Below are 60,948 nucleotides of genomic sequence, written 5' to 3'. Positions count from 1 at the left end.
TCTTGCTGCATTCAAAATCACACAGAAGTTGATTACTAGAACAGCAGTAATTCTAACAGCGGTGCTGAATATCATGATTTACAGTTTCACATTTACTCAGACTGAGGAGGGAAATGGAGTTACATCTGCAGAACCAAATCATCCACAGCTTGGGAGGGGAGGATGAAACATAGGAAAAAACTGGTGGAAGATGTGGGGGGGGGGGGGGGAAAAACCCCCCCCCCCCCCCCCCAGCTACACACAATTCCATTGGAGGCAACAGGATGGCAATTACCTATTCCAGTTCCTGACTTGGCAGATTTCTGCTGTGGGAGAGCAGAATGAAGAGTTGGGGATATTCAGCAGAGACATATTCATAAGAACGTAAGAAAAGTCATACTGGATCAAACCCAAGGTCTGTCTAGTCAAGCATTCTAAACACATGGTAACGACCGAGCTGCACACAGGATCACTCAAGCAGGGTGGGTGCAAGACCTCTCCCCATTCCCAGCCTCCTCTGCCACTGCTGCATGCAAACATGGCATCTCCAAAAAAGAGGTAGCACATAGCCAGTAGCTAGTAGCCACTGATAGCCTCCTTCTCCATGAAGCTGTCCAATCCCCCTTTAAAAACCATCCAAATGGGTGCCATCATGATTTCTCGTAGCAGTAAAGTCCATAGTTTAACTTTACACTGTAGTACTTCCTTTCATCTATCCTAAACCTTCCACCAGCCAACTTTATGGGATGACCCCAGGTTCTAGTGTTATGGGAGAGGGAGAAAATATTCCTGCTCCATAAGGCTCATGTCCCACGCAGACTCTGCCTCATCATTAGGACTACGATGGAGTCCTTCTGCAGCAGGCAGAAGCCTTTCCACAGGTGTGTTCTGACAGCAGAGTTAAGCTTCTCCTGGCAAGAGGAATCTGTCTCATTCTAACCCCCTTCAGTTGATAAACCAGTGAGCTTAGAATTGTGCCTATAGACTACATTCTGGTAGAAACCTTGCTGAACTCACTAGGACTGTCTTCTGAGTAGACATGCCTAGGATTGTGCTGTTCAGTTGCCTTGGCTTTTGAAGAGCTGATACATAAATTGTAATAAAAACAAATCAACAAGAACATTAGACAAATGTTTGTCGCATCAGGTGCTATTGATTGTACAGGGGACTTGGGATAATTTATATGCCTCAAGTTTATACATTCACACTAGAAAGCAGCAATACTAAGTTTTTTTAATTTTGTAATCTAAATTTGTATTATTCAGATTTCATTTTCTTCCTGTAATTTCTGGTGAACATTACTCTGGAGATGGCCTTTGATTAAAACAATAAATATGAATCTATTAGATGTCATCAGGCTCCGGTGATGAACAAGAAATCTATGTATAAACACAGCTGCCCCTAACGGAAGAGGTAGCTCCATCTCTTGATATGCACAGGCAATCTCTTTATAAACATCATTTTCCCACTTCCACTGGACACATCAGACAGAGCAGATCAGCCTCACCCATCGCCTCCTTTAATGGACGGGGAGTAGTTACAGATGCTCTACGCCCCTTTAACAGCAGTCCAGAGGGATCGTTCCCAGTAAGCCCCAAACTGGTCCCCGCCCGGGGGCTCTCTGTCCAAAGGGGCAGACAGGGCTCAGTTCCCAAGTTCGACAGCTAATCCAGGAAGCCCATTTCTACAGCCTCAGCCACCTCAGGGTGCAGCAAGCGGGCAGCCATGCGCTCAATGTCATCCAAGCTCAGCAATCGAAGGCTCCGCTCATAATCCTAAAGAAAAGGAGCAGGGGAGGGAGGGAGAGGGCAGAGAAAGAATTTAATAGCTGCCTGATTAACTGGTACAAAAATTCTAGCGGAAGGGGCAAAAGGATCTTGGGGGGGGGGTGATTTTATATATAGTATATGATAATGGAAACATCTAGAATCTAAACACAGCTAGCTTACTATCTTTAAGGATGGATACAATTTAATCATTTTAACCAAATATGAATTAATTTAGTGAATGTCAAAACTGGAGCGGCCCAGCAGTTATCCCACTACCTTTGTGCTCATTGGACGGAAAGTGGAAGTTACTTATCGCTTGGGTGAAAATACTGCCTCCGCACTTTTCTTGATATCTTTGTAAGTAAAGGGGAATAGAAACTTCAATGGTTAATTATAACGAAAGCTGAAAATGCAGGGCCATAGGCCAAAATATGTCAGAGCAGGCAACACCCACCCTGTGGTGACAGTCCTCATACTCCTCACTATGACTCCTCATGCAAAACTGGCTGCCCAGTATGCTGATTTCAAGATTAGGGAAGCTGGAGAGGGCAAGTTAATACAATCATTTAAATGTAGCAACAGATTTTAATCTGGTTAAACTGCCCAGAGAACTGTTTTGGGCTTATGGGCAGCATAAAAAAAAAATCTAAATTAAATAAAATCCTTATCCTTCTAACGCAACCACTTTGTGGATACAGTCTTGACAATAGCAACATGAAGTGATGCCCTGCATGTGTGAAAGGACCACTGTGTTTAAGCACTGGCTGGGTCAGTAAAGCCAGTGCTGAGGGGCTCCTGCCCTCCCCCGACACTTGCGCTACTGCAAGGGAAGCTACCTTCTGCAGTTGCTCCAGTACTTTCTCAGTATCAGCCACACTGAAATGCCTGCCCAGGACCTGGGCCAAAGTGTGCCAGATGGCAGGACTCTGCGGGGGACCAGCTCTGCGGCCAGGTTCTTCAGGAGATGCCTTCTCCAACGGTTTGATCACAAGGTTGAGCTTTGACTCAGGCCCAATGGAGTAATCAGACAGTCGGTGTTCATCTGGGAAGGACACGCATAGATGCTGACAGACAACTTGCCGCCCAGGAGGAAGCTGAGCAATTGCAACACCATCTTTCACAGGGCCCCAAAGCATTGCCGCATCCCAGCCAAGGTTTCATATGTATTTGAAGGCTGCCATTTACAATGGAATAAACTGAAGGCCTATTTCCAGGTGGGTAGACAAGTTAGTCTGTTGTAGCAAAACAACAAAGAGATTTGTGGCATCTAAAATAATCACACTGATTAGGGCAGAAGCTTTCTTGGACCAGAATCCACTCGATGCAGGAAATCATAATCCAAGATTGTCAGAAGTATCTATTCTGATGAAGCAGACTCTGGTCCAGAAAAGATTCAGCCATAAGATATTCTTTACCTGTTAAGGTGCCGCAAGGCTCTTTGTGCTGAGCTAAGCATTCGCCCCGCGGGCCAATTGCTGGGACGGGTGGGGCACGGGGGAGGGGCCCTGCGGCCTTCAAAGCACCGGTGGTGCCCGGGCCGGACGCGGGATGAGCGGCCCACCACCACCGCAGTGGTGGAATACTTGATGCAGCCCAGCCTCACCCAGACTCTACTTTCGGCGGCCCCCAGGTAAGTTGAGTTTGAGACCCCTGGCTTAGAGGGAGAGTCACACACCTTCAGCAGAATGCAACTGTTGGATTTAACTTAAAATTTGCTGGGCTGAAAATACATATACCCCCAGTGAAAAAGCATCTACATTCTTTATTTCATACATAATGAAATAAATGGATCAGTAAATCCAGGGAGGTTTGGCAACCCATGAAACTCACTCCTGTGAGGCTCAAAGCTAATAAGGACAAATTATTTTTTAAAAGGTTGGACAAAAATCTGCACAATCTGAACAACTGTCATGAGAATTCAGATAGTGAAAGAGTATTTTCAAACTCCATTTATATGTTACTAATATTTAGTAGAGATGCAGGCACAATAAAATAGACTCCACACAATTTTAATGATTCTTAAAATATTATTTCCTATATAAATTTCAGCCTTTTTATATATATATACACCAATAATTACAGCTGTTGACATAAGCAAGCCCCCACCTATGTGAATGCTTCCATCAATTGTTGCCCCCCACACAAGCATAGCTCCAAACTAATCCCACTGGCCCCTGTCCTCAGATGCCCCCTCACATACAGATGAGGACTGGCCCAAAAAACTGAGCTGCCTGAGGGAGAACAGCAAATGATACCCCTTCAAGCCAAGTTGCACAGTACAAGGCTGGCCATGTTCTCTTAGCATTTGAGACAAAAAGCCCATAAAAACACAAGGTTATTGAAACATGATGATAATAAATGAAGAGTGCAGAACAAATGGCCTTCCAGTCCAGTCTTGCAGTTGGCATGGAAAGACGTGTGCTGATTCCTAACAATACCCCAGCCTCCATCCCACCCAGGGCTTTATCTAAACAGGCAAAACAGCCATCTAAATAAAATACCCAGTGTGAGACACAGCAGCAGTGCAGATTGTTGCCATTGTACCTTCTTTCAGGGGTAGGATGCAGTCAACACTCTGAGTTTAAGGGCTTACCAGCATCAAGGCTGTGGTGCTTAGGACTATACCCTTACTAACAACTAGCTTGTTACCTTTCCTTGACTCCCAAGCTCAGCTGCTCACTTTACCTAATGGTGCAGTCAGTCTTACAACAGGCTACAATAGGGCCAGTTCAGTGGAAGAAGGCCACAATCACAGCCAGGAAAAGCCATATGCATTATCTATGTGCATTGCTAATTTCCTGAAACTGGGGAAAGCAGGAGAAACTTCTCCCAGAGAAGACTTATGGCTTCTTAAGCAGTTTCTCTGGGACTGGCTGTATCAAACATGGTTAAAAGAAATCATCAGTCCAACTACTTTTATGCACAATAACTAAAATGCTCAAAGTGTTTCTTGAAAGAAGTTATCTATGGGCTTCAGAACAAATGCAATCCTACCTCCTAACTGAAATGAACTGGTTGTTTGTTTATCCCTCTCCAAGTGCCTACTATCAACACTCACCTGCCAGAGCTTTGCCTTTGAAAAGCAAGCGCTGCTGTGACACTGGGACATTCAGCTTCTCTGATACCAGGCGTTTGAGAGAGGAGATGCGCTCATCAGGGGAAACCTGAGAAAGAAAAATGCGGTGAGAAAGAAAAATGGGGATAATAGATCCCACAATTGACAGTCTCAGGAGGAAATGTTATACCCCAGAGAATCATAATCAAGCACAGAACTGGAATAGGGAAAGCAGATCCAATGCATCTTTGGAGCCTCTACACATGTAAAGAAGTCTGTCCAGTCCACCTAACCTTTAGTAGGCCCTTTTAAGAAAGGCTTCCCATCCAGCTGCAATTGCTTTCAGATGCTTGCCTCATGGACAAATTATTCTCACGGAAGAAATGTTGTTCTGCATTTAATTTATGGCTACTTCCACCACTTCCCTCTCCTCCTCCTTACTAGAATTTCTGTGTCTAACAATTAGATGAAAAACAGAAAGCCAGCAAGTGCTTTTCTCATTGTGGAGATTTCTGCCTCTCAGGCAGCTCTGATATAAGGTTACTATTGATATGGCATTTTATCTTAATCTAGAGTTGACTGCTCTTCCTTCTTCCCCAACCAATAAAGCCTTATGAGAAAACAGACATTATTTAGCAATAGAAACTATGAACTAGAAATGCACAGTTCAAGTCCCTAATTGCTCATTAAATCTTTGAGATTCTTAGGCAAGCCACTGTCTAATTTTAGTCTGTGTTGGCCCCTCACATTTGTAATGTGGAATGATCATAATAATACAGCTCTGTCTTACACAGCTCTTGCAAAGCCTACTAAAATTATTGTTATTCATTTAAGGTGCAATTGTGTGCATGTTTAAACTGAAAAAAAGTCCTACATTTCCCAGCATTCCTCAGCTAGCATGGCTGGGAGGAGTGAAACTGGGAGGTGGAAGACTTCTGTCTAAACATCCATAGGATTGTGTCCTTAAACTATTAATATACTGCTTTATACCATAAAAACTTCAAGTAACTTACATATATATCCAATTCTTAGAAATATAAACATTTGATATTTAAAAAAATGTTTTTCCTAACATGAGAGGTATTTTGTGCTCAAGCCCATTGGGAAGATACTCAAATCCCACAAAGGTATGGTTTGAAGCACAGGAACCCACTTTCTGAAACTAATCCAGTTGGGTTTGGTCACTACCAGGAAGGGAGCCTAACTTACACTGCGTTGGGCTCCAGGACAGAAGAAAGACTGATATAAAGGTATGAAATAACATTTATGCTGTACACTCTCAACGCTACATCTAAAGTGCTGCAAGGGGCTGCTCGTGGCTGCTTTCCTAGGAAGCGGAAGCACACTACACATGGTCAGAGATGCTCTCTTCCCTACCCTCACCCCAGGCCTCAGCCCTAGCACTAAAGACGCATTTCAGCAAGGCTTAACTCAGGGTCTATCAAAGGGCGGCAGAAAGAAGGGAGTGAGAGCCAGAGACGGCAGTTCTGACGACTTTGGCGGACGGGGACCCTTCACAATCACTTCTGTCCGCCCGCCTTGGTAGATGGACTCTCCTCCCTTGGCCTTCTACTTTCAATCAGGTCCTCCGGGTGACTCCCCTCACCCTGTCCTCTGGGTTGCCCCTCTCCGCAGAACAGCTCCGCCTCCGACCCTGGCCCCTGACTATGCCCCGGTCGCCTGGAAGAACGAAAGGCTACCTGGAGGCAGCATTCCCGGCCCTGCAGCGCCTTCACCGTAAGCAGCATCTCGGGTGTCCTCAGCTCTGAAAGCCAAGCGGCCCCTTTAACGGAAACATAGACACTAGAGGAACAGTCAGAGATAGAGCGGCTCAGCACGTAATAAAAAAAAATTATATTCGCGAGGAAAAGCCCCAGTCGGCTTCCATCTCTAAAAGAGCCGTTCGTGCCTCTACCATAGAGAGAAGAGACAGAGGCGGAGCTGGTCTCTATGGGCGGAACGAAAAATTCCCATATAGCTAAGGGGACCGGAAAGCGGAAAGCGACCCTCTTGCGTCATGTGTAACTCTATTGCATAGATTGTGGTCCTATGACAGCAAGTTTCTTAACACAAAGTGGGGAGGAGGGCGGGAGCTGGAGAGCGTGTGTGCGTCACGAAAGGTAGAGAAAGGCTAATTTCGGTTTGTGAAGTAAGAAGGAGGCAACGCCTGGAGGGTGGAGCATAAAAAAGCTTTTTTTTTTTTTTTGCCAAGGACTTAGAAAGGGCTTCTGTCCTAGTGATGGTCTGGAAAGAGTTCTGGTTGTTGTTTATAGAGTTTAAAAGTCCGCCATTTGCAGATGCGAAATGAATGGAAATCAATAGGGAGGGGTCAATGTAAAAAAAAAAACCCCAGATAAAATTGACAGAAAAAAGCTTCCTTTCAAAGAGCTTTGAAATAAATAACCATGACCTCTGTCCAAGGATGTACAACACCAAGTGGACAAAGATTGCACTTTCTGGAAGATGCATCTTCCTTTCCATCACCCTCCCAACAGGACTACTATACTTGAATGATAGGCTGAACTTCAGTAGATCCATCCTTTCCTTTGCTCCATTGTAGAAATGAAGTACAGTGGTACCTTGGCTCATGAACTTAATCCGTTCCAGGACTCTGGTTGTGACCCAAATTGGACATGAGCCAAGTTAAATTTCCTCATAAGTTTCAATGTAAATAAGGTTAATCTGTTCTGTAACTTTTTTAAATCAGAAAAATGTGAAGCAAAGTGACAAAGCCTAACAAAGATCACAGCCATCTCCCCCACCACCCCAAGTGCAGCCGTCTCCCCCCGCCCCAGCACAACCACGATCATGCCTGTCATCCCTGTACGTGCCTGTCATCCTGGCACACTGGCACACACATCCTAGGAGAGACAGGCGCAAACACAGGCGCACTGGGGCAGGGAGACAGGTGCGATCGTGCTGCAGAGGGAGATGGCCGAGATCACAGTTGTGCTCCTGCAGGAAAGACAGGCACGATCTTGGCCATCTCCCCCGCCAGGGCTTTTTTTTGTCATGGAACACACCTTTTTTTCCAATGGATTTTACAAAGTGATTTTGCGTAGCAGATCAGCAACAAACATCATTAACATAGTGCCTGCAGGCTGCTATTGTGTCTGCTATCTGCTATCTGATAGTGAGGGATAGCTTCTCAGGAAGCTGCTTGGCTTGGGATTGGTGTGTGTGCTTACTATGTGAGTTCCAGCACCTTTTTTTTTTTTTACAAAAACACTGATCGCGGCCATCTCCAAACTCGGGGGGGGGGGGGGGGGGAGATGGCCGTGATCATGGTTGCTACCCAATGCAACGTTTGCAACCTGAGCTAAATTTTTTATGAAATTTTTGTACGCGACCCGATTCGGTCATGAACTGAGGCGTTCATAAGTCAAGGTACCACTGTACAGATCGTTAACTTAATCCTGTATGCTTGTTAACTTAATCCATTCCAGGATTTGGTCGTAACCCAAATTGGTTGTGAGCCAAGTCAAATTTCCCCATAAGGGTCAATGTAAATAAGGTTAATCCGTTCTGCAACTATTTTTTTTACTCACAAAAATTTGAAGCAAAGTGACAAAGAACAAAAAAGATCACGGCCATCTCCCCCCACCAGCACGACCGTGATCATGCCCATGCAGGGAAGGCAGGCGGGCTCACGATTGTCACCCGGTGCAGAGTTCACAACCTGCGACAAAATTTTAATGAAATTTCTGTTTGCAACCCAATTTGGTCGTGAACTGAGGCATTTGTGAGCCGATGTACCACTGTAAAACGGACAGATGCAACTGTTCACTTTCTGCTTGCCTGAATGTATAAACAATTTCCCCATCAAAGCTCATGAAAAAACCCTTGCCCCCTCCTATAAAATCCCAAATTCTATTTTTGGGAGGTTATCAAATGCATGCCACCTATTTAGTTCTAATCAGGTAGGCATCTATTTTTTATTTTTGCTCTTTTTTATGTTTTTAGTACAGCTTTTTTTAGACATCCTTCCCTGTCAGATCCCAGTCTCTGACTCTGTCAAATTATGTAATTGAATGAAACGTTACTTTAAATTCTGCTGTTGCCTAGCATTAGAAAAAAGCAGAAGTTGCTTTATCCTAAGTCAGACTAATGAGCTATCTTTTTCAACATTGATTAACTAATCAGACAGGGTTTTCCCCACACCTCAGAATACTACTTGGAGAGTCCAGGGATGCAAATCATGCAAAGCATAAACCCTGACCTTGAGCTATAGGCTTTTCTATTGTATTATTTCCAGTGCTTCCATGATAGAAGGTAAGGTAGTATTGTGTGCAAACCTTCCTCACTCCAGTAGCAACCTAAAAACAGTTGTTGAAAGGTAAAGGGGCCAAAAGTGCTCTGGTCCCAAAACATGTTTTCATGATAACTCATGCAAAATAGATTGCTCTGCTAAATTAAGGCTTCTAATTTATTTGTCCTTTTGTCTTCCGAACTATCCTTGTCACACCCAGCTTCTTAAGCACTTAAGGGCCCTGCTGGATTAGAGCAAGGGTGAATGTAGTATAGGTTCTGTCCCCACAGTTGCAAAGCAGGTCCTTCAAGGAAGCTCATGAACTACAGGCCCCATTGTTCAGCAGGGATTGGTTTCCTAGAGGTAATTTAAAACTATAATGACTAGTAACCATTGATAGCCTTATCATTCATTAATTCATCTAATCCCATTTTGAAGCCCTCCAAATTAATAGCCATTACCACATGGTAAAGAAGTGAATTCCATAGCTTAACTCTTTAGAGGGAGTCTGCTCCTCCAGAGGGGAAACTTTGAAATAGTGGGCATGTGTTTTTTTTTCTTTTGTTCTTTTTCAGAACACTGGAAATTTTATTTCAACATTTGTATTGCTTCCTACTCACTTCCTGCACTCATATGCCCTCATATTGAGGATTCTGGTTGCAACTGCAAATGAGGGCTGGATGGAGATCATGTGCATCAGTGTCACTTTGGTTAGCAGAAAAACTGAGTCACAGAGATCCAGAACTGGAAACAAGCTATCAGAATAGCAGGTTCTATGAAGACTGAAGCCTTAGATAGACATAGAAACAAAGCAAGCCAGAAGGGACCTCCCAGGCCATCTAGTCTGACTCCCTGCTCCAGCCTGCTCCACTCATATAATCCCCAACATGTGGTTGTCCATGCACTGTCCAAGCTTATGGTTTGGTTTGCTGGGCCTGTTTCTTGGTAATCATTTTCTCTTGGGCACCATTACATAAAATTTCACTTTTCATTACAGTCATATTCATACATGGGCTTTAATTGTGAGAGGCGTACTTAGTTTTGTATAGTAAATACTTGGGGAATAACTTGTATGTGAGAATTTGTAACATTCCTGAGTTTTCATACATACTTGGAGGCATACCTCCTCCCTCACAGCCATGTTTCTGCCCAATTGCTTAATTCATTTTTGGTGGTTTTTCCCTGGGAGTGCTGTTGCCACCTGCAACTGTGTAATAGGTGGTTACCACTTGACATTTCCCTGGCCAGTAGAGTTAATGGGAGGGAGATTCTTCATATCAGATCCAGGACTGGCATCAAGCTGAGCCAGAGGAGTCACCTGGAGGATGATAAGATATGGCGTTAGGATACTCCTCTCTGTGCCACCCTCATCCTGCCCACAGCCCTAATTTGCTTTAACCATTCTGCCGTATATCTTTAGCAGCTGAGCAGATATGCTAGTCACGTGCATATCTTTGATGATGGCAGTTTCTGCAAGTGCAATGGAGTTTCACCAAATTCTGAGGCCCCTTACTCAGTATAACTTGACTATAAGATTACTGTACAATCTTACTAAAACTTTAATAATTGCAAATATGGTGAAAATATTGACATTTGAAAGCATTCTATATCCAAGCTGAAAAACTGATCTATTTCTTAAGCCATTGATCTTGAATTCTGGCATTAATACCCATTGTTCCTAACTGGATTTTTCTTTCCTTTTTAAAGAATGGGTTCTATTTTTCTCATATGAGATTTTTCAATCATTTTTGCTAGTATCACCACGTTATTCTAGGAAACACTTGGTTGGCAGCACGTCTTCACCCTTTTTGAGATGTTTACAGTAATGTATGAAGAAGGGCCTAAGTAAACAATGATATATTGGGATAAATCCTCTCTCTCTCTCAGTTCATGCTGTGATTGTTCCAGAGACAGAGAAACTAGCATGGTTCTTAACATCTGTTTTTCCAGTTGGTTGGGTTCTTAGGGACCACCCAAGTGAGCTTCACAGCTGAATGAGTATTTGAACCTACACCTTGCAACCTATGCCAAACGAATTAGCACATTGTGACCTGATCAGCTCAGTCTTATTAGCAGGATAAGACATTGCCCTGAGCAGATTGTTACAGATGTCTGACCAGGAAGGAAGACAGTCCTTCAGAAAGAACTCTGCAGAGGTGGGGGTGAAGTATGGCAGAATGCACAACTTTTTTCAAATCAATGTTAGTGTAATATGCCAAGATGATATTTTTAGCAATCAATACGGCTTCCATAGCAATACATGGTATATGCCTAGTAATATCAATGCACAGGGAGATGATTCCAAACTACAAAATTATATTTGATCAAATTTTCATATTTCAGTTAAAGTATTTCACATATCATATTTCAATAGATAATAATGACTAGCCTTTACGCTAAATTTTCCAAGTCTTAGGGATGACATAAGCCAGAAATCTGAAAGTATATTTTATTATACTGCTTTTTAAGAGCCAGTAGACATGTATGTAGTGTTTAGATGTGGGCAGGGGTTTTTAGAACTGCAAAAAGAAAACCATTTTGTTGGCCCCATCATTTCAGTTGATTTTAATGTTGTTGATATTGTAGAATCATCTTTCCAGTGTTCTGGTCAAAACATATACCTCTCCAGTTACATAGTCAGAGTGTATCTTTACCTTTGTAAACTGGAGGTAATTACCTAGCTGATCTTATCTCACAGAAATTTTCCAATCTACCAGGCTGCTATGAAGGTGTACAAACATATACAGGTGTGTTGGGAGGATTACATTCCACCTGCCTTGTCAAGTTAGATTAACCTTGCCCTCATATTAGTTCACTTTGCCCTCCACACTTTTTGGAGCCTTTTTGCCTTTCCACCAGAAGTGGGAGGGCTAGGGATGATAATATAATGGTATTTGTGGACAATTTGTTTGCTGGTGTATGCATAATGTTGCATAGTATCTTTTTTAAATTCAATATATTGGATAAATAGTTTGGAGGAAAAAGAAATACCATATCTAGAGATGTTATGGTTGCCTTTCTTAGTTTTAGCACTATAAATGCTGCCATATCATGTCCAACTCACCAGTCTTCTGGCCTCTCTCTTTAATGGTCACCTTTTAATCCCACAGCCTTCTGTGCTCCCTTGTGTTGCCAAGTTTATTCTGCTTAAGGCAGTCTTATAGATTTGAGATTTTTGTGCCGGAAGAACATGGAGTATGACAGCTAGTTGCCTGAGGAGTCCATTGTGCTAGGCAGTGAAGAGGACAAGTTGAGCCTACTTGCTAAATGGGGCGCAGTTCAGCTCATCCAAGTGTGGGAGGAAAAAGGGAAGACTGCAGGGTGAAAGGTCTCTGCTGCAGAGAGAAGTAGCAGAAGTGGGCCTAGATTGAACCTTGCTTGCTCATCAGTCTCTCCAACCTATTTCCTCTAATCTCTGCTCAGTGGCATCCTAGCCTTTCCAACATATGGTAGGCATAGAAAACTCTGCTTTACATCAAGTTAGGCCATTGGATCATTTAGTTCACTATTGCGCACACTGGCCTTCCCTAACCAGCTGTCCATCAGAAATTTTGGACTTTGGCTCCCATCACCCCCAGCCAAGGCCATCATCAAGGGTAGGTATGGTTGGGCACATGCTGAGGGCCCACCACCTAAGAGGGTTCCACTGGCAAAAACCTCATGCTTCTACATTTCTCCATTCAACCTACTTGTTCACCTCCCTCACTGTCTGGTCTTGAAAGTGGTGGTGATGAGCAGGATATGCCACTTCTTATTGGTTCACTTCCACCCTCCCTGTCATGTAAGCAAGTGGTAGCAATGATGAGGAAGAAAAGGAAGAGAAAAAGTAGCTGGCACTGAGAAGGTAGGTTTATTGAAGAATGGGGCCTGTTGCACGTGTCTTTCCCAGGAGCTGTCCAAAAGCTGGAGCTAGCCCTGGCCCCAGCCATGAGTAGGGTCAATGGTCTGGAATGCTGGGTGCTGTTGTCCAAAGCATCTGGAAGGTACCACATTGGGAGAGGCTGGCAACCACTTACCAAGGTTGCAGGCTGGGAGTCTTTGCCAATCCTACTCAGAGATTCCAGGAACTGAACTTGACATCTTCTGCTTGCAAAGCATGACTTCTGCTGTCATGTTACCTGCTTGCAGCTCATTTGCAAAACCGGATCACATGCATTCACCATGGGCAAACACATTCCAGAAAAGCAAGATTATGTTGCTTTTCCTCAGATTGCTTTGGGGAGAAAATCAAAGTCCTGGTTTCAAATGGCAGGAAAAAATGAGGAATTGTGATGGAGGAGACACTTGGGTGTCTGCATGAAATAGATAGAAGGTCAATTCCTAATATGCTGCCACTAAGGACGCTTCAGTATGGCTTGTGGTCATGATGGGGGCAAAACCTCTCACTAGTGACAGTGGGGAAATGCAGTTATTGATTTCTCCTTCAGTTTCCCCAATATAGGTGCATGGCTCCACTTTGGAACAACGTTTGGGACAATCTTACAGATTTACCCACCATAATTTATCCAACATTAGGGTGGCCTAAATCTCCACCTGCAAGGTTGCCAGGGAAGGGATATGCAATGAATCTACCAATACAGAGCACAGAGAGAAGCATAATTCTGCTCCCTTCCATACTCCAGAGACCTTCAGCTTACCCTTCCATGCAGCATCACAACAATGCCTTTTTTATATATATTTAAAATTTGACCCGTTTCAGTAGGTCTACTTCTGATTCCTATACAAGATCTCTATGTCAATCTCACCGAAGGGAGAGAGAATGCAATGGAGTGAAAGTGAAAGGGAGAAAGCTTGCCCTCATCATATGCTCTACAGTTAAGAGCCAGATGGACTAAAGTGATAATCTAATTCAGTTTTCTCCGAACTGGCACCCTACAGATATGTTCAGTTACAACTCTCATTATCCCAAGCTAGCATGGTCATGACATGCTAACTGAGGTTGATAGGAGTTAGAGCCTCTGGAGGGACCTAGGCTGGAGAAAGCTGATATGATCCCTGATCGTTAGCAACATCCCTCCTTTCTCAGCAAGCAGCCCATCAAACCATATTTAATGCCAATGACAGAGGAAGTGACAATTCTCATTTTCAACCCTGAAAAACTAGTTTGCTTTGAGCAGCTCAAGGGATTATACCAACCCTTCCGTCCACTGGTTGCTGCATCTTTCAGCACTTTACCTTATGCCAACCTCACACCATTTTAAAGGTTGACTTAAGAGTTAAATCTTTTCAAAAAGCCGAAGTCACAACTGGAATTCGTAACACAGCTGCATGAAACTGGTTCGTTGTGACTGTGACATTTGTGAGTTGAAGTAATCACTGCATGTTATAACTGGCCAAAACAAGCAGATGAATCAACTGGTGCAGTTTTCTAGAACTTCAGCATTTCAGGCTGTAGGTGTGCAGAATTGTGCAGCCTGAATGCTCCTGTAAGTAAGCAGAAAACAGGTATATAGCCCCAGCAGCTGAGTTAAAATTCCTCACTCGTAATCTGAAGAGATACAGCACCAGAAATTCTGTACCATATAATTTATCCAGGTATGTAGGTCAGCTGTAACTTATGGTTGTCTCTTCCAAGATTTCATACAACAGGACTTGTTACATTTTTTCCTCTTATGAAGTAAGCAGATTTTCCATCTGCCCTGCAATGCATTTTACTTAAGTACTGGCCAGTGATTCACAAATTGAGTCATTTGCTTGCAGGGCCCTTAATGCTTCAAGGCAGCTCTGGTTCTTTATTTTTAAAGTATTGCATGGATGTTCAGTTAATGTAAATTACTATTTGTTCACTGTTCTTTATTAAAACAAATCCTTTTCTGAAATGTCAAAAACCTTCTTGGAAGGTAAAGAGTGAGTTGGTGATAGCCCTGGTTGCAGTCATTCAACTCTGTGCACAACTGACTTCTACTTCAAAGACTTTTACTGGGTCTGCCTGTCCTCTTCTGTAAGATAGCACATCTGAATGAAACACTGTGTGTGCACTTCCATCATGGCCCCGGTTAGACACATTGCTGTGTGCTTCTCTCTCCCTTTCAGCCCATGAGCCCCTTGCAACCGCTACAGAAGGGCAGCACTGATACAGTGAAACCCAGACTCCCAGAAACATTGTTATATGGGTGCTCCTTGGCTCTGCTTGTTTTCATCCACATATCCCAAGGAAGCTGTGGAATGTGCAAACCAGTGGCTGGAGGCTGTTTTGGGGAGGATGAGGATGAGCAGGCTGAGACTTAACAAAGAGGAACAGTGAGTTGGGAAAGCAAACACTCTGGATGGAGGTTTACAACTGGGCTTAGTTGGGTTTGTGTGTCCTCTAAAAGGTCATGCATGTTGGGGAGTCATCCTAGATTCTACACTCATCGGGGGAGGTCAGGTGGCTACAGAACCCAGTAGTGCATTTTACCAGCTTAGCAGTGGATGGATTTTGCTTCCGTTACCCATGTACAGGTGAAGTCCAGGCCAGAGTATGGTAGTATGTGGGGCTGCCTTTGCAGACAGCTGAGGAGCTTCAGTTGGAGCAGAACACAGCCACCTACATTTTAGTGGGGAAAGATGATCAGATCATATAATTTATGATCTGTCTATATTGCAACTGCAGCTCTCATTGCCAGTGTGTTTCTGAGCCCAGTTTAATGTGGTGTTGTCCTTTAAACAGCTTGGGATCAAATAACTTGTCAGCCAGATCAGCCTGCCTGCACTTTAAGAGCAGCAACAGAGGCCTTTCACCTAGCTTTGAGGGCAGTTAGGTGGGCCTTTTCTGCAGTGACCCCACACCTGTGTAATGGCTTGCTATCTGGAGTCCATCAGGCTGCCTCATTGCTGACTTTTAGGAAGGCACTGAAAAACTTCTTTTTTACTCTGATCTTTTCCTGCCTACATTTTACTCTTCTTTTCTTATCTGTAGCTGTATTTTTGTTGTAGGCTTTCAGTAATTTTTTGCCAGTTTCTGTCATTTTAGGAATGTTTGCTTGTCTATTTATCATCATTTTTTCAAATATATGCATTTTAATTTCGTAAGCTGCCTTGGGAGGGTTTCTGCCTGAAAATAAATAAAAGCACCAGAACATTTGGATCAGCATTTATGATGCTGTCCTCAGCCATGCCTCACACAATTCATGGTTCCCTTGGAGTTTAGCTGCTATCTTCACAGTAGCAGGGAAGGATTTTCCCAACAATAACATATAGTTGTGAGTAATGCATGTGATAATGCAGACTTTTTCAGCCTGGTTTGAATATAGATTTTTTAAAAAGTAAACTTACTGCTCCTAATGGAGATTAAAATTGCTAGATTTTTTTTTCTGGAGGAGGTAATGCAATATGTTTGTATTCTCCTTAGGGCTGTGGCTGCAGGGACTATCATGATGACCTAATTCACATGACATGACAACCCATTGGTTAAATAACCACAGACTTTCATGCATAACTAGGAGAAAGCACAATCTTTCTCACACGGGTAACACAACCTCCCGTGTGCCCTCCTGCTCAGCAATCTATAAGCTGCTCCATCGTAGGTTGCTGTGCTTGTCATCAAAACCCCGACTGCTAGGTTATTTAAGGGTTAAACAATCCAGTGGTTAACCCATGGCTTGTTGATTGGTTAAGCAGTCCAGGTTCACATGGCATGCTCAGCAACCTATGATGAAATTGTTTATGAATTACTGAGTAAAAGTGTTACGTACTCTTTCCTGCTCACATATGACAGCCCACAGACTATTGTGTTGTATGAACTGGGACTTCCCAATTTACCACTACAGTTGTCTGAACTGAAGAAAACCAAACTGTTCAAAGGAGTGCTGGAAGTGGGAGTATCACATCACTCATCCACCTCCTCCTACTTGCTGTGGGGCAAAATGGGTTCCAACTAGTGGGGGAAGCAACCATGGGGGGAGAAAGGGCAGGAGCTGCCGCCGCTTGCTTCTCCTTTATAGCTGTGGGGACAACACCAGGCTAAAGAAATACAAGTTAAAAACCCACAGGCTTGAAGCCAGTTGGAGGAGAAACACAACAATGGTTACTCAGTTATTTCATTTTTCTGGAGGGAAACTCTAACAAGATTCTTGCAAGGTTACAAGCTTGCACAACTTAGTTGCAGATTATTATTATTATTATTATTATTATTATTATTATTATTTGCACCATTTGGCCATATGCCTTTGTTTATTGAAAAATCAGAGCTCCACAAGGTGACTTTTAAACTGAGGGGATGTGTTGACATGACAACAAGTTGAGGATTGAGAAAAGTCATCGAAGTTAAGGCAAGCAAGCCAGGGCAGCAGTGGCTGTGACTTTTGCAAAATGAATGGTCACCCCCTTCCTCAGCCAAACCAGCTCCATTTAGTGCAGGGCACACAAAAACTAATTTTTAAAAAAATAACCCCAATCAAGGAGTGTTTCATAGTTTGCAATTATGTTTGTGGGTGTAGGAGTGTTAACCCCAGCATGCTCATCTTCAAATAAATAAGCCAAATTTCAGAAAGGACCCCTGAATTCCAGAGTTGATTCAGTACATTGAATTATCAAAAAAAAAAAAAAAAGTCAGTAATATGTGTTCTCTTCCTCTCTGCACCAAGGATTTTTAAATCAAAGGATGGTGAATTTTTCCTCTGTCAAGGGCTTTTGACCCACAGGAAGAACAAACTCAGTTGAAGGACTCTGATTGATCTTGTCTGTGGGTCAATGGTCTGGGGAACACCTTTGAAAGCACAGACTGGGTTGGTTGGTTGCCAGCCAATCTGCACCTTAGTTGAAAGGCTGCCCAACATTGAGAAGAGAGAACTTTGAAACTGTGGATCAGACAGCTGATGGGAAAGGGTTCTGCCTGGGGAACCTTTGAGAGCCATATCTGGTCCGTAGGCTAGAAGTTTCCACCTGTTTTTGCCCCTTGTTCCTTGTGTGAAAAACAGAAGCTCTCACAGAACCTGCACTGTGCCCTGCAGCCTTTACTCCAAATCTTAATATTTATTTTATACATTTTGTATATTTTGTACATTTATATTATATTTTTAAACATGTGTCCTGTCTGTCTTTATAAAGTACACTCAACATGACTTGCAAGCAAAGCTTTAAAGGAACCAAACCTAACATCTTACAAAATTAGGAACACAATGCAGACCAAGACCACCTTGCAGCAGACAGAAAAGACAGTCATATCTAGCAACACAGTGATGTGTTGCTAATGATGTTCCCACCAGTGCTGTCCCTTTAACCTAGCCTTCCCTAAGCCAGTGCTCTTCATGTTAAGCATGTTTGGACTTCAGTTCCCATTATTTGCATCAGCATGGCCATTGGACAACACAGCTGGAGGATACCAGGCTGGGGAAGACAGCTTTCATATAATTCCTCCTGGTGTGGGGGGATTACTGGTGGGATCCAGCTAAAGCATTTTGCTCCAAAACTACCTTTAAAAAACCCTATGAACCATACAAATAACAGCTACACACCCCAGGAGTAAATGGCAAACTGTTCTTGCATCCATGACATTTCTACCACCCGACGGACTTCAGAATGGAGGGTGGGCAAAACAAATGTGTATGTCCCTGAAGAGACAAGGCTAGGCTGACATGAGATACCCCAAGTAGGAGAGCCAAACACGATACCTGACCATGGAGGAGTTATTTCTAGAATGGAAAGTAACTTTCCTCCAACACACGGCTTGGTCATGGAAACAGACACAGCGATCAATATGGTTATGCCCAGCAATGGATCAAAGGACTGGTTAGCACAGTGCTGGGGAGATGGCATCCAGGGCTTCTCAGCATTCTGACTCAAACACAGGGAGAGGTCTTCTCATGACCTGCTAATCCCACAATTTCTCTTTCTGACACCATTCCTGGCACTCTCACCAGGAACAAATGCACAGTCCTAATTCTCCATTCCTTTAAGCAGTTTTTTCAGGACCCAACTTTTCTGTCATGCAAGACTTACAGCATAGCCCTATGTCTGTCTGTTCAGTCCCACTGGGTTCTGTTGGGCTTACTCCCAGGTGACCAAGTGTAAGATTGCAGTGTGAGTCCTCATCTCAGGTGGAGGCAAAGACTAAGGATACCTAACCATGGTTGTTCACAATAAACCTTTATTCTATTATTTTCATTTGTATTCCTTCCCTTCAAGAATCTCAGGCTGGCATCCTCTGCCCATCTTATCTTTACAAGAAACTCTGTAAAGGTAGGTTAGCTTGAATAACTGCCCATTTCCTTGGTGAGCTTTGTGCCTGAGTGCCAATTTGAACCTGTCTCTCTATACATTGTCCAGTACCCTATCTCCTTCCCACTACATTGGCTCTTCCTCTCTTGCAAAGTCAGCATGTGCAGTACAATCTGGTTTACACAAAATCAGCACTGGCATGGGTTTCAATGCAGACCTACACCCAGGCAAGTTTGAGGAAGACTTTACCTTTAGACCATTCAGTTCATTCAACTTTGCTCTGCCATCACACCATATATGTGCCCTGAGAGTTTAGAGCAACCAAGAAGCAGAATAGCCCTCTCCTCAGCTAGAAAAGCCTCTCAGATAATCATTTTCCAGTTTGGCTGGGGTTCTACTTTACGGTGTACTTCTTCACATGGTTAGTCCAGTTTCAGCACAGTCCATCCCACTATAGAAAATAGTCGTGCAGCAAAGGAAAGAGTTGCCTTATAACAGGCCACCAAAGCTAGCAGAAACTGAGGCTGTTGGATTGCAAGATGATTGGCAAGAAAAGACATTTAGGAAGTGCATATTGCAGGCCTTGGGCTTGAGGCCAAGACAGCCTCACCTTTGTTACACCCAAGCACACCAAACAAGCACTGCCCTCAGAAGAAATGGTGCTGTTCCCTTGCACCATGGCATGGATTAGTGCAGCAGGCACATGCATCTTACGTAGCCCTCTCACTATTTCCCTAGTTGTGCTTGCACAATGGCAACCTACCACAGCCAATCTGGAAATGGAAAAAGTCATTCGCTGGAATTGTACTTATCAAGCTTGTGTTTGTACCCTGCCAGAGACCCAGCAGTCACAACGAGAGCCAGAGCCAGACTAGAAGAATGTATGGAGAGATAGTAAAACAGGAACTATATAGGCCTGGGAAGGGCAAGCGCTTTACTTAGAGGTCATAGGAAAGAAGTGGAATGCTCAGTATGTCAACTGGAGTCCAGCTCCCATAAGCTCCAGCCCGGATGAGCAATGGCTTGGTAATCATGGGAATGCAAGTCATATAACAGTAAGAGGGCCACAGGTTTCCCACACCCCCTCTTCAAGAAACCGTTAAAAAACAGCTTACCAGAGGCAACAAATAGTCAGAAAACTGTGAATGTGTAGCTTACGATGCTTCTTTTCAGGCACGGTCCAACATCCACATCTTCAACATATGGAATGTGGCATGGGTGGGAGTGTCTTTGCCACCACCATGCTTTGCACCCTGGGCAGCTGTTTCAGCTGCCTAGATGCAGTGGGCGGGAGACAGACCGAGGGCCATCTGGACACTGCATCAGCCATTTGCCCCAGCTCCCTCCCCTTGCCGCACCCCAACACACCTTGTCCCTCCTCTCCAAGGCCAGTTTGCAGCCTTGGAGGGGCAGCCAACAAGGTTCCTTCCATGCCTGCTGCAAACAGGGACATGTTGGCTTCCAGGCCATACAAGGCCCTGTTCTGAGACTGCAGGATCTCAAAACTGGGACTCTGAACAGGGCCAGATGGTGTCAGAAGGCCACAGAGTTGAGTCCTTATTTTACTTAAGAACTTTTCTAAACCAGCTCTCATCTTTAAAATTCCTTCAAAACTTTGAAGAGAACTGGCATGTCACTGCAAGCTCTATGAGTTTTTGTTATTTGCCTCCAGGCTTATTCATGCTTCAAGTAGACCACTGAAACTGACAGAATTTGAGTTAGTCATGACTTACTTGCCCCACTGATTTCATGTCTAGTATTATAGATATGTTTTCCTAACATTCTAACAAGTCACTAGGGCATCAGCTTGAACATTAGATAGTTTAAAAGTGATTTTTTTTCTATTTTCCTCTGCTTTGATCAACACTCCATTAAGCCCCGTTTCTGCAACTCTTGCTATGAAATAATAAAATAACAAATCTCTTTAAAAAAAAAAGAGTCGCACAGCACGTATTAGCTCCTTTTTCCTTTTATTCAAACCCTGTATACCCCAATCAATAGGAGAGGAGAAATGAGTCACTTCCACCTCCATCTTTTAGTCTGTATAACTCTAGCACTAGACTGCAGAGGCACCTCTTGCTATGTAGAAAAAACAGACAGACTTAAAAACAAAAACAAAAACAAAACAAGATGATGAAAAGGCCAAACAGTATAGATCCCCAGGGCAAAGTCGCCTTTGGGATGTGTTCCACTTCACACAAGCCTTTTGGTATCCAAGCCACACCCCCCCCCCCACCCTGTAAGAGGCAAAGACACTGAGGTCTTGGTTTCCACAACCCCTGAAGAGGGTGCCCCAAGCTCAGCTGCTAAGGCCTTTGGTACCCGTCTCTCCTTGCAGGCCCACATCTGAAGCTCGACATCTTTGGTATCTGCCTTTGCTTCCCCAGGTGGGTTCTCAAGAGCCAGTTGGGCAGAGTTTACTGTAGGCCAAGTTCCCCAAGACCAGCAACAGCATCTCAGAAGTGCTACTCAGGGCTACGATGAAAGGTGCCTGGGAGGCAAAGTCGGCCTGGGTCCGCTCAAAGGAGAGCTGCAGCACAGCCAGGGCCAGCAGGCTGTTTTGCACCCCGACCTCAATACTGACCGTCCGGCGCTGTGGCCCAGGCAGTCCCAAGCACCAAGCCAGCAAGTAGCCCAGCAGCAGGCCAAAGATGGGCACGGTGATGCCTGCCAGCACGATGGCGGGCTGCACATTCTCCAGGATAAAGGCCCCCATGTGGTAGGCCATGAAGAGTCCTCCAATGATGAGGGTGAAGCTGAAGGGCTTGATGAGCAGCAGCAGCAGGCGGGAGATGCGGGGCAGCTTGCACTTGACCAACATGCCACTGGAGATGGGCACGGCAATGAAAAGGAGGGTAATGAGGATCTTGAGGAAGGGCACATGGAGGGTTTCGTGGGCGCCCAGCAGCCAGCCGTAGAAGGTCGACGAGAGCGGCATGAGTCCGGTGGCCGCCACTGTGGAAAGCAGAGTCATCGAGATGGCCACGGTGACATCCCCACCCAGCAGAAGGCTGTACAGGTAGCCGCCCCCACCACCAGGAGAGGAGCACGAAATTACGAGCCCAAGGGCCAGGGGCTTCGGCAAAGAGAAGGCCACAGACATGAGGTAGCCGTACAGGGGCATAATCACGAACTGGCCCAGGATACCCAACATGACGGGGTGGGGCTGACGCACGAGTTTTTGGAGGGCCTCCACCTCAATCTTACAGCCAAATGCACATTTGTTGAGGAAGATGAGAGGCAGGAGGGCATAGAGGACTGGGTTCTCAGAGAAATGGCCTAGTCCCGAGCGGGCCACTGGCTCTGGACTGCGAGCATGCACACGAATCCGAAAATCCATCCGTTTCTCGACAATACGGCTTTGCTCCAGCAGCTGCATCTGCAGTGGGGCCAGGCCAGGCAGACCAGACTGAAACCCAACCATAAAGCCTCTTCCCCAGGAGACTGTGATGTTTTCAATAGCAATGACTGTTGGCTCCAGAGAATCCACCCTCAGCCAAGCATCAGGGCCTGGGTAGTGGGAGGACACCAACAAGATTCCCTGGCTGTGTTCTGGGAAGCTGAATTCCGAAACACTTCCATCTCCCACACTAAGATACGGAATCTCAGTAGTCAGTGCCCAAACCCAGCCAGCTGCTAACAGGTGGAAGAGGAGAAAGAAGAGGATTGCCCCAGACATGGTGCAGATGACTTGGCAAAGTCATGCGAGGGACTCATTCGATCCAGGACTCTCTTGCCTTCCTCAGCACAGATGTAAGAGAGCTCAGGCTCCTTTGGGGCTCAGATACACAGACACCACTTGCTGATGAAACAGTGGCAGCACTGAAGTGTTCAGCCTAATTGGGGGGAGGGGGAGAAAAAGCACATTCAGGCATGATGCACTTAGAATAATGCTCACAGAGAGGCATGCACACACACAGGGATTGTGGGACTCACTCAATTGAGTCTGATGTTATACCGCAACCTCCACCAACCCTAGTCAATGAGGATGATAGATGTTGCAATACGTCATTATCTGCTGGGACATACATCTTCCATCCCTGCCCCAACCCAAAGTAAGCCTACAGCATCCCAAATTAGGGTCAACACAACACAGGTTCCTTCAGCTTCAATGGTCTCCTGGCTACGAATTCTCCCATCCTAATATTCCAATTGCTTAATCTGCTCTCCTCTCCTAACTTTTGGAGCAGACAAAACTCTTATTTTGCAGCAAGGCAGGCAAAGGTGGAGACTTGGTGATGACATCAGGAAGAAGAGAGTGGAAACAGGGGAACAGAGAGACCAAAGACCAAAGGCAAGAGGAGACAACCAGAGCATGTATCATACTGCCTTGCATCCGAGAGGCTGGATTGCATAAGTCAACTGGGGCCTCAAACCTGCAGGCCCACCTGGGTACCAATCCATGCCCTTTCCCCACTGCCATTCCTCCAACTGCCAATTATTTAGTTATGTTCCAGTCTTCACACTTTCCCCCCATTCTAAACTGTTGACATAGTTCTTTTAAAAGTTTGGTTTTGGGCAGTCAGAAGTGTATGCTAAAATACGTGGGTACTTTTGCTCCATAGAAAGTATCCACAGCCCATGTAGAGAAGCAAACTAAGGAAGCACCTAAGGGTGCTAAAATTCCAGGGGTGGCTTCCTCAGCTAAGAACATGTCTTAAAGAAACACACACAGAAACTCTGTGCTCTTGGAAGGAAACAGAGGTGGGGCCTGGCTCTGGTTATCTAGCAGGTACTGAGTCATTTGATTTCCCCTGGTTGCCCAGAGGCAGAGAAACAGAAGCAACCACTTGTTGAAGTGGTGCTACAAATTATAATGGAGCAAGGTAAACCAAATCCCTGCCAGCCACTGATCACAAACAATGTGATTAGTTGTGCATCTACTCAGAAGTCCTACTCAAGTAAAAGTGATATACTTCATCCAGGGTAAGCACATAGAAAAGTGCACCAACAAGGTCCTATTGCCATGCTGTTCAGCAAATAAGATGGCAAAAAGTTCATTTGCCTAATGCAGCAAAGATCTTTGAGCTAGCGTGCATGCATTTTTCTTTGCAAACCTTAAGCCCCTGCTACTTGTATGAAGAGTGAGTGAGCTATTAGAGATACGCATACCCTTTCTTCTAAATACCGTTTACATCAGCTTCCTTCCGCTTGATATTTCCCAAATGTGTTGGACTACTACCTATAGATGTGTCACACTCCAGCTGCAGAAAGCTATTTAGGTTGTAGGAGATGACAGCAAACCCCTTCTCATGATCTTACTTTCCCTAAGCATGTTCAATTCCTTCAGGCTGTCCTCATGTTTAAACTGCTTTTCCTGGGGCACTGGATCCTTCTCAACATTTTTCTTGGGAAATGCAGTATCACTGACAGCCCAACTCCCTCTTTCACTACCAACCTCTTTCTTGTTGCAATTGAAAGCCCACGAAGGCTGACCATTTCCCATATGGATTCCTTTCTGCAAGAAATGATCCCCAAAGCAATCCCATGGTGGAAGAGGAAAAAAACCCCATGATGTTGGCACTATCCCTGAACCGGGGTGGTGGTGATTTCTAGCCTACACCAGGAGGTTGCAGCAGACTGTCCCTTTCGAGGGGGTGGCAAGCAACGAGAAACAGGAGATGCCCAAACTGGAGAATTCAGCCCAGAACAACCCCGCACCCTCAATTTCTTCTCTCCTCTGTTCAGCTGAGTCACTTCTCTCTTAAAGTCACAAGACACCTGTTGGGAAAGAAGCTGCTGGCCATAAAACTTCCCCCCCCCCCCCCCCCCCACATTTATTAGCAAGAGAAACATGGGCTCCTCTTCCTGCCTCCTAACCCCACCCGGCTTCTCAGCAATTACTTCTACAAGCACGTTCCGATGTCTTTTCGCTGCTGAGGGATAGTATAGCACCCCCCTCCCATTCACTGGGTCTCCCGCCTGCCCGCCAAAGCCACCAACATAATTCTTACCAAAGCAAGTAGCAGTGTCCTTAAAAGCCCCAATCAGTAGCAATCCAACAAGAGTTTTCCCCACAGCTGCCCCACGCTCCCCGTTCATTAACTTCTCTGCAAAGGAAGATTTGGAGAAGCTACAAGCCTGAGTCGCTATTTACCCTCAGATGATCCTTTGCCTCTACCTCCCTGCCAAGATCTCACCTTCTGCCGCCGCCCCAAAACTACCCTCGACCTGCTTGATTGGGTTGCCTTCGCCTCCTTCCTTCTCTTTCCGACTCCGCCCACCGGGGTGGCGCATCATAATCACAACCATGCCCACAATAGATTGCGAATTCATCGTGGGAGCTACCCCGTAGTGGCAAGGTATGCTGGGATTTGTAGTTTTTAGCCACAGTGGAGGAAAAAAGGGAAAACGTTGGATTCAATTTTAGCTAGAAGAATGTGATGGATGGATGGATGTTTGGATAAATGTGCGTGTGGCCTCTGATGGCAGCAGGCCGCATTAAGCTCCCGCTGTGCCTTGATTAATAGGATTAAGGGGTACTCTACGACCTGATTGGAAGGAGCAGATATCCAGGACTGACCGAAATGGGAGATTAATAGTGCATTCTGCTCGGTTAGCGGGCGTTTGGCAATATATATATCGTAATTTGATTGGCTGGATCAGAAGTATTGTGCTGTCTGATTGGAAGAAGCAGGTACCTTATTCTACCGACTCAATGGGATTAGACTGAGATAGAAAGGATTATATGCTCATCCGTTTATTTGATTGGGCAATTTAAGGCCTTCTGTCCTCGGATTGATGGGATTGAGAAGAATTTTGTTCTGCTGGGATCATGGGTTCACTGGTATCCATTAAACGCATTTGGTCAAATTCATTCCTGCACTTCAGCAGGGAATGCAAAACTGGCATCACAGCCGAGAGTGACAAGGGACGCCTATGCCATTTGGGGGCATAGGGAGGCCTTCCTGTTGCAGGGGTGAGGAGAGTGTGAGAGGTTTTAAAACAGGAAAGCAGGTGCCCCAGTTGCGGTTTCATGCCTGGTGACCAGAGGATGTGCTTGGAATTATGCAGAAATGGGTAGAAAAAAAATTAGCATGGAAAATGATAGCTCCTTAGAATGTTCAGGCATGCTGTATGGCCTTTTAGGCTGCAATTTTATGTACACGTGTTAGAGAGCCAATGTGGGCAGTGGTTAAGAGTGCCGGACTCAGACTCAGGCGATCTGGGTTCCTGTCCCTGTGGGGCCATGGAGTGAACTGGGTGACTTTGGGCCAGGCACAGGCTCTTGGCCTAACCTTCCTCACAGGGCAGTTGTGGGGATTAGATTGAGAGCAGGAGGAGAATGATGTAAACTGCTTTGAGTTCTTTGAAAAGAAAAAGGCAGGATATAAATGTATAGGGAGTAAGACCTATTAAACACACATAGTAAGCATGTGTTGCTAGGTTAGGATCCTCGACCAACTTATCTGAAAATCAACCTCGTTGTGCACACTGGGACTTGCTTCTGAGTAGGATTACAGACTGCCACTGCTTTATGCTAGCTCACATGAAAGAGCTCTATCCTGGGCCTCAAATATCTGTATTTACATGGACTTACCTACAAGTGACATTAAATATGCAAGTTGCCATTGTGTTATTAAGAAATTAAAAGCCAGCAGGGATTGGGAGTCGGTAGTTGCACACCCCATTCTGATGCCCGTGAAAAGTGTGTACTCTCACACACCAGGTCCTATTAGTTCTGGGAAGGAAGCTTCTAATTGTGCTAAGGTATGCAAAGTAAAGTAATTCAGATATGGAATTCATGGTTTAATGACATCCAAGTTTGGTTGTTTTGGTCTATTTTAAGAACTGTCTCCTGAAGCCCTTCATGGCCTGCACCTGGATATTTCAGGAAGCACATTTTCCCACATGAACCCCTCATGCATGCAGATTCTTGCATGAATGTTGCTTTGGATACCTTTGTCCATCTTTACAAATAGGTTTGTAAATATTTCATTAGTATGTCATGAACAAGCAGCCTAGTAGGTGGTTTGCAGTGCATTAACAGCTGGAAAAGAATCGACTCTGGATTTACAAAAACGTGTGTCTGCTCACTTGTGAGTCATTTCCTACTCATTCTGGCCCAATTGCTATTTTCAAACATGAGCTGCTTTGCCACGGGAACATCTGGAAGCCAGTGTGGCAGTGCTTAGAGCGCTCAGCTAAGACCTGGATTCTAATTGTTGCAACAAGCAGCAGACATTACTTAAACCCAGTCTGTGGAAGGGCAAATAACTGGTTGAAAAGCTACCAAGCATGTAATTCTGTGATTTTGCAGAACAGCAAAATCCTCCAAGTCCCAGGGAATTGTAAGATGCTTTTCTGTCTAAACATATAAAAAATTATATCCTAAATGGTTAACACATGAAGGGAATTTGGTGTGCAAGTTTTTATGATTAGAATATTTAATTATATTCCATCTATTCCCAGAGATGGACTCTAGGAGGACTGCAGCCCTAAGTTTTAATTACCCTTTGCCACCTTACTTCACGCATTTTAAATATTAGAAGAAAATGCCTGTTAAGTAAAGCTACTGTGCAAAGCTTGCTGTTGCCTTATTTTAAGCATAGTCAGACATAATTTCCCTATACTAGTCCACACTCAGCCACAAAGTTCCCTTGGTGGTTTGGGGCAGTCACTGACCTTTAGTCTAACCCTCCTCACAGGGCTGTTGTGAAGCTACAATGTAGGAGTCACCTTGGGGTTTTTGTAAGTGGTGTGGGGGGCAGGTGAGATGTAAATATAATCATAAATCTAGCCCAGTATCCACAAGGACACAACAGTTCACCTGTTGTCAATTAGGTATGTGATGATTATATTGTTGTCTTAAGATGATGATTATATTGGTTTAAAAGTTGTTTTGTAGATATTTAACTCTGATCCACTTTGATTACTCTGCCAAACCAAAGAGAAGATGCAGTTTTTAAGGTGATGCCCATGTTTTTAAGGTGATGCCTCCATCTCTCTCACGGGTCTTCCGGTCCCTTTGAGACCAGGGCTGGAGTGCCTCTACTTGGTGTTGGGCGAACAAGACAGATTGGGGATTCTATTGGTGTACCGTGCACCTTTCTGCCCAGCAGTCTCCCTATCTGAGCTGACAGAGACCGTCTCGGACCTGGTGTTGAGGACCCCCAGGATGTTGGTCCTGGGGGACTTCAATCTCCATGCCGAGTCTGGACTGACCGGGGCGGCTCAGGACTTCATGGCCTCTATGACGGCCATGGGCCTGTCTCAACACGTCATCGGCCCGACCCATGAACGTGGACACACTCTGGACCTGGTATTCACGACGGGGCAGGAAGAGGATGACCTGAGGGTGAGGAACTTATGTTTGACTCCCCTGTCATGGTCAGATCACCTCCTGGTGAGGTTTGTGCTCGAGAGCGGCCTCTCCCTCTATAAGAGTGCAGACCCGATTGTATGGGCCCGCCCCCGGAGCTGGATGGATCTGGATGGATTCCTGAAGGCCCTGGGGGAGTTTCCGGCTGACAAGACTGGTGCTCCTGTCGAGGCTCTGGTAGAACTGTGGAACGGAGAGATGACCAGGGCTGTGGACACGATTGCTCCCAAGCATCCTCTCCCACCGGGCAGAGTCCGCTCTTCCCCTTGGTATACACCTGAATTGCAGGCGATGAAGCGAGTTGGGAGATGGCTAGAGCGTAGGTGGAGGAAGTCACGGAATGAATCTGACCGAACACACTTGAGAGCCCACTATCGGGCCTATGCTGTGGCGGTGAAGGCGGCGAAAAAGAAGTTTTTTCCGCTTCCATTGCCTCCTCACAATGCCGTCCGGCGGAGCTTTTTCGAGTGGTGCAAGGCCTGGTTCGCCCGGGTCCTAAGGAAGATCCGATGCCACCCTCAAAGGCCCGCTGTGACGACTTTGCCAGGCATTTCAGGGAAAAAATTGCTCAGATTCGTCACGAGCTGGACTCCACTAATGAATTGGAGGTCTCTGAGGAGTCACCAATGCTACCGTCTGGTCCAAAATTATTGGAAGAATTTCAATTATTGCGGCCCGATGATGTGGACAAGGTGCTTGGACGAGTACGTCCCACCACTTGCCTATTGGATCCTTGCCCGTCTTGGTTAATAAATAACTCCAAGCACGGGATTGGGACCTGGATCTTGGAAGTGGTTAACGCTTCTCTGAGGGAGGGTCGAGTGCCTGCCCCTTTAAAGGAGGCGGTAATACGACCGGTCCTGAAGAAAGCGTCACTGGCTCCAGAGATGGCCACTAACTATAGACCTGTGGCCAACATCCCGTTTCTGGGCAAGGTGTTGGAGCGAGTGGTGGCGGGACAACTCCAAGCACTCCTGGATGAAACTGATTATCTGGATCCTTTTCAGTCCGGCTTCAGACCCGGGTACAGTACTGAATCTGCCTTGGTCGCCCTGTACGATGACCTGTGCAGGGAGAAGGACAGGGGGAGTACATCCCTGTTGGTTCTTCTGGACCTCTCGGCGGCTTTCGATACCATCGACCATGGTATCATTCTGGATAGACTTGCGGGATTGGGGGTTGGAGGCACTGCTCTGCAGTGGTTCCGCTCCTATCTCAACGGTCGATTCCAGAAGGTAGTGTCTCTACGTCATGGCAGCTATGCCATGGAGTACCACAGGGCTCCATTCTATCCCCTCTGCTATTTAACATCTATATGAAACCGCTGGGAGAGGTCATCAGGAGGTGTGGGCTGCGGAATCATCAATACGCTGATGATACCCAGCTTTACCTCTCGTTTTCCACTAATCCAGGTGAGGCAGTGGCTGTGCTGAACTGGTGCTTGGCCGAGGTAAGGGAATGGATGAGGGCAAATAAACTGAAACTCAACCCAGACAAGACGGAGGTCCTGTTGGTTGGCGGATCGGGTTTCGGAGAGGGTGGATTTGACCTGGTCCTGAATGGTGCAACACTCCCTCTTAGGGATAAGGTCCGCAGCCTAGGAGTACTCCTCGACCCAGAGCTTTCTTTGGAAGCTCAGGTGACAGCGGTGGCGAGGAACGCCTTCCTTCAGCTTCGGCTGATTAATCAGCTGCGCCCCTACCTGGAGTACGACTGCCTGGCGACGGTGACACACGCGCTGGTGACTTCCCGCCTAGACTTCTGTAACGCGCTTTACGTGGGGCTTCCCCTGAAGACAGTCCGAACACTTCAATTGGTGCAAAATAGAGCTGCCAGGTTGCTGATGGGGACAGGGTGTTATGCTCACATGACTCCAGTCCTCCGTCAGCTTCACTGGCTTCCCATTGAAGCCCGGGCCCAATTCAAGGTGTTGATTATGACCTATAAAGCCCTAAATGGCTTGGGTCCTGGCTACCTGAACGAGCGCTTACGTCCGTATATGCCCGACCGCCCTTTGAGATCTGCGGGAGAGTCCCTTCTCCGGGAACCCTCCATGAAAGAAATTAGGAGAGTAAGTACTCGGAGGAGGGCTTTCTCTGCGGTGGCACCCAACCTATGGAATTCACTCCCCAAAGAGGTCCGCCTGGCACCGTCGTTACTGGTTTTTCGGCGCCAGGTAAAGACCTTTTTATTTAAACATCATTTGAATTGTTAAAACATATGATCTGGCCAGGGCAACTTCTTCTTCCTTCTCTTTCTCCTCCTATATTTTTAATTACTTAAGTTATACTGATAATTTTAATCTTATATTTGTAAACCAATGTATTTTTTGTATTTTGTATTTAATGGTAATTTATTATGTGCTATTGTATTTCATTGTATTTTATCGTGTTGTAAGCCGCCCCGAGGTTTCGGCAAGGGGCGGCATAGAAATGTTATAATAATAATGATGATGATGATGATGATGATGATGATGATGTTTGCAGATCCTTTCCCATCACAGCAACCAACCCAGGACAATGGAGAAGCTGTTTTCCCACACCAATTGCTAAAATCCACTGCCCATTTAGAAGTCACAGAATTGCCCCAAGGAGAGAATATCACAGTTACGTACCTGCAAAAGAGCAGGAGGTGTGAGGGGATTGCAGTTCACCCATGTCTATACGGAGCTGGGTTCAAGTCTCAGGTAACAGAGTTGAAAAACAAAAACCTGGCTAAGGTTCCAAGTGTCCAGAGTCAACAATACTAAGTCTAATGGGGCAGTTGTCCAATTCCATAGCATCTCCTCAATGGTTACTTTGTTAATTTATGCACAATAGAGTGCATTCATCACACTGATAGGCTCTTCAGCCTTGCTCTCCTCATATCATATTGCTTGTAAGCCGCCCCGAGGCTTCGGCGAATGGGGCAGCATAAAAATGTTTAAACAAATAAATAAATAAATAAAAATTAAATCTCTCTCTCTCTCTCCCTCCCTCCCTCCCCCCCCCCCTCCCTCTCTCTCTCTCTCTCTCTCTCTCTCTCTCTCTCTCTCTATCACCCCAGTTCCCTGCAGCACCAAACAGCTTCCCTTGGCCATGTCCCCCTCCCGCCCCAACTCATTTCTAGTGCTCCAGGAAAGAATGGAAGATGTATGGAGGATGTTATTTCCCTAATGGCATGCCTTTAGTGCAAGACTGTACTTTAGATGATCCTCTGCAAAATTGAGGCAGCCTTTCTTAACCAGCAAAACAAAAACAAAAAATCCAGGTTGCCATTCCAGAACAAAAACATTTCAAAAACTGTTTGCATCTCAAAACAGGTGAGCTACAATTCATGAAGTTTGATTGTTTCTCCTCTGGAGGGTCAAAGTGTTCATCTGCTCAGCAACGAAAAACCTGTGTTATAACCTGACAACAGCCTTGTGAAGAGTTGCTGTTAATCAAGGAATTATCACTGTCTTGTACCTTCTGCAATTTATTTCCCCATTGACCTCCCTCTTTACAATTCCTCCCTGCACAACCATGCATACTGGTAACTCAGAGTATCTAATGAGATGGTTCTGGCCCATAAAAACTTACATATGGATAAATTTGTTACTGTGGGATGCACTGCAAGACTCTTTGCCATTTCAACCACTTAGTATAGATGAGAAATAAAGGACAGTAAATTCTGCACTCCTGAAAGGAAACTGAAGATTACTGGGGGACTCTGCCTTAATATATGGGTTCAGAAGATACATCCCCTCCCTTACTCAACAAGCAAAAAGTAATTAATTTGGTCTGTTCCATATTGATACTTTCCATACTAAGTTGCATAAAAAATATTTGCAGGATGTAATTATCTTCCCTGCTTTTCCTAACTAGTCTTATACACTATGGTTAGATTGGAACATGGGCCAAACTACATGTTATTCAACAATATATGTTTAGAAGTATGCTTAAATGGAGATTTATTTAGAAGCGGCAGCTGTGGGGGTTCTGATCCTGAACACGTTTCTGATTTCAGTCAGCCCATAAATGGCACCTTCAGGGCCAAAGAGCAAACAGGAAGGGGATCTTCAGCAGATATATTCTGTATTGGGGCCCACAGCTGCTTTTTCTTTGAAATAAGCACAGGCATTTCCAAGTATGTTTTGTAAGAAGTGTGAACAACATGAAACTTTAGTTTGACATGAAGTACAAAGACATAGGAGACCAGGGGATCTCTATTCCGGGATGACTGTTAAATTGGGTGGAAGTGCTGCCCCCTGCTGGATGTTGTTTCTGGTCATGGGAGGCTCTTGCTGGTAAGGTAAATGGGATCATGCCATACCTCAGCATGCAGCCTTGGGTTGTGCTTGTGGTGGTGAAAGTTTTGTCAGGAACAGGGCATGTGTTGAGGAGGAAACGAAATAGGTAAGAGAGGGGGTTACAAGGCGAAAGCAAGCCCCAATTCAGAGGTGGCATCCATAACGCATATTTTATCTTTGCTACACCAGGAAACAGAAGGAACAGTAGTTCTCGTTCATACATTTTATCCTCATTTTATCTTAGTTTTTTAAAGCTTATTTTCTTATTTTATTGTTTATTGTATTATATTTATTGATATTGCTACTGTTGCTTTTATACTACATGTTGTTAAATTTATAATGAATTGTATTGTTCCGATTGCTGTATTTTTTGAGCATGCTGCCTCCAGAGAGTCTCATGGCTAAGGGGGTGGCATACAAATCAAAAAATAAATAATGGATCAGCAGCCACTCAGTTCCATCCTCTACCTTCCTTGCCAAGATGGCATGAATTGGGTCCTTCTCCTCAACAGGTGCCATTCATAAAGACACTTCTCTGCCGTTGTGGGAGCTGGGAAGATAAAGAAATGAGAATTCTTTGTGCTCAAGCATCACCCGGAAACACTAGGTCCACACACAGGATACGTGATGGAGGGGAAACCTGTGCCAGGACATGAACCAATCAGCAAAGAGGGAGACTGAAGGACAAGCTCGTGTGCACGTGCACCATGCTAGTTGCAGGCCTTTAGGAAAAGAAGTTTGTAAGATGGTACAAGTGGCTAATCACAGCCTTGGCCAAAGCCTGCTGATCCCTAGGGATGAGCTGGTTAGTTCTGCATAAGGGGAGGTAAGCACCCATTTAAAAACAACCGAGTCTCAGCAGTTGTGCACATTGTTTATTGGAGAGGCTGTTAAGCAACATGGGTTTTGAAACAGAAATATTCCACATTGATTACCTCCACTGCAATATAAAGAACTCTGTCTGTAAGGATCAGGGTCGGATACCTCGCCCCTTCCTATCATAAGGAAAACACCAACAAGGCAGGAAACAGCAATTAGGTATCTTTCAAGAGCTTGGCAAAACAATAAAAGATTTAGGAACTGTTTGTAACTGCAAAGGTGTTATATGAACAAGAATAGGAAAGGAACAGTCCCTGAAGCACAGGGGTGGGGAACCTCAAGTCCATATGCCAGATGTGGCCCACAGAGCTTCCCCAGCTGGTCCACCTTGCTGTTCAAGGTCTGCCCATCTGGATGATGGGAAGCAGTTAGGTAGTGCAAAGGGCTGTGTGTGTATGTGTGCAAGGGGTGCAAGGATGTCTGCCTAAGAAGAAACTGCAGCTGTGTGAGAAAGAAAGGAGAGAGAGAGGAAAGGGTGCAACATGGAAATAAATAGTAACTGGATTCAGAAAACACAACCCATACACAAGGCTTGAGCATGGGCTGCTTTTGAAACATAGGTTGTGGTGTCTGAACCCAGCAAAGAAAAGAAAGCATGGTGAATAACCCACAGCTCACAACTCAGCAACAAACCATGGGTTCTCTTCCTGGGTTGTTCACAATTAAGGAGTAGGGTTCAGACAACACAATATCCCACATTCCACTGCATGTGATTATGCTGTCAGAATACAGTGGGGTGTCCCTGCCTTCTTTTGGTTTTGGCTGTACCCACCACTGCTCTGCTGTAGCATGTTGCAACAGAAATATCCAGGCTTCTTCCAGACAGAGTTCCTGAGCCAGTATTTCAGCAGAGGGTACCAATTTGCTCCCCAAATTCAGAGGAACAGGAGCACACTGGATTAACTCCTCTGCCCAGAAAAGAAATAAGGCACTAGGGGAGGGTCTGGGGCTGACTGGGAGTTATTTTTTGCATTACCTCACTTCTGAGGCCCTGAGTAAGACAGGGCCTTTGGAGAGGAAAATTGATTGCCTGGTCAAGTCGGAGCTAGAAGAGGTTTCCACAGAGGAGGGAGATGGATAGCTGCCACTGCAAGGGAAGACAGCAACAGGTGGATGGCTTCTCTACCACACAGACAAAGATGTTGGAGACCCAATGGAAACAGGTCTTCACTAGACCTCCGCAGTCCGCTGGGGGATGCAGCCCTCCATCTCCAGTGCTTCTGGCCAGCCCTCATACTTGTTGGAACTCTTGCTGTTTTTGACATGCTATGGAAATAACAACATGGGGGTTAGATGTGGGTGTCTCATGCACCCTCTGCCTGTCCCGCAAGTCTGCTGCAGCCATCCCAGGGTTTCTCCAAACTCCACCCTCCTGGGGAGAGGCATTTCGAGGTGGCATCAGCAACCCCTCCTGAGTTCCTGAGGAAGAAAGATAGCCTGGTACCTGCTCAAAGGGGCTCTTGTCCTGTACCCCTTTAGCCCCTACAAAGACCCAGCTGTCCCGAAAGGCTAGGTCCCGAGCAATTCTGCTGCCCAGTTCTGTGAAGATTTTGCGAGTCTCCTCGTTCATCCTGGAGAAGAGCAAGGGGTGGAGGGGAGGTTTGAACAAGTCACCTCTACTGCCCATCCCCACTCATTGCACTCCCACCTCTTATTTTGGCTGATTTAGGCCACAATGTTCCTTCTTCTTGGCACGTGCCTGCAGTTCTGCATTGCCATCACCCACCCTAGAGAAGATCTAGGGTGCTAAATGAGGATGCATCTGCCTCAGCTCATTTCCCAGGATATATCCCAGGAACCAGCTGGTGCTATTCACACCAGACCGCAAACACTGTCGATCATCAGCGCTCCTGCTCAAGGCTGACAGAATGTGCAGTTCTCTTCAGAGAACAGGCCACTATCCTGCCACTGTGTTCCATGGATTGTCCCAACAAGGCCAATCTGTTGGCAGGAAGGACTCCAGTCTCTTGTCTGAAGCAGAGCCTCCTTTCATGGGCGCACACCGCAGCCCTTGCAAATCTGCCAGCTGATGGGCAAGCACAGCTTTCCCCCAGCCTGTGCTCAAGCCACAAATGCCATCATCCTCAGCCTGCATGCACACACTGATGGCTGGGGAGGTGATGGGAGCTATGGTCCCAGCACACAAGGAGGGTGCTAAGTTGGAGGGCAGCAGTGCTAGCTCTTCAGTGCACGCAGGCTTGGTGATGACTCCAATCCCCAGATTGACTCTTGAATAAATCTCATGAAAAGCAGCACCCAAACCTTTCCAGGATAAAGATGCACAAAGAGCAGTATTTGCCCTTCCTCCTCCAAGGAGTTCCCTGTGGTGCCACGAGTCTAGAGTTCATAGGATGACAACAATCAAGATCTTAGGGTGAAGTGTCTTTGCCGCCCACGTGCTGCTCCATAGAGAAATGGCACCTGCTCACACACTCCCCTCCGTGCAACTCTCCCGAGTGCCAAAGCCCTGCACTGCGCCACCCCCAGCAACCAGCCCTTGGTTTTCCGTGGCAGCAACTGAGCCACAGCTCTGAGCTCCTCCTCCTCCCTCTCCCTTCCCAGGCCAGCTTGCACATCCATTTCCCACTTGACCTCCGCAGCTGCATCCAGCGCCAGCACATATACAAGTTAAGCAGCTGCGGCAGATCAACTGGAACTTTCACTTGCATGTTTTCAGATTTCATTTTATGATTCTTTTATAGTTTTAATATATGAACCCCTCAGGTTTTCACTGAAGGATGGCATAAATATACCCTAATCAAAACTAGTCATGTTTCTTATATATGATTTGAAGACGCAAATGTTGTCAATTAAGTTGGTCTGAACATTCAATGAAGGTCAAGTGACCACCTGCCTGAACCATTAAGGGATTTTATATTTAAGTGGTATAAAATTTATTATAATATATAACAGCAAATGATTCAAATTGAAGAGAAAGAAGTACCAGTTCATAGAGTTAGACTGTGGTATTTTCTTCCTTGGGGTGTGGTTAAAGCCACCAACTAAGAAGGCTTTAAAAGGGAGTTAGGCGCATTCTTGGAGGATCAGGGAATCAGTTGCTTCTAGGGATGCAGGCTCTATCGGGTCTCTAGGCTCAGACCCAATATGCGTTGGAACACAGGCTGCCGGAGGACAAGTGGTGGGAGAAGTCTACAGCGCTCATATCTTGCTGTTGGACTTCCTGTAACTATCAGGTTGGCTACTGTGAGCATCAGGATGTCTGCTGGCCCAGTCCCCTTCATACGATCTTCAGGGAAAGCCTTACCATCTGTGCCACATCTGGCTGAGTCCTGTTTGGCAGCAACATGGCAACAAGCCTTCTCAGTGGTGGCCCCCTCCCCTGCAAATGAACCCCCTCTCTGAGATACAGGTGGAACCAATGATCACGTGCTTTTGAAGATGATAAAAAACTTGTTCACCCTGGCCTAGTTGTTATAGTTTGGGTTTGCATCTTAGGAAACCTGGGTTTCGGTCCCCTCTTGGCCATGGAACTCACTGGGTGACTTTGAGTCAGACATGGACTCTTAACCTAACCTACTATACAAGGTTCTTACAACCTACTTTACGGGCCACCCTGAGTTCCTTGCAAGAGGAAAAACACAGGATAGAAATGTAATGAAGAAATATGTAACTGCTAAGTTATGAAATATACCTTCCAGCCTCCCAACTCTGGTGATGGAGCCCAAACCAGAGCCTTAGTATATAAGTATCAGACAGCAGATCCACAAGGTGCCTGCCCTTTCTTAGTTAATTCCTGTTTTCCTGAATAGCTGTAAAGATGGAACTTTCCAGAACTTTGTGGAAATCCCTTTCTTTACATGCTACAACTCTGATTTTATTAAATTAGGCTACCTCTCTCACACTGAGCATAAGTAACCACATGGGTTGAGAGTCAGTCATGCTGACCACCCTCTGTTGATACTCACTTTGTGGCAGGGTCATCATAAGAGGCCACAAACACCAGCGTCCCCTCATGCAATGGCCGGATGAATTTTAACAGATCGTTCACATCTAGCAGAGGTGGGGGAGGAGGGAGAAAGCAGAACAAGAACTGTCAATGCAGCTGTTACTCCCACAGTCCCAAACACCAAAAACCTGGCTTGGCACATGTCATAATTCTGTAGAAATGCAAGGATACCCCAGAATGCAGCCTTGGGTACAAGATTCAGTTTTCTGAGACTCTTGGCTTTTCTTTCCCTACCCACAAGCAGGTTTCTAGTCCTTCTGGTGGTGAAGAGATTCTTGGAACTGAATATGGACAATGTCTGCTGAAACCTCAGGATTCAGGGGGATGACTGAATACTGTTCTCAAGGCATGGAGGGAGGAACTTCCCCATGATTAATAAAATCAAACAATGAATCTATTATATAAGGTAACATGGAAAGCAGGTGAAATTATGTACAATAAGTGAAAATGTGCCTTTAATTTGCTTATTTAAAAATGCATTAATATTCCAATTTTTCCCTTGGGCAAGGAGCCCAAGGTAGCTTACACAGTTTTCCTCCTCTCCATGTTACCCTCACAACAGCCCTGTGGGGTCGATTCAGCTAAGAGTCAATGATTGGCCAAAAGTCACTCAGTAAGATTCATGTCTAAGTGAGGACTAGAACTTGGGCCTCAGATGGCGATCTCAGAAACCAGATCTTGGGGGTCCCAATCCAGCACTCTAACCACTGCAGCACACTAGAACTCTAAGCCACAGCTGTACCACTTCAGCCCTGTATATTTTTGAAGCACAAGGCTGGTCGTGGCTCCCAAAGTCCCTCCTTCCACGAGGGCTACCCCATTACCTTTTGTGTGTGCCTTTTGAGCTCCAAGGCACCCTAAGCGTCCTTGGAGCAGCATGGAAAAGGAGGTTCACTTGCTCCTCACTTTGCTTCCCCCATCACGTGTCCGAGGGTACAGAAAAGAGACAGTGTTCAAAGGGCAGTCCAGTCTCCTTCCAGGTCCCATATGCACATTTCCATAAGAGGATCCACCCCACAGGACTGTTCTAAGCACCTCTGTCCCCACCAGCTGTCCCCATCACTGCCTGGTGCCTCCAACTCTTGGCTCATTGACCAAGTGTCCTGGCACCAGAGCAACATCCCATTTCCTTGGACAGCCACCAGTGGAGATCCATCAGCAGGTCAGCCTCTCCTATAGTTGCTTTGCCTTCATCCCAAATCCTCAGGCTGTCTGTAGCCTGTAGCCATCTTTGAACACACTGACAAGATCTGTCAAATATCCCCTCCCATGCACTCCTTTTCCCTCTTCCAGAGAATTTACTCAGCCCTCTCTCCAAGCCTCGGCAGGGCTATGGAGAGCCCAGAGCACAGTGCTAGATCCCCGAGATTGCATGTCCAGGCAGGGCAGGGAACCGAAGAGAGCCTCTGCTAATCAGAAAGCCAGTCTTGTGCAGTGGTGAGAGGGCTGGACCAGGTCCTGGGAGACCAGAGCTTAGCCAGGAGGCTCACTGGGTGACTTCAGCCCAGTCACTGACTCTCATTGTACCTACCCCACAGGGTTGTTTAGAAATGGAGAAGAGGGGAATCAAGTAGGCTGCCTTCATCTCCTTGGAAGAAAAATGGGATTCTAACTATAACAAGTAAGTGGAGAATATTGGGCCAGACAGACCAACGACTCCGCATAAGGCATCCTCCTATGTTCTTGGACTCTTAAACTCACCTCCTGCCCACATGTCAAAGAACTTGGCATCGATCAGTTCTCCATTCACCCCTGCAAAGCAGAGCAGGCCAGCATGAGTGACTTGTTTTCTCTTGCCCGACAGGGTTAGCAGCCATACCCCATGAGCCCATCTCACCGTTCACCAGTGCAATGTTCAGGCCCCGGCCTATGTTGTTTTTCACACTGCTCATTAGCCTGAAAGAAAGAGGAAGGCAGGTCAGAAATGGCTCCACCAAGAGGCCCCGTAATGGCTACAGCGGGGCCATGTCAGGTCTTTGCCCTGGAAAGGATCCCCCCCATGCACCACAGCAGGCACCCTGCAGGGCCTGAGCAGCTGGACTCCATCACCGCCGCCTCCACTCAGGCGGAATTCGCAGCAAGGCTATCAAGAGCCAGCCCTTGGGCTCATCCATTCTCAGCAACATTCACTCACATTTTGTCCTCAAGGCAGATCTTGGGCCCAATTACATTGGCTGCACCACTAGTGATCCGGAAGGCAAATGAGTTTTCTGGGCAGGCCCTTGGAAGGCCACACTTGTACTTCTTGGGTCTGGCTTCTGAAAAGATGGGAGCAAGATGAAAAGACCATGAAATCACAAAGCCCCACTGCCCCCAGGGCTGAAACAGCCAGTCTCCAATAAGAGCTGGTGCCAACAACTACTGGCGAGTTTTAAGCGGCTGTTTTACACACAGTCAGACTGTGGATCCTGAACTATTTTCCTTGAACCACTGATCTCTCTTCCTGGGGCCTCTCCCAACCTTCTCTGCCAACATCCTTTGTAACCAAAGGATGCCAGAAATGGAACACAGGCCATCTACCTGCCAGGTGTGTGCTCTACTCCTGAGCAACACCCCAATATTAGGGGAATGGAAACAAACTTCTGCTGTGAGCTATAGCAGGCCAGGAACTTCCCCTAAAATATGCAAGAAAGGGCAAGTTGGGGAAAAGATTTTCTTGGAACAAATACTTCACACAGCTGGCTGTCCCACTGTTCATCCCAGCATTTTTCAATTCATCTGAACTCACTGCGAGGCCCACTGTGGCTGCCTGCATTGATCTGTGCCGGGACTATGCTGATCCACTCGAGCATGTTGTCCAAACCTAGCAATGATGGATGAAGAGTCGGGACACAAGGAAGGCATGTCCGACAGGTTCTAGGGATGGCAAGGCTAACACAAGGCCAGGGCAGACACACAGGAGAAAGGCAAGTGATACAGAAGTCCCTTCTCTCACTTACCCTTGTCATTTCCTGTGCCAGGGTATATACCATACAGCCCATGGGCAGCACGCAACCACTTCTGTAGAAATTTGTGGTTGAAAAGAAAATCACAGATTTGTCACCAGGACTTGGCAGTGCCTGATATGGAAAGCTGCAGTGGCCAAACTTAGCTTTTTTTTCCAAGCTGCATTTAGTTGCTTTAGTGTTCTATAGCAAATCTGTGGTTTTTTTAGCCTCCACTGCCAAGTTCTGTAGGGAAGTGGCAAGAGTGCAGCCTCAGAGGGGGAAAAGCAGTCCCTGGGTCTCCTGGAGTCACTGACCTGTCTTATGTATTCCCTTTCTAAGTGTTGCTCACCCTCAGGCCAGCAGCCCACTTCCTGCTGGGTTGATGCAAAGGCAGTGAAAAATTAACCCCTGTTCAGGGAGGTTACAGATCCTGCATCTTCATGAGAGCTACCCTAAAGCAGGAGAGGCTGCCTCAAATGGAACTGAGCTGCATTGCTGGACAGACATTGAGAACTGCAAAGCTGGTCTCCAAGGCAACCCAGGAAGATGCAAGCTTCTTCCAGCTGCCATAATTCACCAGCAGCTCCACCATTTTTCTGAGCATTTTGGCCAGGTCCTCCCTCCTTGTGGTTGGTGCTATATGGCACCCATAATGTCCTTCAAACTTGGTGTATAGGAGAAGGAAGCAAACCTTCCTGCAGTTTTTAAAAAAATCCCCTGTGGACAAATCCTTACAGACTCTGCAGCAGGCCAGGCCTTTGCCCTTTCCCACTGCCTCATCTTCCACCTTCCCCTGGATCCAAAGTGACAAGCAACACTGCACAACCAGCATGCAGTCTTTGCTTTCCTCTCTATTTCTCTACAGGAAGTCAGAAAGTTCCTGGCACAGTGGGAGCACATTTCAGCAACTTTCAGAACTGCAAAGCTCTGCTTCTGTGTAGATCCTAGCAAGGCCAGAACAGGGCAGGATGTTTGCAGGCAGTGGGTGTACAAACCAGCTCCTTTGTTGGACTGTAACTCCCATCACTCTTGCAGCTGCAGATGCTGGAAGTAATAGCCAAACATGTTTGGAGACTGCCAGGATTTTGGGGGGGAGGGGGGAGTGATCCTAAACATGGCTTGCAAACCCAAAGCCCATGCCAGATATGGATGATGGCAGCTGTAGTCCAAACATTGGGAAAGGAGGTTACAAATGCCATCTACCTGGAGTGGGAGGATTCTCAGGACCTGCAAGGAAATAGAGAAACAGCAGCATCAGCAAAATCCAGTCTAGAGCTCTCACACAGCTTCATCAGCTCAGCTCCCTGAAGCAGCAGCCAGATGCCAAGACCAAAGTTACCTTTACTACCAGATCATATCACCAGAGCAGCTGCCAAGAGATTCATTTTAAATGGCTTAATTCTAATTACCTCTGGAGGAGTTTATAACTATGCTCAGATTTCAAGAACCCCAGTTTCCATGCTAGAAAAAACAGTGCAATACTCCCCAGGAAGGGTTTATTCCTTTAACTCTGCCTAGAAGCCAAATTAGGGGAACACTGCCAAGCAATCAAAGGTCCCAAAGGCTACTTCAAAGTCCATTATTCCCCTGTGGAAAAAAGAAAACATGCAATTTCTCCAAAGGACTGCAAGAGCTAGAAACATGAAGGCTCATGTGTAGGGTAGACACACTAAGAGTGCAATGTTATGCAAGTTTAGACAGAAAAAAGACCTACAATTGCCACACGGGCTGCAGAAGCCTGCAAGTAGTAGGTCTTGTTTCTGCTTAAACTTGCACAGAATTGCATCCTCAATGAGAATGAAGTTCCAGATCTAAGCAATAAAAATCTAGATTACATCCCTCACCACTGGTTATGTGGGCTAGGACTGATGGGAATTTCAGGCCAAAACTTCTGAAGGGCCACAAGTTGCCCATCCCTGCTCTAACACGTTCTTGAAAAATAACCATATGGGACAGTCTCCAAGAACTTCCTGGCATGTGCCTTGTGTTGGATGAGATGTAGTGGACAGTCTAGGACTTGAGCATTGCTTTCCCCAGTCCAAATCCTTCATCATCCTCAAAGGCCACTCAGCGACCCTAGGCCAGTCACCTTCTCTCTGCTTAACCTACCTCACTGAGATGCTGAGAGAACAGATGCAATAAACCCCATGCATACTGCCTTGAGCTTGTGGGGGATTCAAAATTAGTAAGCCAAGGCAAGCCAGGGAAAAACGGCATAGATAAAGTGCATTTGAGCATCATGTGCTAATTCTAAGGAAATATTTCCAGGGGTTATGCACTAGAGTAGAAACACAAACTTTAAAAGTAGGTATGAATCAAACCTGAGTCCCGCTGCTCTCAGCTCCTGCCAGCTTGTCCTAATCCTGGTTAGGCATGGCGGGAGGTGCCACCTATAAGATCTTGAAGGCACCAGGTTGTGGAAGTCCAGTCTAACCCAAACCCCTTAGCTTTACAGTTGTCTCACTACCAATACGAGCAGCTACCTGTCTGGATCTAACAACCACCGCAATCTTTTTCCTCCCTTTCCTGAGACCAGCAAAATGGAGAGGCAAGGCAGTGCCAGCTGCAAGCATGGTCATTCCTTGCAAGCCAGTGTCCCTCTCCCCCCCACCCCACATCCCACCCCCACCCCCACCCTGGCGCTTGTTCTTACTGCTGAGGAGCTGCTGCAGGCGGGAGAAGCCACTTTGGGTACCCAGCAAGATGCTGACAAGGATCCAAGTTAGCCCTGCGGTCAACACAATCACGACGATGCGAAGCGGGCCTGAGAAGGGTTCGGAGAGACAAGGTGAGATCTGAAACATCACCAGCAAAACGCCCTGTGGACAGTGGGTAGGGCCTCTTTGAGCTTAAAGGCTGAATTCCGTTTCAGAGAGGCTCTTGGGACTACATTCCACCAGGGCAGATTTGATTTATATTGCAATTTAAATCAGTAAGGCTAGATTTAAATCATTGTTTTCTACATAATTTGCACACATGCCTGCCTTACCCATAGGTAGAGGAACTTAATTAAAATATTAAATATGATAAACCTCAGGCTATGCACAAAAGGATCCAAAGACTTGGGGGATATTCTCTTTAAAAGATTTCACTTTCATTTTTGCTGCTTGCCCCTCCCTCCTCACACTTAGTTTCTTGTACAGTTCTATTCCACTCCCAAAAGTCTTCTTCTATTCATTGAATTTTTTGAAACTTAGCATTCAAGAGGCAAGGGGTTGATTCTGTGTAGATTTACAAAAAAACCAATGGGATTAAAGTCTTCTTCTCAGCTCTTTGTTTTATTTTATAACATTTTTGCTGTGAAGAGGCATGTCATCTTGGCAGACACAAATTCACAGTTCTGAGAACTGTAAAACCAAGCATCTGCAATAACATTTTTTAGAGAGAAAAATTACCCAATAATCTCACAGAAACCGCTGCAAGAGCATGACATTGTGAATGGACTGATGGAATTCATTTACCAAAAGCGCTTAAAGGACTGAGAGTTGGCACTGCTGCCTTGCAGAATGCAACCCAACTGCTCCTGTCGGCAGTCCTGGCTGCTGCATCTTCCTGTTATTTTTCCCGGAGTGCAAAAGCTTCAAAGGGCTTACTGGACACCAGCAGCGAAGGGCTTCAATTCTCAAGCATAACCAGCACCTCTGCTGCCCCCTTTTTTCTTCTTCCTCTTCCACTTACAACTCACCTGCTAGTCTCATGGCCCTTGAGATGTCTGGAACCAGCCACAGTCCAATGCGACTAGATTCTTGAAGAGTCAGGAATCAGTCACATGTACCTTTCCAGCTACTGAGAGCAGAAATGGAATCAGTCCAAGAAACTTTTAAAAATAGTAATACATAGAGCCAGTGTGGTATGGCGGTTAAAGTGTTAATCTAGGGATCCAGGAGATGAGGGTTCTAGTCCCCATTTAGCCATTATTATTATTAATTTCTATACTGCCCAACAGCCAGAGCTCTCCAAGTGGTTTGAAGCACACTGGGTGACTTTGGACCAGGCATGGACTCTCATCCTAACCTGCCTCACAGGGTTATTGATGTTGCTATGAAGATAAAATGGAGCTATATAAAGCTGCCTTGGGTTCCTCACAAGAGGAAAAAAAGTGGGATACAAGCACAGTGTGATGACGACGACGACAATGACGACGACGACAACAGCAGGGCTGGTGGTCTACACCACCCCATAATGTCTCATGACAGATGAGTAAGTGATGAAACATAAGAAGCATGCAAATACTAAAATAAAGCCCCCATAGCACTCAGTGAGGCAACAAAATTAAAGCAAAGCATTTAGCACTATTACCACAAGGTGCTGAAACTAGGGGCCATTTCATACAGCGGCAAACATTGGTATGCTCACAGCTAAGGGGATTTTGATTTTACTTAAATGCATTCTGTCAGGCCCCTGTGGGAACTCACCATGAAAAACAAACCAGCAGGCAAGCAAAACCATTTATAATAACATCATCACTCTTACAGCACACTCTTATTGATTGCACCCTCGATGCTTACAAGCCGCTGAACTCAGAGGCTTATAAGCCTCCAGTGCAGAGCAAAAGGAGCCATGGAGGCATTCTCTCCCTTCTCACTTCTTCCACTCTGCATTTTTTGGGGATGCTAGGATATGAGCTATCCCGACTGTGTTCTGGCCTCCTTCTCACCTCCTCTGAAGCCTCTCAGCTAGACAGCCATTTCTGGCCATCTAGTTGAGGAGCTTCAGAAGCCGGAATGCAACCAAGACAACTCATATCCCAGCATCTCCAGTCATCTCCCTTCCCCACCTCATGGAACTTCCCCTTTATCCTCCCTCTGAGGACACATTCCCAACTTTGGAGAGGCAGCTTGCATAGTCCTTTCTGTACCAGCTGTGAGAGGGGAGGCAGATCAGGGTGTGGATCCACAGCTCCAAGGCTGGAGTTCTGTCCCCCACCTTAGATCTCAGAAGCTGAATTACCTTGTAGCCCACAAATGTCGTCTAGGGGACCACTGGATCACTCTTCCCAAATGTTAAAATAATATCTTAACTACTTAAAACTTGGCAGTATTGCAAATGTACCCTAGCAGGCCAAAGACAAGTACCCAAATCCCCCACAAAATAAATACTTTGTAAGTACTGTTCTTTTTTTTAATAAATTTTATTAAGATTTTTAAACTAACACTAAAGACATCAATCATCAAATACATCGGACGTACTGGGTCAGGCCCCTACTCATATTTTTTAACATTCTATAGTCATATTCAAATCCATTTATAATAACTTAAAAACATCTTTAAATCTAAGCCAAGTCCCGTTTCTCTAGCCAATAATAAAAATGTAAGCACTGTTCTTAGTAGAAATCCAGGTATATATTTAGCAAATACATACAAATATATAACCAAACTTCTTCATTCCAGAAGAGGCAGGCAACTCAAGTAAAGGAATTTCTTACCCACAGCCTTATAGCACAACCACAGAACTTGGTTGCTTACCATACAAGGCCTGCCATTGTGTTAGGCCTGATGGCCTTCTGGCCTTTTCCAATTCTACTATTCCATCACTGTGCTTGCCATTTTCTTGCTAGCTTGAGCGGGACGGGGGGGGGGGGACAGACAGTAACTTTCCTTGACCATGGAAGCACTTAGAAAGCAGCCTCCTCATCAGCTCTCAGGCTCAACACATTGTCTAGGAGAAATGATGTTTGATCTGTTCTGTGTTTCATGGATTGTCAGGTACCTTTCATCCCATGAGTGGATTTTTTTTCCAGTTCCTGAAACTGCATGTATGTGCACACCTACAAATTTGCATGTGTGAAAATATGCAAAATGCCCTGTGGAGGGAAATGAACTTTTTAAAAAGAAAGGCACACTTTTTCTATGTCTACATTCAGGCAAAATTCTGCAAAATTAAAACAATGGTCTTCAAGTCCACAGAATCTGTGACTTAGGAAAAACTTGCAAAATCTACAGGCCCGATTCCTAGAATTCAAAAGTCATTTGAATCTGTTGAGGATTTCTGCAGCATCCCTAGAAGAAACCTGCATCCTTCTGTTGTTGTTGTTGTTAGCTGCGAAATTGTGTCCGACCCATCGCGACCCCATGGACAACATTCCTCCAGGCCTTCCTGTCCTCCACCATCCCCCAGAGTCCACCTAAGCTCACACCAACTGCTTCAGTGACATCTAACCACCTCATTCTCTGCCGTCCCCTTCTTCTTTTGCCATCTATTGTTCCCAGCATTAGGCTCTTCTCCAGGGAGTCCTTCCTTCTCATTAGGTGGCCAAAGTATTTGAGTTGCATCTTCAGGATCTGGCCTTCTAAAGAGCAGTCAGGGTTGTTCTCCTCTAGGACTGACCGGTTTGATCGCCTTGCAGTCCAAGGGACTCGCAGGAGTCTCCGCCAGCACCACAATTCAAAGGCCTCAATTCTTCAGCACTCAGCCTTCCTTATGGTCCAACTTTCACAGCCATACATTGCAACTGGGAAAACCATAGCCTTGACTATACGCACTTTTGTTGGCAGGGTGATGTCTCTGCTTTTTAGTATGCTATCTAGATTTGCCATAGCTTTCCTCCCGAGGAGCAAGCATCTTAATTTCTCGGCTGCAGTCCCCATCTGCGGTGATCTTGGAGCCCAGGAAAATAAAATCTGTCACTACCTCCATTTCTTCCCCATCTATTTGCCAGGAAGTGAGAGGACCGGATGCCATGATCTTAGTTTTCTGTGTAATCTTGCCACCTCTTCTTAATCTGCCAAACTCCTTTCTCAATTTTGAACCAATCAGTGGTTTTGTGCCCAGTTCTCACTTGTTGCTTCTTGACTCACATATAGGTTTCTCAAGAGACAAATAAGATGGTCAGGTACTCCCATCTCTTTAAGAACTTGCCATAATTTGTTGTGATCCACACAATCAAAGGCTTTAGCATAGTCAATGCAGCAGAAGTAGATGTTTTTCTGGAATTCCCTAGCTTTCTCCGTGATCCAGCGTATGTTGGCAATTTGATCTCTAGTTCTTCTGCCTCTTCGAAATCCTGCCTGTACTTCTGGTAGTTCTCGGTTCACATACTGCGGGAGCCTAGCTTGTAGGATTTTGAGCATAACTTTGCTGGCATGTGAAATGAGTGCAATGGTGCGGTAGTTTGAACATTCTTTGGCATTGCCCTTCTTTGGGATCGGAATGTAAACTGACCTTTTCCAATCCTGTGGCCACTGCTGAGTTTTCCAAGTGTGCTGGCATATTGAGTGTAGCACTTTTACTGCATCGTCTTTTAAGATTTTGAATAGCTCAGCTGGAATACTGTCTCCTCCACTAGCTTTGTTGTTGCTCAGACTTCCTAAGGCCCATTCGACTTCACATCTTTTTCTAGCCCTAGGGAATGACAGGGACTTTTGTTGACATTACACTAGGCTGAAGAGGTTGGAAGAGAAGCTCCTACTGGCAGAGAAGAGAAGTTCATCCCATGCCTCATGGCTAGCTTCAGTAGCACTTAAGAGAATCCCCCTCAAAGCTAGCATAATAGAGATAAGCCTCACATCCCACTCCCCAGGTTTGACTTAATGCCTTGTAGCTCACACATGTGGCAGGATCTTTAAAAGCCACAAAATTCTGGTTCCCGTTAGGCCAGTGTTTGTATACCCATGATATCATACCTCGGAAAAGAAAAGGAAGTATAACAGGGCCTCATTTTAAGACCTGTTTGGGTACCCCTGGATTAGACCTTCACATACACCACCTACTTAGAATGGGGATAGGCAATTTGTGGTCTCTAGATGTTCTGACCTACAAGCCCCATCAGTCCTAGACAGCACATGCAATGAGGGTTGTTGGGATTTCTGGGCCAAAACATCTGGAGAGCCATAAGCTGATCACCTCTACTTTAAAAGTCCTTGCCAGCACTTTTGACTGAACTGGAAATGTACTGGCAACCAATGCAGCTCGTTTGAAGCATTATATCAGTTACACCAGGGGTCCTCAAACTTTTGGAATAAGGGGCCAACTGAAAGGCTGTGCTGACTGTCACGGGCTGGTGCGGTGGGGGTGCCTGGCGGCGCGGGCCAGTGAGCTGCCGTGGGGCGTGTGCAAGGCGGCATCGGGCGCATGCGGCGGTGGCTTGCTCGCTCGGAGATCTCCCAGCGAATCCAAACCATCTCCGAGCGAGCGATCCACCACCTCCCCGCCTGCGCAGCAAGCGAGTGCGTGAGTGGTAAACAGCGGTGCGGGCTGGATGGATGGCCATGGCAGGCTGGATCCATCCTGCGGGCCATAGTTTGAGGATCCATGACTTACCCCAATAGTTCTGTGGCTCCCCTTTAATTAGCTATAACTTCTGGAAATTTTTCAAAGGCAACCTTATTCCAAGGTTATCACATCAGGAGTCTTGGTGGCTAGCTGTTTACACAAACTGGTGTATGTGTTCCTTTAAACACCTGATTGTCATACCTAAAATCACAATGCACAAAAAGCTCTCAGGTGTTTTTGCAAATCTCCAGGGAAAATGTTCTGCAATTGAAAAACAGCTGCTGAGGAAGCACTGATAAAATCCACATCTCATCCCACATTCTTAAGATGGAACCGGCCTTCAGCAAAATGATGTCAGTTTAGGTGGGAATGTAGCAGTTTTCAGTGTGTTCCCCCATTACAACAATAACAACAGCACACATTTCTGGTACATTAAAAACAAAAATAAAAATTTGTGGAGCAAAGTGAGAACCAAGGCAAGAGCAAGGCTAAAACCTTTGCCAGTGTTCTGCCCATTTTCTATTCTTGGGTCAACATATTTTGCTGTCTTATTTACACTGGAAAGCATTCAAATACTGGTTCCTCAAACTGGAGACTGAAGTGAAACAAGCCATTGTCCTTTCTCAGAATTGTATTACTGTCTCACCCTGTTGCTTGCATACACCAAGTTTTGGCTGGCTACAGATCTGAATGAGTATGGCCTGCAGTCCCCATGATCCCTCCAGCTAAAACCTTTGGGAGTTGTAAGGCAAAACATCTGGAGAGCCATAAGCAAGCTCACCCTTGCATGAAGGCTGAGAAATCAGTTCCCTCCATCATGGCTCTCTAGCTGACCTTTAGCAAATCAATCTCTCTCTCTGCTTCAATTTCTCCTTTGTAATCAACGAAGCATAAACAACAGAATTACCATGAAGTGGTTGACCATTCAAAAGGGCTCCAGGGAACAAGAATCCCTGTTAAGGCAGCTGAGCCAGCTGCTTTAATTTCCTTATGCCAATGCTGGCCCCCATATGGAGGTGAGTGGGTCCCTCCAACCTGGAAAGGGTAGGAGCATGTGGACTGAGACTGATCCCATGCTCCTTTGGGCCTCCTTGGATGCTCTCTGCCATGTGAAAATGGCAGGGATATAAAGGCATTGGGCCTTTTGCCAGTCCAACATCTGTACCCTCTGAGGCTCAGTACTGCCTGAACAACCCTGAACTCTGCAATGTCCCTTGCTTTGCCCTGTGGGGAACTTCTTCTCCACCCCCTCATCCACCCTAATTCCAGATCACTGACCTGTATACCCGCTCCTCCTAAAGCTCTGCAGGCCTAAAGCCAATAAAATCCAGTGTGGTGCAGTGACAAGAGAGACAAACTGGGACCCAAGCAATCTGGTGTCTAGTCCCTACCTGGCCATGAAGCCCACTAGGTAAGTTTAAGCCAGTCAATCAACTCTCAGCCTATCCTACCTCACAGAGTTGTTGTGAGAATAACATGATTTTTACTTTGGGTTACTAGTGAAAGAAGCAAGATATAAATCATAATAAATACAAATGGATAAAATAAGCCATCCTCCCACTCAACTTCAAAGTGGCATCTGATTCTCCCTGAGTTCCCAATAGTGCCAAGCTAGAGTGTCCAGCTCCTTCTTCAAGTTGGCAGGGAAGCTTCTCCTTGAGGGTCCAGCCACATTCTCTGCATATCTGTCTGCAAGTAAGACCTTTATGACAACTAAACTCAGTGACCTATCTGGTTCTTCTAATCCTCTTACACCGCTCTAAGATCAACAGTCCCCCATACCTTTCCCCCACCTATCGCTTGGGGCTGCATAGCCTTTTACCGCAGCCTGTCCCAACCAGCTGCTCTCCTTAGGCGTTGGACTACAGCTCCCAGTATACCCCAGCCAGCATAACAGCTGCGCGACAGGCAGCCGTGCGACTCGTGAAAGCTTCGCCAGCGCGAATGCACACGTAGGAAACCCTAACCCGCATCTAGGAAAGAACCCTGACTCTCGCCAAAAGAGGGGGCAGCTCCCCATAACCTCTTCCTTAGATAAGGCCAGAGCAACCCACCGCGACCCCTCGCGCGCCGCCCCAACCCTCTCCCCAACCGCCAAGTCTCCATGCACCTACAATCCCCAAATTCTCCATAAACCCACAGTCTTACCCCGCGCCCCAAGCCGCTCCTGCACTCACAACCCTTCCCACGCTTGCAGCAGCTTCCCCTGCCCCACATACTCGCCTCCCACACGCCCCAGTCTCCTCATGGCTCCGCTGGATTGCTCCAAGGCAAGCCAGCGCCCCGGCCCCAGGAAGGCCTCCAAGCCGCGAGCCACATCCACGACCCGCGCCGGCTCTGGCGTCAAGGGGATTTTCCTGCCGCGAACCAGCAGCAGCACCGACTCCACGAGGTAACTCCGCCCAGCCTTCAGGGCGCAGGCGGAGACGGACGAAGCGACCTCCCTCGCGACGGGATTGGCCAACGCCGGCTCTGATGAGCGCTGTTCGTCCCGGCTCCACGGGAAGGACTGTACGCAGGCTAGGGCATCCGCGATCCTTCCTCCCTGTGAACGCTCCCTTCTCACGATCCCGTTTTCATGCATCTCGACTCTGGAATTTTCCCCACGCTCTACTGGCCTCATTTTCTTACCGACCCACAAAACTGAGTTTGAAAAAAAGCATTCCTACTTCACAGCTCCCAAATAAGGTCCTCTATATTTTCTTTTAACTGGCCAATGTAAACAAAGTAATACACACACGGGGAGAGGGGGAGAGAGAGGCCTACAAAGAAGCGGGGAGCGGTTAGATGTTGCCCTTTCAGTTTTATATTTTCTTTAATGGCGCTACATAAACTTTTTATATATCAGACTATTACAGCAGAACACTATCACTTCGTCATTACTTTGATTATTACATTCAGTCTTCCTCGGAATCTATGATTAAGAAGGAGTGCCTTCTCTGGAGAAGACAATCATGCTAGCAAAGCTCGAAGGCAGTTAGACACAAAGGGGGACCAACTATGAGGTGGGTTGATTCCATCAAGGGAGCCACAGCCTTGAATTCACAAGAGCTGAGCAGGACTGTCACGGAAAGGGCATTCTGAAGCCATAACGCTTGGTGGAAGTCGTAGACAACTTGAGGGCACATAACAGATTTTCCATATTGTATCTTACCAGCCTTCTCTCTTATTAATATTTTAGTTAACATACCATCAGTGGCTCTCAAATTTCTGCTCCATAATGAGGTAATAAGCAACTACACTGTAGGATTGGGTTGTCTAGTGTATGAAATTACAGGTAGTAAAGGTATTATATAATTTCACTTAAAGCCTGATACTCTTCGTGTTCAATCCAAAGCAAGGCTGACTAAATTCAAAGGAGCTTTGTCCTGGTTTAAGCATGCAGGAGACAGTCATTTAGCCTTTGTTTTTAGACCTTATTTTTCATTCTTGTTCTAGTAAAGGGGTTGTATCTCATATTAAAATTGGGCCATTGAAATTGATGGGACTTTAGTCAGACTAATCCAATCTTTAATTCTCTCATAATCCCTGATGACCGGGCTTGAATGACACTCTGCAATCCCATTGGAAATTGCATATTAAAATAGCACCCAGCACATACCACACCTCATCAAGGATTAAATAAAAACAGTAAACCCAGCATGACATGTGAACCAGGCCAATGCAAAGGCATACACAGCCTAGTGTCATGGAAGCTCAATGTAAAATATCACCAAGTGGAATCAACTACCAAACATGGCAGTTGCAAGGTCACCTTCTCCTACAAGGGGCCATGCCCCTGCTCAGAGCTGCAGAGCAACATGGCACAGGTGCATTGTAAACATGTTCAGGGTTCTTACCTCTTGGGGAAGAGGGGGAAAGATATCTTAACTCACTGGAAGAGGTCTTGAGAGAGAAGGAAGACAATTTAAATCCATTGGCCTTTTGCTTATCTGAGAGAAAAGGAGGATTTCTGAATGGCATTTTCAACCTCTCCCCTGTTCTGCAATATTAACAGTGAACTAGATTGCTAGGCTACCATATGCTCCTCTGTCCCAGCAACCGTTCAGCCTGCAGAAGGGGTATAACATCTTACTATTCATTCAGCCCAGCCTTCAGACTTGGGATAACTAATAGATTATACCAATACAGGGCTGTTTTGAACGTCTAAGATTTTGCTCAGCCTGCAATAGAAGTCTAACACCTCAGCACAACTCTGCAGGGTTCATAAAGGTAAAGGTAAAGGTTTCCCCTTGACATTACGTCCAGTCATGCCTGACTCTAGGGGGCGGTGCTCATCTCCATTTCCTAGCGGAGGGAGCCAGCATTTGTCCGCAGAAAGTCTCCGTGGTCAGCATGACTAAATACCGAAGTGCACGGAAAGCTGTTAACTGCCCACTGAAGTGGCACCTTTTTATCTACTTGTATTTGCATGCTTTCGAACTGCAAGGTTGGCAGGAGCTGGGACGGAGCAACAGGAACTCGCCCCGTTGTGCAGATTCGAACCGGCCTTTTGATCAACCAGCCCAGCAGCATAGTGGTTTAAACCACTGCGCCACCTGCAGTCCACCTGCAGGGTCCATAGAAACCCCTTAAAGAGCAACCCACAGTGTTCAGTGTGAACAGCCACAACACCTTCGGACCCATAGTGTGGGGACAATAGTCTGCTTTTGCCTTGGTAATTGCTTTAACAGGGTTATTCTTGAAATGTTTCACACTGAGTCAAAAAGAGCAAGCATGTTTCTATTCACAGTTCTCTTTTTGAGTTTTTTGGATGTCTGGTCCCCACTACTTTAAAGTCTCTGTTTTCCTCATTGATTTCTCACTTATATCCCTTGACTTATTTTAAAATAGTTTCAAAAATATGACCTATATCTAGAAAACAATACCATTCCCTCTGTCCTTTTTATATCTATATATGTCTTGCTACTTCATTCCATTCCACCTCCCTGCTGGTTTCCTTTCCTTGCTCATCATTCAGTGAGTGGTTTGTCTTTTAAAACCCTAAATCTTCATCTGACAGATTTCTGACTTGTGGATCTACTGTGTACTTTAGTAGAAGCCCAAGATCAGAGCCAGGTGCAAAAGACAAACCATGAAAATGAAAGAAGCCAAAGAATTTGTTTTCTGTACTAGAACTGTGCCAAGCTCACAGTTCTTTCATGCAAAATCTGTCCCTGATTACCTTAAGCTTCAGCAGCCAAACTTCTAAGGGGAAAGCTTTGCTGTTGTTACTCTTATTAAACATTTGGCAGCCAGAAACCATTGCCAGTCTACCACAAATCACCCAGATATCAGCCAACCCCAATCTTCTTTCTGCTGACCACTGCCCTGAATGGCCCAGGACCACTTCTGTCTGTGTTCCATTCTACTTCTGAGATATCATTCTACTCCAGTCTGCTTCAGAGGCTCTCTTCAATGTGCTGTCTGAGATGCAGGGAATGAACAGGAGATCTAAGGGGTCTTCTTAACGGTGACACATCCATTGCAAAACAGTTTCCTCAAAGAGATATACATATCCGGCCACACCACCAGCATTTCTGGAGATGGCAATTCCATAAAACTGAGTCCCTGAAACACTGGAAATGGAACTTGCCACTGGTGCAGTCAGAGTGCAGGCCTGGGATGTGGGAGATCTGGGTGCAAGTCTCCACTCGACCATGAATCTCACTGGCTGACTTTGGGCCAGCCACAGACTTTCAGTCCAATCTACCTCACAGGGTTGTTGTTTTGAGGATAAAATGGAGCTATGCAATCTACCTTGGGTTCTTCACAAGAGGAAAAATGGTGGGATATAACTGCAATGTGGAGAAATAATAATCTTTACAGCTAAGGATAAAAATCATGCAATTAACACTGTTGGCAGTGCCAGCTCGGACTTGCTCTGTATATGTAATAAAGCATTTGCTGAGGTCCAAACATGGGCCCTGTGTTTGCCTGGAGCTAGCAAAGCTGGTCCTGTCATTAGACAGAACGAGAGTCAGCTCAGCCAGCAGATGCTGGGAAGAGCCAGCAGTGGGACAGGGTACCATCTTGTTTTGCTTTAGGCAGCAAAATGTCTTGGAACATTACTCCTGCCAAGAGACTTGCTCCTCCACCTTTTTAAAAAAAAAATTTTGCATTAACTGAGATACTGGCAAAGTGAAACACCATAATCAAACACCATCCTCTAGTTCCAGCTTTATTTCCAAGAATACCTATGGGCTCATATTGGTCCCAGGAGTGTTCTTAGAAAATAAAAATTATGGTTGGCTATAGCCTAGCACTTCATTTTTAAAGCCTCTGGCTACCAAGAGGAAAAGGTAAACTGGAGAGGGATAGAAGGAAGGGGGCTGGGTATGATGGGACTGGGTAGTGAGAGTGTGGGGGTGTTTTTCCTGTGTCCATATGCCAAGTGTTGTGCTATTGATGGCAGCCACCCGTGAGTTGGATCTAGACTTAGTCATGTTTAGAGGCGATCCAATGAAATCAAGTTATTGATCCAACTGAAACACTTAAAAATAACAGAGACCGTATCTACAAATATCTGCAGACAATGCAAAGATAAATCAGACACAAAAGACAGATAATAGATAGTGGCCCAGTCTTATCCAGTGATATATTGCTAGGCAGGAATCAGGTTGCAAAAAATGTTGACTGTGGCGCCAATGAAGTGTGCAGTATGAACAAAATCTTTTTAGCACCCCTCCCTTGCTACAACAGTCCCAATCCAGTTCTTGAGAATAATGATGGCGGCAGTGCGGATAGCCATAAACCTATTTTAACAAACAGAATAACAGATTACAGTACACGAGACATAATTCTGGTTAACAAGAAAAAACGAAAAAGCTGTATGATAAGAGATGCTTCACAACCTCATGCAAGCATTGGAAAAAGGTGAGAATTAAAACACACCCATGCTTGGAATTAATGGGTGCCTGGAAGGTCAAGGCAATTCATATAGCACCTGTCAGGACAAAATGAGTGAAAGCTCTGCCATAATATGGCTACTGAAAACCTGACACTGTCAGAAGAGCTTCAAGCTTAAGATGGGATTCCTGATCTGATCAGGAAACTATGTTGCCAGCCTTGCTTTCCACCTACACCTTAGAGATGCTTAAGTTTGCCTGTCTGCTTTAGATATGCTAAGGTACACTTGTCCTGAAAGTTCTCTCTTTTGTGTTGTCTTAATCACATCCAACCCTTTTGTTTTACTCTCATGTGCCTCTAGCAAACTGCCTAAGTGATCCCCACCTTCCCTCAAACCATGCATGTAATGGATAGGTTATAAAAGCACCTTGTACAAACTCCATCTTTGTGGTTCCTTGCAGCGGAGGGACTACCTACCTGCCACATGCATTTCCTGTATGTCTGAATAAACATTAAATGTTCTTTTCATTGTTCACCTCCAGCAGACTCTGATTTCTTCTTGTTACACCCTTCTTAATACCAGTTATTAGCATTGTTCCAACCTGAAATAAACATAGCATGAGCTAGTGGTCCATGGTTTCCTTAGCCATGGTTTGGCATATTGTCTGAACTGGATCATGTCCACCTTCCATTCCCTTTCCTTGTCAGAAGACTAGGCTAAATAATCCAAACTCAGCTTATTGTAGGAGGGCAGTATAATGCATGCCTTATCCTATATAATCCCACTACACAAGTACGAGGGGTATGTTAGGAATGGAATGCAGCCCCACTCAACTTTTGTGTGGCTGACTGGCCACAATTAGCTCCCAGAACTCAAACCTATATTGCAAGTGCCATAGAGAATCTCCCTGCTTCATTCTAGGACATCCTCAGCCACCGGCCAGAGGATCCAATCAGATATGCAGCTCCAGCTCCACACCTGATTTCAACTTCAAATCCAGCATATGATGATCATCTTTAAGGCTTTGGCCCCTTGGAAGATTTAAACTTATTTTCTGAAGGAAGTTCCAACACTACTTGCTTACATTTCTGCTGCTTATGTCTATGTAGAAGAGGGCCTATTTGGGCTGGAAAACAAGCCCAGCTTCTACATTTCCATAACAGAATGTCAAGTTTGTTATTTCTATATTTGGCCTGCAAAGTTTATGTCTGCCTTAAGCTCTTAGAGGAGAGTAAGTGCATTACAGACACTTGCTAGAGTTCTTGATTGTCACCTGACCGAGGTCTACTCAGTACCCGTCTCAGCTGGGGCTCTTCGTGTTTGGAAAAGTCTTTATGACTGATCCATTCTTCTAATTTTTCTAGATTGTATCCACACATCAAGTCAGGTAATCAAAAAGACAGTTATTTGGATCTTATTACTTTAGCTTCACAAAGGAATGCTTTTACAGAATTAATATTTTACATTATGTCCTTGGCTTTCTTAGAAGGCTGTCGTAAGAAGTTACAGTATGTGCAACGGTGTTATTGCGTGTTTTGTAAAACCATTCTGAGGATATTGTCCATTATGTTATCCAATATGCCTTTTATAAGGATCCATCTGAAAAATATTTTGTAGGCTCAGGATGAATTTTGGGACAACTAGTGAACCTGTATTTTCCCCCTCTGGCTTTATAATGAAAATGTTGTTACCTTGCCTTATTTGTGCTGGAGACCAGGAAACTGAGAACTAAATGTGTTGCTCAGCTCTAAAGGTTCCTTCTGCTTTTAGTACAGCTTATAACTAAATAATAATGCTATAGCTCCTTCTCAGTGAGTCTGTCTCAGAGCCCCCAGTCCTTCAAAAGGCACACCTGGGATTGTGGGGTGCCAGAGGTGATGTAGCAGAGGGGAAAGACCTGCCAACCCTGGTGGTTGTACACACCAGCAAGTCCAAGCCAGGGGAAATCTGTAGCTTTCCTTACCCATTGGCTATAACAGCAAAAATTAAGTGGAGTTGTATTCTAACAATTATCTCCCACCACTGTAGTTTTACTTTTAAGGTCAACCTTGCTGAGAGCATTTAGATATTTGTTGCTCTCCCCGACTGTTGCAGGGTTCACTGTCATACAGTGGAGGCTAGTGACCCTTATGTAACTGGGGCTTCTTATCCACTGAGCTATTCATGGTGTTTCACTGTGGTGAACCTATTTTGGAACTGGAGTTTAGCACTGTGGATAGCTCCCATAAAGCTCAAAATAAATGTTGCAATGGATGAGGGCCCTCAGTGACCTAACAGTATCTCTCTGTCCTTCTCTCTCTCTCTCTCTGTCTCTCTCTTTATAGGGTTTTTTTCTTCCACTCTCTAAGAATGTTATACTTTCCTTCCCCAGTCTACTTACTTATCATTACGGCAACACCTACAAGCCTCCCCATCAATGTGATGTGTCCATTCTTGCATCTTTGTTACTGGAAGAGGTTTCCCCTGAGAAGAGGCAAATCAGGCACTAAACCCGGGTGGCATGATTTACCCTTTCTATGTAAAACAACATTGTCTTAAAGGTTGAACAGCTTCATTGAGAAATTATGGATTTTTCACAATATGGAAAGCAAGACTCTTGCAGTGTCCTCATATATGGGTGGCAGTGCCCTCATAGTTATCAGATATATGGGTGGGGGGGGGGAGAAAAAGGAGTGGTTATAAATAAAATTCTCCAAGGTGGGAAACTATTTAAACCATTGTATCTTGGCTACAGCAATCCACTGCCCACTCAGCGGAATGAGCAGGAGGGCTGGCTTATCATCTCGCGAAGGAAGTACAGTAACACATTTCTCATCTTTCCAGGTCTTCTATAGTGTGGAAATTGACTGTGGTGCTAAAAGAAGTTTAGCAGCTTTGACTTAGCCCAGTCCCCTGAAACAACATAATCCAGGACACCTGGAGTTATGTTCAGAACAGCTTGAGAAGCAAGGGCTGTACCACTTAGCTGTGGCCCCTACCTGGTAATTGCCCTATTCTGGTTAATGTATCCCAGTGTCCTGGGACGCAAACATGAAAATGACAATCATGAGATGTAGCCTGAAATGAAACAAACCCTTGTTGTCCCCAAGGGATATTAGTATGGCTGTGCTTGCTCACTTGCTTCTATAGGTGAGCATTGGGAAATTGCTCTTTGGAGAAGGAGGCCTGAGTTCTACCTCTTGCTTTCTGCTCAAATTATTTCTTTAACCCTTTTTATGAGCTACCAGTAATGAAACATTTACGATTTGGAGGACATGGTCTACAGTGGCTCTGTTCAAATCTTGGGCTGCAGTAGTTGATTTGGTGTTTTTCCTAGGCGGCCACAGTGAGAATTGTCTGGGTGTAACATTGTGTTGGTAGTGAAACTTGCTACATTATCGGTTTATTAGACTATAAAAGGATGTGGGTTTGGCTATTCCAATATTACCAGTTAGGCATGTTGCATTTGCATTTTATTTTGGTTTGTTATTCAAGTTCATAAATGGCCACCAACTAAGCACATGATACCACTAAGTTAGCATTGGAGCATTGGAGCAAACTGAACCTATGAGCAGTCATCTTACTCAGTAAAGATTCCTTGGATGAAGGTGTAGAAACAGGGCCTGATCAGTCTTAGGTGAAATGAAGAACAAGGATTATACACAGCAGCATAACCAAAATAAACACTGGTCTGTTTCATAAGTACTGTTCAATAAGCCCTTTTAGATTGTCCCCCAACAGGCTGTTTGACCTGAAATAATCTAACAGAAGCCCAGTTGTAATCCTGGTGATATTGCTCACTAGTTAGGCCAGTTGCCCTTCAACATTTACAAAATCTAAGAAATAAACTGTGCTAGCTATTCTGAAAGAATGCAAAAGATTGCATTGCTATAATGTAATGAAGTAAACCACTACTGAACCCTGTGAGCTGGGTGGTCAGACATAGTATTGATTTTCCAGAGAGGCAGCGATGTCATTCTGCTGCAGCAAAACCATAACAAAATGTTGCAATTTTTATAAGCCATCCCAAGGCGTTAAGCAATGGGACTGCATACAAAAACTCCAAATAAATAAATAAATAAATAAAATTTATTTTGGTATAAGCTTTTGTCGACATTGTGCACTTCCTTACAGGCATGAAGCATTAACTTCAAACTAACAGCTATATACACATTTGAAAACTATGTTGGATGCAAACTATGTTGTACAGGGGCTTCTCCCATACTGGTGCCCTCCAGACGTTTTCAACTACAGTTCACATCATGCCTGCCTAATGGCCTTGCTGGCCAGGGCACATGGAAAGCTCCAGGTCGAGGAAGGCTGCTATAGAGAAGCCTATAGATGGGCCCTCCTTCATGGATCACTGCCCTGTCGTGGCAAAGGGGCTTGCATAGCTCAATGAAGCTATGAGCTATGCCATGCAGGGCCACCCAAGACGGGCAGGTCATAGCAGAGAGCTCCGACAAAATGTGATCCACTGGAGAAGGAAATGGCAACCCACTCCAGTATCTTTGCCATGAAAACCCCATGGACTGTACCAAAAGGCAGAAAGATATGACGCCGGAAGATGAGCCCCTCAGGTCGGAAGGCATCCAATATGCTACTGGGGAAGAGCGGAGGGTTAGTACTAGTAGCGCCAGAAAGAATGAAGCGACTGGGTCAAAGCCGAAAGGACACTCAGTTGCAGATGTATCTGGTGGTGAAAGGAGAGTCCAATGCTGCAAAGATCTATACTCCATAGGATCCTGGAATGTAAGACCCATGAATCAAGGAAAGCTGGATGTGGTCAAACAAGAGATGACAAGACTGAACATCGACATCTTAGGAATCAGTGAACTAAAATGGACAGGAATGAGTGAATTTAATTCAGATGACCATCAGGTATACTACTGCGGGCAAGAATCCCTCAGAAGAAATGGAGTAGCCTTCATAGTCAATAAAAGAGTAGGAAAAGCAGTACTGGGATACAATCTCCAAAATGACAGAATGATCTCAGTTCGCATCCAAGGCAAACCATTCAACATCACAGTAGTCCAAGTGTATGCCCCAACCACTGGTGCCGAAGAGGCTGAAGTTGACTGGTTCTATGAAGGCCTACAACACCTTCTAGAATTAACACCAAAAATGATGTCCTTATCATCATGGGGGATTGGAATGCTAAAGTAGGAAGCCAAAAAATAACCAGAATAACAGGCAAGTTTGGCCTTGGAGTACAAAATGAAGCAGGGCACAGGCTGGTACAATTTTGTCAAGAGAATAGCAAACACTCTTTTCCAACAACCCAATAGACGACTCTATACATGGACATCACCAGACGGTCAACACAGAAATCAGATTGACTATGTGCTCTGCAGCCAAAGATGGAGAAGCTCTAT

General features: G+C 45.5%; 3 protein-coding genes across 9 annotated transcripts; all 3 read right to left on the bottom strand.

Moving 5' to 3' along the window:
• Positions 1-1,101: 1,101 nt before the first annotated feature.
• Positions 1,102-6,719, bottom strand: UBL4A (ubiquitin like 4A). 2 transcript variants are annotated; one of them, XM_044443773.1, is made up of 4 exons: positions 6,504-6,719; positions 4,807-4,912; positions 2,585-2,787; positions 1,102-1,754 (listed from the first exon to the last, which is right to left on the bottom strand). In XM_044443773.1, the coding sequence occupies exons 1-4, from the start codon at positions 6,549-6,551 to the stop codon at positions 1,644-1,646; spliced, it is 468 nt and encodes a 155-aa protein (XP_044299708.1). In that variant the 5' UTR covers positions 6,552-6,719; the 3' UTR covers positions 1,102-1,643. The 2 variants fall into 2 exon arrangements, with proteins under 2 accessions (XP_044299708.1, XP_044299707.1); XM_044443772.1 differs by having other exon boundaries at positions 2,585-2,790; positions 6,504-6,717.
• Positions 6,720-21,142: 14,423 nt separating this feature from the next.
• Positions 21,143-25,401, bottom strand: SLC10A3 (solute carrier family 10 member 3). 3 transcript variants are annotated; one of them, XM_044443573.1, is made up of 2 exons: positions 25,330-25,401; positions 21,143-23,025 (listed from the first exon to the last, which is right to left on the bottom strand). In XM_044443573.1, the coding sequence occupies exon 2, from the start codon at positions 22,866-22,868 to the stop codon at positions 21,585-21,587; it is 1,284 nt and encodes a 427-aa protein (XP_044299508.1). In that variant the 5' UTR covers positions 22,869-23,025; positions 25,330-25,401; the 3' UTR covers positions 21,143-21,584. The 3 variants fall into 3 exon arrangements, with proteins under 3 accessions (XP_044299508.1, XP_044299507.1, XP_044299509.1); XM_044443572.1 differs by lacking the exon at positions 25,330-25,401 and adding an exon at positions 25,144-25,318; XM_044443574.1 differs by lacking the exon at positions 25,330-25,401 and adding an exon at positions 25,287-25,307.
• An 8,240-nt stretch (positions 25,402-33,641) lies between these two features.
• On the bottom strand, positions 33,642-51,122 carry FAM3A (FAM3 metabolism regulating signaling molecule A). Of its 4 annotated transcripts, none has more exons than XM_044443576.1 (11): positions 50,985-51,122; positions 44,240-44,337; positions 43,208-43,318; positions 41,758-41,781; positions 40,356-40,430; positions 39,762-39,885; positions 39,465-39,523; positions 39,329-39,379; positions 37,587-37,671; positions 35,105-35,231; positions 33,642-34,926 (listed from the first exon to the last, which is right to left on the bottom strand). In XM_044443576.1, exons 2-11 carry the CDS (start codon positions 44,250-44,252, stop codon positions 34,831-34,833), a joined length of 765 nt encoding a protein of 254 aa, XP_044299511.1. In that variant the 5' UTR covers positions 44,253-44,337; positions 50,985-51,122; the 3' UTR covers positions 33,642-34,830. The 4 variants fall into 4 exon arrangements, with proteins under 4 accessions (XP_044299511.1, XP_044299510.1, XP_044299512.1 ...); XM_044443575.1 differs by lacking the exon at positions 50,985-51,122 and adding an exon at positions 48,814-48,962 and having other exon boundaries at positions 44,240-44,340; XM_044443577.1 differs by lacking the exon at positions 50,985-51,122 and adding an exon at positions 48,814-48,960.
• Positions 51,123-60,948: the final 9,826 nt, after the last annotated feature.

The sequence above is a fragment of the Varanus komodoensis genome, unplaced genomic scaffold (assembly GCF_004798865.1).
Source record: "Varanus komodoensis strain SLA01 unplaced genomic scaffold, ASM479886v1 scaffold42, whole genome shotgun sequence".
Lineage (NCBI taxonomy): Eukaryota > Metazoa > Chordata > Lepidosauria > Squamata > Varanidae > Varanus > Varanus komodoensis.
This window is presented reverse-complemented; position numbering and strand designations above follow the sequence as displayed.

Coding starts and splice junctions, on each gene's coding strand:
- SLC10A3 (XM_044443573.1), bottom strand. CDS start 22,868: ATGTCTGGGGCAATCCTCTTCTTTCTCCTCTTCCACCTGTTAGCAGCT.
- UBL4A (XM_044443772.1), bottom strand. CDS start 6,551: ATGCTGCTTACGGTGAAGGCGCTGCAGGGCCGGGAATGCTGCCTCCAG. Junction 4,913..6,503: donor GCCGGGAATGCTGCCTCCAG/GTAGCCTTTCGT, acceptor TTTCTTTCTCAG/GTTTCCCCTGATGAGCGCAT. Junction 1,755..2,584: donor TACTGGAGCAACTGCAGAAG/GTAGCTTCCCTT, acceptor CCTTTTCTTTAG/GATTATGAGCGGAGCCTTCG.
- FAM3A (XM_044443576.1), bottom strand. Junction 41,782..43,207: donor CCTGCAGCAGCTCCTCAGCA/GTAAGAACAAGC, acceptor ATTTCCTTGCAG/GTCCTGAGAATCCTCCCACT. Junction 34,927..35,104: donor ACAAGAGCCCCTTTGAGCAG/GTACCAGGCTAT, acceptor TTATTTCCATAG/CATGTCAAAAACAGCAAGAG.